The sequence below is a fragment of the Alligator mississippiensis genome, chromosome 1, assembly GCF_030867095.1.
Source record: "Alligator mississippiensis isolate rAllMis1 chromosome 1, rAllMis1, whole genome shotgun sequence".
Lineage (NCBI taxonomy): Eukaryota > Metazoa > Chordata > Crocodylia > Alligatoridae > Alligator > Alligator mississippiensis.
In genome coordinates, this window is record NC_081824.1 from 136,913,793 (window position 1) to 136,985,881 (window position 72,089).

Sequence of the window (72,089 nt, forward strand, 5' to 3'; positions counted from 1 at the left end):
GCCTCTCCCGCCCTTTGCCCCGGGCTGCCGAGAGCAAGCAGCCGGCAGCTGCGCCTCCCGCCAGGCCTTCCTGCGGGGACAGCTCCCGCCCCGCACAGGGCAAGCCCGAGGCGCTCCCCGCCGCCTGTGACAGGCGCTGCCGGCCCCGCCCCGCCCGCACTTTGCCCTGGGCGCGACTGTGGCGTCACCGGGGCGGGGCGGGGCGGCCAATCGGCCGCGGGGACTGAAATAGCGTCGTATAAATAGAAACGGCGGCTCGCTTGTGCGTGGGAAGAGTGTGTGCGCGTGTGTGAGAGACAGGTAGTGTGTGAGAGCCTGTGTGTACGTCCGAGGCAGGGTAGGGGATGTCTGTGTGTGTCTGAGGGAGGGCAGGGGAGTGTGTGGTGTGTGAGAACCGGTGCGTGTGCATCTGTCTGAGGTCGGGTGTGTGTGCGCCCGGCTGGAGGGGGTGAGGCTGGTGCGTAGGTGCGGCTCCCTGCCCTGTGGGCTGTGGTGACCTGCTGCTGCTTGCCCTGGCACAATCCCAGGAGTCTCCATTCAGTAGAAGCGAGGGCCGTTCTGTTCTGCAGCCAAGCCCAGCCTGGCAGTCCTGGCCTGGAGCTTCAAAACATGCCCATAACATTTGTGTTACTAGGTGAGCAAGACGCACATCAGCCCCAGGGCTAATTATAACCTCAAGGCATCTCCTCTAGGCAGATCCTTTCTGTGCCCAGAAAGGAGTTTCCCCATAGTTGCCCAAACTGGCTGCACTTTGGTTTATGCCCTGATTCATTTTTTCCTCAAGGACAGGCTGACTCACTTCACCTATTTTTAATCTCTTTCCCCCTTTCAAGCTCCCTTTTGTTTTCAGTAATCCCTTTAAGGGTAGCCAGTGCCTCATCTGGAACTAAAAAGACTGTCCTGGTAATATTTTATCTTGTGAAACCAAATACCGTGTATGCATTAGACTAGCTGTTAATAAAGAAGAGAAGGTAGTGATAAGGCAAGGCTTCCTGTATTATTTAGTCTGGGCTCCTCCTCTCTTCTGATTCGTTTGACTCTTGCGGGCAGTAAAGAGTGGCTTTATGTAGGTTACAGAGCCACTGCCTCATCTTTGGCAGTGAGCTCTGGCTGGATGTCTTCCTGCACTTGGGTAAAGCCCGCGCCTGCAGATGTCTTATTGCTAAGTGTTCCTCTACTATGGATTCAGTAAATGAAATATATGGACACATTTTCGGGTACTGAAATATAAACAGATTTAGGTGTTTTCCCTTTCCCTGTGTGAAAGATGGAGGTAGCTCACTGAAGATCTCTGTGCTTATTAAAACATCTATTTAAAAAAGTAAAATAGACAGAAAATGGCTGGAATGGAAAAATAAACGTTCCTTTTGTCTGAGGAAGTTTTGCTGATATTTTTTGCTACCGATGGTCACATAATATATATTAAAAATCAAGATCTTACTGCCAGACCCAGGGTACTCTCTGTTTCTGGGCTTCTTCTGGCAGTGCTCAAGTAGAAGAGGTCTTCTTGGTTTTTCAGTTAGTCCTTTTTGGGGAGGAAATAATCCCTCACTGCACAGACAACAACCATTCTTTCTGCTCCATCTCCAATTCTGTTCATCCAGTTAGAGCACTGGTATGCTTCCCTAAATGTATGCTGTGGCATCAGAGCAGGTGCTTCCCTAGAAGAAGCTGATCACTAGGGATCCTGGTTTTCTGTGATAAAAATAATCCCCAATTTTTGGTTAAAAAAAAAATCGAAAATCCACATTTTTCCATGATTAAAATGAAATCTGTATATGAGTGGTGTTTCATTTTAAACATGGAAAAATGTAGATTTTTGATTTTTTTTTAAACCAAAAATTGGGGAATTTTTTATCAGAGAAAACCAGGATCCCTGCTGATCAGGCATTTTCTATTTTAAAAGGCATTCCTCTTCTAAGGCCTAATGTACAAGGGCTTCTGTGAAGTCAGTAAAGAGGATGCTTGGCTCCCTGTTTCAGAGCTAACCATACAAAGAATCATCTACTGAGATAAACTGATAGGTGAGTGACATTCTTTATATGCAAGCTATATCCCGTAGTTTTCATTCAGCTGCCATGTATTTTCTGAATGATAGTTTCTACAACTCTACCATCATTTGTTAAAAAAACCAACAACAGACTTTTCACATTCTTTAGTTTAATAGTAAACAGCAGTGCCTGCAACAAAATGGTCATGTGATAGCTAAACATTGTCTCATGGTTGCCTTGTTTGTCTGCTTTGAACTTGCTTCTTCTCTTCTATTATGATGGTGAAGTCTGGGGGCAGGGACCGTTTGTTTTGTGGTACTCCTGCAAGTAATCAGCTCTTTCCCAAAAGACCATGGGCTGAAGGTTTGAAGTTCATCTTGCCATCCTAAGTATAAACATTTTAGAGCTGGATCTCCTATCATATGTTTCTGTTCTTTTGGCCATTCAGCTATCTGATGAATTATTTAAGCCAGCATTTAGGTTGAAAAAAAAATATCAACTGTTTAGTGGTTTATATATTCCTTTGTCTCTCCAGGTTTTTAAAATAGTTGCCATATTATCTTCTTCGTACTCTCCCCATTAAAATGAAATAGGATGCTGACGGGGTGAAAGTTGTTATATACAGTCAAGCCCTCAGATACCACCGAATTTGTACTGAGGAGAACACCTGGGATTGCCACCTCATTAATCTTAAAAAGGCTTTCACTCAGCAAGGACCCTCCTCCAGAGAGATAGAGCGCATGTTTGAAACAGCCACCCGGATACCACATGAAGAATTGCTGCAGTACAGGAGAACCCCCCCCCCCCCCCCCCCCCCCGGCCATGAATCACACACCACTGGTTATGACATATCACCCCTCCTTCACACCCGTACGGAAAATCCTCAAACAATTGCAACCCATACTAGAAGGAGACCCAGTTCTTAAAGAAATCTTCCCAGAACCACCCATACTAGCCTTCAAACAAGCACTGAACCTTGCTAACCTCATCACCAGAAGCAAACTTCCTATGACCCAAAATACACCAAATGGATCCAGACCATGCCATCACAAGAAATGGAAAATCTACCAACACATCTCCACCACCCCCACAATTACAACACCCCACAACAGAGCCATCAGCATTCCTGGATCTTACTGCTGCACCTCCAGAACTGTAATATATCTCATCCAATGCACCAAATGCCCTGATGAAAAATACGTAGGAGAGACCAAAAAACAGCTGCCTACCAGAATTAATGTAAACCGGAAATCTATCAAAGACAAGAATACCCAGTTCCCTGTGGGGTCACATCTCTCCCAAGAAAACTACTCTCTCTCAAATTTCTCAGTTCTAATCCTCAAAGGGAACTTCCAAAACATTTTTCACAGATGAGTCTATGAACTTCACTTCATCAACCTCCTGAATACAAACAATCATGGACTAAATATAGACATTGGATTTATGACACATTAGAACCTGCCTGTCATCTGACTCCCCAGCTACCTCTCTAGTACTTACCTGCTACATTCATCCTGCTTCTCTCTCGCCTCCCCACTCCCTGCCCCCCCAGCCTGTCTCTCACCCACTGACTCCTCAATTTACATCAACATGCTCTTATTACAAAGTGGAACAAATAGCCCAAAGTTGATAAGGAAAAATCAGTCCTTGGGGCTCAGCATCTCTATTGACCTTGGGGCCTAGTGCCACCCCCTCCTGGCCTTGTGCATCAGGATTGGGTGCCAGGATCCAGCACTACCTGCTCCCTGCCCCATGTGCTAGGATCAGCACCCAGTGACAAGCCCCGCCTCCTCCTAGCCCCATATGCTGGGATTGGGCCTTGGGGCCCAGTACTGCCCCCGCATGCAGGGATTCATAGATTCATAGATTCATGGATGTTAGGGTCGGAAGGGACCTCAATAGATCATCAAGTCTGACCCCCTGCATAAGCAGGAAAGAGTGCTGGGTCTAAATGACCCCAGCTAGATACTCGTCTAACCTCCTCTTGAAGACCCCCAGGGTAGGGGAGAGCACCACCTCCCTTGGGAGCCCGTTCCAGACCTTGGCCACTCGAACTGTGAAGAAGTTCTTCCTAATGTCCAGTCTGAATCTGCTCTCTGCTAGCTTGTGGCCATTGTTTCTTGTAACCCCCGGGGGCGCCTTGGTGAATAAATCCTCACCAATTCCCTTCTGTGCCCCCGTGATGAACTTATAGGCAGCCACAAGGTCACCTCTCAACCTTCTCTTGCGGAGGCTGAAAAGGTCCAGTTTCTCTAGTCTCTCCTCGTAGGGCTTGGTCTGCAGGCCCTTGACCATACGAGTTGCCCTTCGCTGTACCCTCTCCAGGTTATCCGCATCCTTCTTGAAGTGTGGCACCCAGAATTGCACGCAGTACTTCAACTGCGGTCTGACCAACGCCCTATAGAGGGGAAGTATCACCTCCCTGGACCTATTTGTCATGCATCTGCTGATGCACGATAAAGTGCCATTGGCTTTTCTGATGGCTTCGTCACACTGCCGGCTCATGTTCAACTTGGAGTCCACTAGGACTCCAAGATCCCTTTCCACCTCCGTGCCACCCAGCAGGTCATTCCCTAGGCTGTAGGTGTGCTGGACATTTTTCCTCCCTAGGTGCAGCACTTTGCATTTCTCCTTGTTGAACTGCATCCTGTTGTTTTCTGCCCACTTGTCCAGCCTATCCAGGTCTGCCTGCAGCTGTTCCCTGCCCTCCGGCGTGTCCACTTCTCCCCATAGCTTTGTGTCATCTGCAAACTTGGACAGAGTACATTTCACTCCCACGTCCAAGTCGCTGATGAAGACATTAAAGAGTATCGGTCCAAGGACCGAACCCTGCGGGACCCCACTGCCCACACCCTTCCAGGTCGAGACCGACCCATCTACCACGACTCTTTGGGTGCGACCCTCTAGCCAATTCGCCACCCACCGGACTGTGCAGTCATCCACATCACAGCCTCTTAACTTGTTCACCAGTGTGGGGTGGGATACCGTATTGAAGGCCTTCCTGAAGTCCAGGTATACGACATCCACCCCTCCTCCTGTGTCCAGGCGTTTCGTAACCTGGTCATAGAAAGAGCCTAGGTTGGTCAGGCACGATCTGCCCGCCACAAACCCGTGCTGGTTTCCCCTCAGCATAATTTGTCCTGCCGGGCTCTCACAAATGTGAGCCTTGATAATTTTTTCAAATACTTTACCAAGGATGGAGGTGAGACTGACCGGCCTATAGTTGCCCGGGTCCTCCTTCCTCCCCTTTTTGAAAATGGGGACCACGTTAGCCCTTTTCCAGTCCTCCGGGACTTGGCCTGTGCGCCACGAGCATTCGAATATTCCCGCCAGTGGCTCTGCAATGACGTCGGCCAGTGCCTTCAGCACCCTGGGATGGAGCCCATCCGGGCCTGCTGACTTAAAGGCATCCAGTTCTTCCAAGTGACTCTGCACCACCTCAGGATCTACGCATGGAAGTCTGGCACCTTGCTGCTGCCTCTCTACAACCCCAGTGAGAGACTTGTCGTGCCCCTCGCTTAGGAACACTGAGGCAAAGAACTCGTTGAGGAGTTCAGCCTTGTCCCCTCTATCTGTCACCAATTGCTTCTGCCCATTTAGCAGGGGTCCTATTCCTCCCTGGGCCTTCCTTTTACTCCCTATGTATCTAAAAAACAATTTCTTGTTGTCCTTTACTTGGGTTGCCATCCTCAGCTCCATGGTAGCTTTGGCCCGCCTAACTGCCTCCCTACAAGCACGAGCAGAGGAGGTATATTCATCTTTAGTGATCTCACCCTGTTTCCACTTTTTATGTGCTCCCCTTTTGGCCCTTAGGCTGCCCTGGATTTCTCTGGTCAGCCATGGAAGCCTCCTGGCCCCTTTCCCTCTTTTGCCTCGCTCGGGGATCGTCTTGCTTTGTGCCCAAAGGATCGTTTCCTTTAGGCACAGCCACCCTTCTTGGGCACCCATCCCATCAAAACTCCTACTCTGCAGTGCTTCCTTGACTAATCGCCTGAGTGCAATGAGATCAGCTTTCCTAAAGTCTAGCACTTTCACCCTACTAGTTACCTTACCCACTCGCCGTCTTATGTTGAATTCTATCATAAGGTGATCACTGTCTCCCAGATAGCTACCGATCTGGAGGTCCCCTATCATGTCATCTCCCGTTGCCAATACCAGATCCAGTATGGCATTCCCCCTAGTGGGACCATACACCTCCTGTGTCAGGTGGAGGTCCTGTACACAAGTTAGAAACCTGCGTGAGCGATGGGACCTTGCTGTCTGCGTCTCCCAGCAGATGTCCGGGTAGTTTAGGTCCCCCATGACTACCGCCTCTTTAGCTTTTATGGTCTCCGAGAGTTGCCTCAGGAGCCCTGCATCTATTTCTTCCCCTTGGTGTGGGGGTCTGTAACAGATCCCTACCACCAAATCCCTTTCTCCTTGCCCCCCATGTAGCCTAACCCACAATCCTTCTACTTCCTCCGCCTCGGATTCTGTCTTGATGAGGGTTGATGTATATTGCTCACTGACATAAAGTGCAACCCCCCCCCTTTCTTCCCCAACCTGTCCTTTCTGTACAATCTATAGCCCTCAATATGTACCGCCCAGTCATGGGATGAATCCCACCAGGTCTCTGTTAGCCCCACTAAGTCATAGGTGTTTAGTGCAAGCAGGAGCGCTAGTTCATCCTGCTTGTTCCCCATGCTCCTAGCATTAGTATATAGGCACTTGAGCCCTGCGACTGGTGCCTTTGCTGCCCCCCTGCTCCCAGTCCCATGGGGCCCATTGTTTGGGCCCTAGGACCTGTCACCTTCCCTATCTGGCCCCTAGTGCCCTGGGGCTTTCCATGGGTGCAAAGTTTGGCAGCAAGTGCCATTAAATTTCCAGTCCTCTGCCATTAAATTTCTAGACCCTGTGGGCTGGATGACACAGCAGTGGTGGCCAGGTCTGGCCCATGGGCCGGGGGTTTAGCATCCTGTCCTAGACCCCAGTCACATAAGGAGAACTGCTTGGACAGACCACTAAACCCACATAGACTCTCCAGATCTTGACGTTAATGGGTAGCAGGTTAAGTTCTGTTCACACCTCCAGAGCCATATGAATTCCACTGGAGTGGTGTTTGGGCAACTCAGCTCCACTGAAGCACACGTAGAAAGTATGAATGTCCAGAAAAGAGCACTTATGGCATGGTATTCACCATTTAAAAAGAAGTGAATATCCATGGCTGCTTGCAGCTAATCAAGACTTGACCACTGTGGTATAATTTGGGGAGGAGGGGGAAGGTAGGGTAATAGGGACCATTGCCCTGGATGCTGACTAGGGGGTAAGGCGGGGCAAAAAAGCAGCTGCCTGGCCAAGTACATTCTCATCTTCAGATTTGAGAAATAGGAATAAAGTCACATTGTGCTCCCAGTTACTTGGTAAAATTAGAACTTTATTGGCCTTTTTGGTGGGTCTCATACTACTTTACTAACATTGGTATCATTTCTTTCTTAAAGGTGGGGACTAACTGAAATTAGTGGAGGTGGGTATGAATTAGGGAAAATTTGGGGCAAGAGGGACTAAGTTAGTGGCACAAGCTGCCTCTGCAAAGTATGTCTTCTAGGTTATAGGAAGGGAATGCAGTTTGGCCTCTGTTTTGCAACCAACTAGCCTTGAAGAAGCAGCTGCCAAGCGTGACACAAGTGATACATACATCTACGAATTCATGGTACTTTCCAACTTATTTAATTACAAGAGCTAAATGTTAATTTTTGGCCTCAATAGATGGAACTTCATTGAGATCATTTAGAAAACAGGATAATGGCAGTTTCCCACACAGTCTAGAGTCAGCGGGCTATACGGCTATTCTCAGAAATAACAAAAGCTCCATTCGCCAAACTGAAAATAAATCTGCTATCCATGAAGAAGTGAAATGGAGAAATGCAGTTATTCTAGTATTCTGTTCTGCAGCCTGATAAAAATTTACACTGTTGATAGATCTCTTAACCTAGATGGCTCAGCGTCTAGTTGAATGTAACGTGTCATGTCAAGAAATAGTTTTTTTTTTAATTCAGAAAAGAAAATCAACTGATGATCCAGTTCTTTTTAATGTTTGTCCAATACATATCCCTTTAGCAGAGATAATACAGAAAGATCTGAAGACAGGGTACATGCTGTGCCCTCAACAATGGTCAAGAGTGCAGACTTCGAAATGAAAATCTGAAAATGTTTGCAGACATTAGTTCTGTGAGTCAGTCCTGCCACAAAGGCACATTTATCTTATGTAACTGCCACATTTGTTGCTGGTAACCATGTAAACAGTAACTTTGGCAGCACTGCAGAAGTAATATTTTCATAAGTTTGAACCATTTCTGTATAATTTTTTAAACATCCAAGTGCATCTACAGCCACCAGTATTTTGTTCAGCTCTTTCTTTCCTCAGTTGAACTAATGTTTATTGTGGAAAAGGAGAAGAAAACTGACAATTTCTATTTCAGTCTTACTGCCCGGAATTCTTCTTATTGAAATTCCAAGACACTGATTTAAGACTGTGCCTCACATTTGCATTGCTTTGTATGACTGCCTTTTTAGACGCTGCTGGCAGGGCTCTCACACCAAAAATGGCCTTTTCTCATATTAGCGTTATGCTGAGATCTAAAGTGTTTTCCTTGAATCAAGCACAAGTATGTATATTGGCACCAAGACCTAGTTCCATCAGATCCCAAGCCACCAGTTTTTAGGGCACTAGACATGCTAGAGTTAGGAGCTTCTGTCCTGTTAAATTAATGCCTATTGCAGTGATTCTCACTGAGGGTGCTTCAACATCCTGGGTGCTGTATGATCTTTTTAAGGGTGCTATGCACTGTTAGGTGTATAAACACCTACTATGTTTCCCAAGATAAACACAGAGATTTCATAAAGAAATCCAGGCTATCAAAAATATTCTGACCTCCTGTGATGATCTGCATTCTATACGATAGAAGAGCTGCTCTATCATTTTTCCATAGTCAAAGATTGAGTTAAAGCTAAGAGCTGGCATTTTCTGGGGGGTGCCTTGAGTTTAATGATGCGTACTGTGAGGTCTAAAAAGGGTGAGAACCACTGCCTATTGTGTAAGCTGATTATTGTTTGGGTACTAATGAGCTGCTGGGCAAAAAACCATGGATTCCACTCCTAAGGAGCTTACAGTCTAATAACCTGATCTGAAGCCCACCAAGAATGAATGGAAAAAATGCTTTGACTTCAGTGAGCTTTGGGTTGTGACTAAAGCCTGATTTTACCACCCATTTTCATGCTGAGATTTCACAAGTAATACTATTAGTTTCAGCGGGACAACTCGTAATAAGGACTTGGGCAAGCTGATCTGCATGAACTGATACCCTTTACCATCAGTGGGTCCCTGCACAGGAATACCAGTCTGTCTATGCAGATAATCTGTTACACAACTTAGTGGGCATAAGCGCCCCACCTCAGTAGTCTCCTCTGTAGTGAATGACTGAAAAATCATAAAGGATTCATAGACATGATAGATGGTGCTACTTAGCGTTTTTTTCAGAGAAGCATCAACTGAAGTTGGTCAACTGTATGATAGAGAAGCTGGTCAACTTCTGAGGACCTATGTAAAGTTTTAATAAATTATTTGAAGAAGTAGAATGAGATAACCTAGCTCAGCAGGACAAAGAGGGAGACATCTTGGTGAATACACAGTAACTATACAGTAACTGAAACCACATAAAAGTTAACCTCAGTAAATGTGGAAGCTGCTAATATTTAACTCTGTGTGTTTGTGTGTGTGTGTGTGTTTGTGTGTGTGTGTGAGAATATATTATGTGTACATGCATCTATGTCTCTCTCTCTCACACACACCTGCAATGGAAGAACTTTGAAGTTATAAAGTGAAGAACTCATAAAACAGGAAATGCCAGGATTAAGAATACCTGTACAACCTTTATTCAGCCCCATGTTTTACATGCATTATGATACTGAACTACATGATCACATACTATTTTTGACATGGGGCCACTGTCTCATTCAGTGCACAGTATGTATGACTAATTTAAATTAGTGATTTAAATGACTGATTTCAATCATGAAATGAATGGCTAAGCAAGAAACTGAGTTACCATCAGTTTTAATCTTGTTTTGCATTTGTACTTTTATTTTCCTAAAGAAAAAAATAATTGTTATTAGACAATGACTATTAAGATGTTGATTTGCAGCTAAAGAGTTTTGACATTTAATTTGGTACCACTAACCAGGAAGATTCACTACATACATAACCAATCATATGTCTTAATGTGCATCTATTGCAATTTTAACATTTTGAAAGTGGCTAATGGCATTTTTAATTTACTAGCTACCTAATTTCTTAGTCAAACTGCTTTTGGAGGGAATTGAATTCAATTAAAAAATACAGACAATCTGCTGGAAAATCCTGCTGAGCCCCACTAGGAAGTGCCACCAAGTGACAAAGGAAGTCTTTAGAAGGGACTCTCCAGTACACCTCTCTTGAGCCTGTGCCCATCTCTGTTTCACTGGTTTAAAACTGAACCAATTGTGTGCAGATTTTCATGGGGACACTCCAGGGTGCATTCCAGACACAAATGCCACTGTCCAGCCAAATTTTGAGTCACTGCTACAAAGCACAAAGTTGTTGGAGCTTCATACAGAGGTGACTTCCAGACAGAGGCATAAGTGGGTAGTTCTATGCCCTTGGCAGAGCACTGGGGAGGTGTTGTGCTGAATGCCGGAGAGTAGAGAGCAGTGGGGAGGAGCTGAGCTAGTCTCACTTGTTGTGGTGCAGGCTCAATGCACTCTGGCGACTGCTGTTGGGAACACAAGGTCCCTGCATACTGGCTGCAGCAGCCCCTGTGGCAAAGACTCTCTGGGGGTGCTGCCATTATGGTGCCCCCTCCCAGTTGGCACCCAGGGCTGGGGCTCTGCTTGCCCACCTCTAGTTACACTGTCATTTCTAGATTTTTTTAAAGGGACCAAACAGTGTACTTGTCAGAAGCCTCATTCTCAGAAACAGCTGAATTTTTTGGGCTGAAAACTGGTAAAAAAGCTCAGAATAGGGGGCTATGGTGAATTTTGGGGTGGTTGTAACCTTCCCCATAGCACCCCCTCCCTGAGTCGCCACCATTCACCCTACCCCCACCCACCCTGAGTGCTGCCCCAGTCCAGCTCTTGCTGCTGGGAAGAAGCCAGCACAGTCCCTGGCCCCAAGCCTGCAGTGAGCAGCCTGCCCTCACCTCAGCTCAAATCTGGGGCACACATGACCCCCATGGGGTGTACTCAGCAGTGGGAGCCACCCCCCCAATGCGCGCCCCTGGATGAGTTGTCCACAGCTCCGTTCTGTGCCCTGTCCTGCCCTGGCCGGGCGGTGCCTGCCCCAGTCCCAACCCCACTCCCTCCCTCACTGTGGGGGCCTCGAGCTGCCCACACCCCAAGCCTGCAGCGTGCAGCCTGCCCTCGCCCTGCATGCTCCCCATGCCTCCCCTGGGGTGTACTCAGCAGTGGGAGCCACCCCCTCTCCCCCCCACGCACGCCCCTGGATGAGTTACCTGCGGATCCATTCTGTGCCTTGTCCTGCTGTGGCTGGGTGGTGCCTGCCCCTGCCCCACTCCCAACCCCACTCCCTCCCTCACTGTGGGGGCCTCGAGCTGCCCCCCCATGCCCCTTCTCTCCCCCATGCCCCTTCCACCCCCAAAGAGTTACTGGTTGGACGCTAGTCTCCAAGCTGCTGTCTGCATTCCTGGCTGCATGCATGCTGCGGCTGTGCACATGCATGCAGCATTTATAGGCCCCTGATGGGGCTGGTGCTCCCCCTGATGGCCAACAATCATGCTGTCAGTAGGGCTGGTGCCCCTCCTGACAGGGCCACTGCCATCAGTGGCTTCTGCTGGTGTGTCCCCAGATTCAGGAGGCACTAGTCACTCATGGCAGCATTTACTGGTGACATTATCGGCTACACCAGCCAAAAATAATGATTACCGATAATGTCAATTTTCCTTTTATCAGTGCTGATACAATATAGACCAATGTATTGGTGCACCTCAAAGTTACATAATAATATAGGTTTTCTTTTCTTACACTCCAACATGTAGGCAGGGCAAGGGCCCCCAAGGGGACACTTGCGTGTCTATACATAAATGCCAGAAGCCTAGGGAATAAACAGGAGGAACTTGTTCTCCTGCTAAATGCAAATAACTATGATGTCATTGGGATAACGGAGACCTGGTGGGACTCCACCCATGACTGGACCATGGGTATAGATGGCTATATGCTGTACAGGAGGGATCGAGTGGACAAAAGAGGTGGGGGCGTAGCTCTCTATGTCGAAGAAAGCTACGTGTCCCTGCAAGCCGATATTGGCACCCACGCTGGATGACTTGAGACCCTCTGGGTTAAAATCCGTGGGGAACACAGCACAGGGGATACTATGGTGGGGGTCTACTACAGACCACCTACCCAGGGTCAAGACCTTGACCAGGAGTTCACCAGGGAATTGACTGAGGCTGCACGCTTCCGGTGTATGGTTGTCATGGGAGACTTTAACTATCCAGACATCTCGTGGGAGGAGCGCTCAGCCAAATCCGAGGGGTTGCAAAACTTTCTCTTGTGTGTGGATGACCTCTATCTGATGCAGGAAGTCTATGGGCCAACAAGAGGTAAAGCGCTGCTTGACCTCGTACCGGCAACCGGGGACGACCTAATCAGCGACCTAAGAATTGAAGGGAAGCTGGGTGACAGTGACCATGAGCTGATCACCTTCACCATCTGCCGTAAAGCTGGCAAGTCAGTCAGTAATACAGAAGTCCTCGACTTCAGGAAAGCTGACTTTGACATGCTTAGGAAGCTTGTCAGAGAGGCCCTAAAAGGCCACAACCCAATGGAGAGGGGAGTTCAGGATGAGTGGTTGCTCCTCAAGGGAGCAATCCTGGATGTGCAAGCAAAGTCCGTTCCATCTCGGAGGAAAGGCAGCAAAAGGGCACAGCAGCCCCCTTGGCTCTCCAGGGAACTGGCAGACCTCCTGTGTCTTAAAAGGAAGACCTACAAAGGATGGAGGACTGGAACCACCACCAAGGAGGAATACTCTGCTCTGGTCCGGACCTGCAGAGAGGAAACCAGGAAAGCCAAGGCTGTGATGGAACTCCAGCTAGCTACAACTATCAAGGACAATAAAAAGTCCTTTTTCAGATATGTGGGGAGCCAGAGGAAAAGCAAGGGCAACATTGGACCCCTGCTAAACCAGATGGGGCAACTGACAACTGATGCCCAGGAAAAAGCGAACCTCCTAAATGGGTACTTTGCGTCAGTTTTTCACCAGTCCCATGGGATGGCCCTGCCCACTATATGTCAGGAAGGCCCAGGTGAGGGAGATTCTTTGCCCTCCATTGAAGCTGACCTCGTGAAGGAACAGGCTGGATACCTTCAAGTCAGCCGGCCCTGATGGGTTACACCCAAGCGGACTCAGGGAGCTGCTGAACATCATAGCTCAGCCCCTAGCACAGATCTTAGAGAGCTCTTGGTGCTCTGGTGAAGTGCCCGATGATTGGAAGAGGGGCAATGTGGTGCCTATCTTCAAGAAAGGGAGGAAAGTAGATCTGGCAAACTATAATCCCATCAGCCTGACCTCTATCCTGGGGAAGGTCTTGGAAAAGATTATCAAAGAGGCCATCCTTAACAGACTAGCTGAAGGCAATATCCTGAGGGATACCCAGCATGGGTTTGTTGCGGGTAGGTCTTGCTTGACCAATCTCATTTCCTTTTATGACCAGGTGACTTATCACCTGGACAAGGGGGAAGAGATCGACGTTGTATATCTTGACTTTAAAAAAGCCTTTGATCTGGTATCCCATGATCACCTCTTGGCTAAACTGGCTAACTGCGGCCTCGACCTCACCACTATCCGCTGGCTGGGGAATTAGCTCCACGGTAGGACCCAGAGGGTGGTGGTCGACGGGAGCCAATCGTCTTGGTGCGCTGTGACCAGTGGGGTCCCACAAGGCTCTGTCCTAGGGCCTATACTATTTAACATCTTCATCAATGATGTGGACATTGGTGTCAGAAGCAGACTGGCCAAGCTTGCTGACAACACCAAACTCTGGGGTAAAGCATCCACACATGAGGACAGGAGGGCGATCCAGACTGACTTTTGACAGACTCATGAAATGGGCAGACGAGAACCTGATGGTGTTCAACACCGAAAAATGCAAGGTTCTCTACCTTGGGAGGAAAAACATGCAGCATGCTTATAGGCTCGGTAGTGCTATGCTGGTTAGCACTATGGATGAAAGGGACTTGGGGGTCATGATTGACCACAAGATGAACATAAGCCTTCAGTGTGATGCTGCAGCTAGTAAAGCGAGCAAAATGCTGGCTTGCATCCATAAATGCTTCTCAAGCATATCCCGGGATGTCATTCTCCTGTTGTACTAGGCCTTGGTGAAGCCGCAGCTGGAGTACTGCATCCAGTTTTGGGCTCCACAATTCACAAAGGATGTGGAGAAGCTTGAGAGGGTGCAGAGGAGAGCCACGCGCATGATCAGAGGTCAGGAAAACAGGCCTTATGATGAGAGGCTGAGAGCCATGGGACTCTTCAGCCTGGAAAAACGCAGGCTCAGGGGTGATCTGGTGGCCACCTATAAGTTTATCAGGGGTGCTCATCAGGATCTGGGGGAACGTCTGTTCACCAGAGCACCCCAAGGGATGACAAGATTGAACTGTCACAAACTCCACTGTGACCGATTCAGGCTGGACATAAGAAAGAACTTCTTCACTGTCTGAGCCCTCAAGGTTTGGAATAAACTGCCACCGGAGGCGGTTCAAGCACCCACTTTGAACATCTTCAAGACACATTTGGATGCTTATTTTTGCTGGGATCCTATGATCCCTGCTGACTTCCTGCCCCTGGGGCAGGGGGCTGGACTTGATGATCCTCCGGGGTCCCTTCCAGCCCAAATGTCTATGAACTCTATGAAGCACATGACCTCGCTACTACAAAAGACCATACACAAAGTAAAGTCTGTTTCCATCCAGGTATTCTAGCCTGGGCTGTGATCTCTTTACCAAATGGCTCCTTTACTAACAGGTAATCCCTTAACAGTCATTACTGCAGGCCTCTAACACTACTGGTTGTGAATATTAGGTGCGATACAGATGCCTATATGCATGATGTCTGGAATGATAGAGTATAGCTGCTGGAACTAGACAAATAAGGTAAAGAACCTGTTTTAATGAATTCATTTAAAATCTGATCATGTACTTTTCAAATCCATATTCTTTGATATTTTAACAGCACCTGTTTGCAGAAAGTATATTTCTAACCAAATATGAATATTTTTGGTAGGAATGGATAAATTAAAGAATTCTCAATCAGTCAGAGAAGGGTAGCTGTCAGGCTGGCTGAAGTTACAAATATGTTCCTGTTCTACTCAACAGCTACACACCAAAAACATTCAGAAAGAACCATTATAATCTACTTTAAACACATTTTTAAATACATCCCATCCATGTGGAGAGATGTGAATGTTCACTGTATTCACTTTGTAATTATCATTAAACCACTATAGGATGGAAACTGTTGATGTTAATGATCTGGAGCTTTAGCTAACAGAGCTGTTAGTAGTAGTAGACATCTGTTTGTCTAGCAAGACAAAACAGTTACGCCAAGCTTGCTTGTATTTGCAAACGCTAATGACGCAGAAATGTTACTGTACCGTACAACTGATTGCCTAGGAAAAACAAAGTATGGGCTGCAATTTTCATGTAACTTTTCAAAAATATGTAATTGTAGGAGACAAAAACAAGCACTATTGAATAAGTTGCCCCAGGCCAACCTTATTGGAGTATTTGGATATTTTATTAGCATTACAACCACATAAACAAGCAAACACTTGTCACAGTGTATTTTTTCAAAAGTACCATTGTTTTAACCGATGTCAGAAATACATCTTTTAGAGCTGACTGAATTTGCTCTGTTTTCTACATACATGCACGCAAGCTCATATTCCAGCTGCTTATTAGACAAATGCAAAATGGACTTCAACTCTAATGTTATGTGAGGATAAGATGTAATATACCAGCTTCAGAATTTCTTTACCAGAAGGGTATAGAAGGGCCTTTCTATAAACCAATGTTCCCAACGTATTTAAATGAATACAGTTGAATTCGTCAGCTCATTTTACAGTAATTCAGGTATGAAAAGGATTAATACCAAAGCCTATTTACAAGTATAATCATGAAGAAATCCTCCAAGTAAAACTTTCTAAAAAAGAAAGCACAGAGCAAAAATAAAAATCTTTTAGTTGATTGCCTACCCCTTGTGACAATTTCCAAAACAAACTGTCAGTTCAATATTGATAGCTTGGATCTTTTCACAAATGATCAACAGCAATCTTCTTATCTATAGGAAGTACCCTGTAAAGATATTATAAGATTAATAAAAATAAATGTATATTAACAAGAAAATTCTAGCAAAGAATTTTAAGCCCCTAGACAAGTTTTAATGTATAAAGTCCCAACATTTTTTTCATGTAGGAAAAGATAGATAAAGGCTGACTTATTCGAAGTCACTGGAGATTGTTACATCAAAATCAGAAGCTAAAAACAGGGTGAAATCACTGACCCACTGAAATCAATGGTAAAATTCCTACTGACTTAGTTGAAGCCAGGATTTTATTACAGGACTTGTGATCCCAGAAGAAAGTATTCTGTCATTTAAAAAGGTCCAGAGAAATATATATAGTAAACTCTGATATAACTTCAAATATGTGACAGACTTACTATAATGTTTTTAAGAAACTGGAGATAATTGGAAAACATAACATTATACATTGATTTATTGGAGATGACTTAAAACATGAGGGGAGTTTACTGAAAGATAGACAGAAAGATTACCCACATCTCTGCTGTCAATTTTGATCTCAGATAACCTAGTACATAGAGCTGAGCAGTCTGTTAAGTAGCATGGGCTCAAATATGTATTAATGAAAACTATGGGGGACTACATACATGGTGTCGATCCCTTATTTTTGGCTACTTAAAAAAAAAAGGTGTCGGGACCCAGGGCAGCCAGCCAGCAGCTGTCCCTGACTCCCACCTGGGCAGTTAAGGGTCCGTTGCCTTAGAAGGCCATTAGGCAGGTATTTGTGACGCTTGGAGTGGAATTAATTAGGCGGACGCTTATCAGTTGTAAAGCAAGATTATTTATTTACACCGTCAAGGTGGTGAATAGCGGAGGTCAGAGATATTTGGTTAGTTATAGCTTAAGGTTTGTAGGTCACAGGTCGGTTTGTAAAAGAGTTTTTTGGTTGGGCAGATAAACGGAGAAAAAAGTCGGGCCGGCAGGTCGTTGATTTACGTCTGATAAGGTCGAGACGGGGGAGACTGACAAGTGATCAATTTGTCAGTTATTCTCACGCATACGTTTAGCGGTTTTTTAGGTGTGTGTGCGGAGGTCTCCCGTTCTTCACGGAAGTGAAGACAGGTTTTATTTGTGTAATAGCCAATTGCTTTTCGCCACGTCATAAATTTAATTAGAATCGCCAATTACCTAGCGGTCTTCACTAGGGTATTATCTCACAGGGTTACTCCCTGTTTTCTCTGACCAGTTATAATGATTTATGTACAGCACAGAAGGCTAAGTTTTATTTTTAGTTAGTGTCGCAGTTATAAATCTCTTTTTGACATGCGCAGCAAAAAAGTGGTTATTATCATTATTGTTAACCCTTAGTTAACCTAGTGCAGAAAAAAACTGTTTTGAATGGTTTTATTTGTTTGTGACATGGGCACTACTTAATTTGGTTGTGACAAAAGGTAGCTAAAATCCAGTACACAGTCCAGTATCATTTTCCCATGTAGGCAAGTTGCTCCAAGTATGTTGGGCCAAATCCAGGTTAGTAAAGTAGAGACCTAAATGGGATTCAGGTGGAATTGATGGACCTGAATCTCAAAAAGCAATACAGTGAACACAAAATCCTTAGGTGTCTATATTCATTTAGTGACTATTTTTTCCCTGAAGAGATCCTTAGTCGTGTAGACTTAGACTTTCCAGAATGCACAAAAGCACCCCAGTTTGAGCAGCCAGGCATTTTAATTGCCACAGCTGCTCTTGTGTGATCTACAGTGGAGCAGGAGAACCACATTAAGTCCACCAGACTCTTAGCAGAGGTCTGATTTGTTAGGTGTGCTTCAAAACATGCCTAGCTCACACTACCAGCATTGAGTTTAATGAAGAACACAGGACTCATGGCCACTGTAACTTGTAAAAACACAGCAAGAGAAATCGGTGTGCATCTTGAAACCTTACTAAGGGGGCATGAACGAACCATCCTGATGTGCAGGAAGACTAGCAAGTATGGCAGAAGACCAACTTGGCTTAGCAGGGAACTCTTCAATGAGCTAAAACACAAAAAAGGAAGCTTACAAGCAGTGGAAACTTGGACAAACTACCAGGGAAGCGTATAAGAGTATTGCTCAGGCATGCAGGGATGAAACTGGGAAGGCCAAGGTACAATTGGCCTTGAATCTAACAAGGGATGTGAAGGGTAACAAGAAGGGTTTTACATGTAAGTCAGCAACAAAAAGAAGATCAGGGAAAGTCTGGGTCCCTTAGTGAATGGGGGAGGCAACCTAGTAACAGATGATGTGGGAAAGGCTGAAGTACACAATGCCTTTTTTCCTCAGTTTTCACAGGGAAGGTCAGGTCCCAGACTACTGCACCTGGCAGCACAGTTTGGGGAGGAAGGTGAGCAGCTGACAGTGGTGAAAGAACAGGTTAGGGACTATTTAGAAAAGCTGGATGTGTACCAGCATGAGGGTGCTGAGGATGTTGGCCAATGTGATTATAGAGCTGCTGGCTATTGTCTTCGAAACCTTTTGACAATTGGAAGAGGTCCTGGATGACTGGAAAAGGGCCAATATAGTGCCCATCTTTAAAGACAGGGAAGAAGGAAGATCCAGGGAATTACAGATCAGTCAGCCTCACCTCCTTCTTTGCTAAAATCATGGAGTAGGTCCTCAAGGAATCCATTTTTAAGCACTTGGAAGACAAGAAAGTGATTAGGAACAGTCAGCAAGATTCACCAAGGGCAAGTCATGCCTGGCCAACCTGATTACCTCCTATGTGGGGAGAGCACTGGATGTGATATAGCTTGACTTTAGCAAGGCTTTTGATACAGTCCCCCACAATATTCTTGTAAACAAGTTAAGGAAGTATGGGTTGGATGAATGGACTGTAAAGTGGATAGAAAACCAGCTGGATCATTGGGCTCAGAGAGTAGTAATTAACTACTTGATGTCTAGTTGGCAAACAATATCAAATGGAATGCCCCAGGGGTTGGTCCTGAGGCTGGTTTTGTTCAATATCTTCATGAACGATCTCAAAGATGGGATGGAGTACACCCTCACCAAGTCTGCAGATGACACCAAGGTGTGGGGAATAGTAGATATGCTGGAGAGTAGGGGTAGGATTCAGAGAGACCTCAACAAATTGGAGAATTGGACCACAAAAAAATCTCATGAGATTCAATAAGGAAAAGTGCAAAGTTCTGCACTTAGGACAGTACAATCCCATGCACCAGTATAGGCTGGGGACTGACTGGCTAAGCATCAGCTTTGCAGAAAATGACCTGGAGGTTACAGTGGACAATAAGTTGAATATGAGTCAACACTGTACCCTAGTGAAGAAGGCTAATGGCATACTGGGCTGTATTAGCAGGAATGTTGCCAGTTGAGTGAGGGAAGTGACTATTCCCTTCTATTTGTCACTGGTGAAGCCATATCTCAACTGCTGTGTCCACTTTTGGGCCCCTCATTACAGAGAGGATGAGGGCAAATTGGAGACAGTCCAGTGGTAGGCAACGGAAGTGGTTAGAGGCCTGAGGAACATGATTTAGGATGAGAGGCTGAGGGAACTGGGCTTATTTAATCTGGAGAAGGGAGGATTCATTAACAGCCTTCAACTACTTGAAAGGTAGTTACAAAGAAGATGGAGCTAGACTGTTCTCAGTGGTAGCAGATGACAGAACAAGAAGCAATGGTCTCAAGTTGCAGCAAGGGGAGTTTAGGTTAGATATTAGGAAAAACTTTCTCACGAGGAGGGTAGTAAAGCACTGGAACAGGTTACCCAGAGAGGTTGTGGAAACTTCACTTAGAGACTTTAAATACCCAGATAGACAAACCTTAGCTAAGATATTATAGTTGGGGACAGTCCTCCTTTGAACAAAGGTTTGGACTAGATGACCTCCTGAAGTCCATTCCAGCCCTAAATTTCTATGATTCTATGATCTTTTGCAAAACAGCCTTCTGCCCAGGAAGAAAAGACTGGTGCTCTTAAAGACACCCCTCTTAAAGCTTAGCCTTCTTAGGCTAAGAAGATTATAATGCACCACTTTCCAGGAGTTGCCCCAACTAGCAGGCTATTGCTTAGTTTGGGTTGGGAGGGTCCTTACCCACCACTCCTGGTGATGCTGGATCAATGACAGCAAGAATGCAAGTCACAGAGCCAGAAGGGGAGCAAGGGAGAAGGAGCCTGATTGTGCAGCCATTCCTGTGGCAGGAAATCTCCAATTCTTGTCCCTGATCCCTGGACTAGCTATGCACATTACAGAGTCAATGTTTAAAAAACAGAAATTACCCTGAGAAGAGGGACCATAGCCCACGACTTCACTCTCCCAGGGGAGTGCCCTTCTCTGTAGGCTATGGGGTCAGGCTTGCTTTCGCTCATTCTCCTTCAGGTTCCAAGAATCTTGGCTTAGCTTTAAGAGGGGTGATGTGTACCCATATTGAGACTATTCTATAGCCTACTGCTTAGAGAGCTCTCTCTCCTGGGAGGGGGAGATGTGGTTATGAATCTGATTTGGCTAGGGCAACTTAAAACTCACTTCCTGGGTCAATGGTGTATTAGGCCATTATGTGAGCAGTGGGTCCGGCCACAAGTCATTTAGGTAATCACCTTCAGATGAGGCTGCTCTGGGTCCCAAGTGTGTAGACCTGATTCATGCCCTTAAGATCCAGAATGGGGCAAGAGTTCAGACTCACTACTGAGTGGGCACATCTACCTGTTCATTAATGTGCCATAGTTACTGCACATTAAGTTTAGTACTTGGTTAACCAAGTGCTAAATCAATGTGCTGGAACTTGTGCTACTGCGCAGTAGTGCCAGCTCACGGATTTTTAGTGACACTTAATGTACAGTAGTTGAATACTACTGCACAGTAGCATATTAGCACATTTTTTGCCTGGCATGCTACTGTGCAGTGTTATTAGGCTACTGTGCAGTTAAGCGTCTTGTGCTGATGTGCCCAGTGTTTCCTATTGGATAGCTCTAAGTGCCTCCTGCCCAATGCCTAGGGTACGCTTTTATATTACATAATGAATAATACTGCATTTTCTATTAGCATTTTATTTTTAAGATCTCGTTTTTAGATCTGGGCCTGGCAGACTGGTCTCTGTATACAGCACCATTGAGAAAAATGCAAAAGAACAGTTTTGTCAAGGTGGGGCTATTTTCATTGGCAAAGTTAATAATTAAGCAGCTCTGTTGCAATGGAACACAGAGGTTTTAAGAGGCACTGTTCCACTCCGAATGTTGGCACTTCAATCAGTACGTGCCAGGTACGTGTGGCAGCAGCACAGGCGTATTTGGCGTCAGTACCTGGAATGTTTAACAATGAATCAACAGGATGGCACAATTAACAAGAAAACCTCAGTGAGACCTTAGACTGTGGCTTTAAGCCTCTGTCACTGCTGTGTAAGGTGGGGAGAGAGAGGAAAAGAAGACATTTTCAGAGGCAGACACTGATTCTGAAATCTTAGTGAACAGCCCCATTGTACCATTTTTTGAGAGGCATTTTGCTCTCTCCCCAGAATTCTATGAGTCCGATCTGTACTACTCCTGTAGAGAAGGAATGCAGTGCTCTTGTTTGTGCATCAGACAGAAAAGGGCCAGAATTGTGGTTAGGCCCTTCCTAGCATGTTCCTTGTATCCTCACCCTCCTCAGGTCCTGCTACAGCCATATTTGTTTGTTAGGATTGGGAATGTAGAACTTCACCAAAAATTCATCTACAGAATTTTCCTATTAGACCTGAGGGTATCAAAATGATATTTCACTCCTTCCTGACTGGAACACATTAAAACATCTAACAAAGGTTCCTTATACCAACCCTTAACATTATTCACCCAGGGCTATATATTTAGGGAGGAGGGTCTGTCATTGTCGATTTATGATCTAAATCCTTGAAGATTCTGGCAAAACTCTCACACAACTTGATATGAAGGATTTTACCTAGATTCAATATATACTCTATATGACAAATATGCTGAAATAATGTGCAAGCAGATTCAACTGCCCACAGAAGCTTTGGAAGCTACAAACAGTAGGTGTGAATGCAAGTATGCATATGTGAGAAAAACTTTTAACAAAAGGTACAATGTATTTTGCTTGCAATGGTATCACTGACATCTAGTGGTAAATCAGAGTAAATTCAATTTACCCTTTGAAAGGACATATATTATAAATTAAGACCCTAATCCCTGATCAAATAATATGACAGCACTTACATTTTCATATATATTTTTATTTATGACAAAAACATTAAAAATTGAGACACAGACGTAATTAACTTTTTCTTACTAGTTTAAACTGAGCTTAACGATTTTTTTTGTCCTCTATGTGCACGTCCCCACATGCGTCCACGTAGTTGGCGGCGCCTCAAAGCTGTTTTTGAGGCACATGGCACACATGGCACACTTGCGCCCATTTACTGCATGGGAAATAAGCAGCATGGTGAGTTTTCTTGACACTGGGAGATCCTGGTGTCAAAAAAAAAGCCTACTGCTAAAAAATTTGGTGTGGCATACATAGCAGCAAACTGGAGCCTGGCTGGTGGCCAGGCTCTGAGTGGCACTACTGCTGCCCCACCAAGCCAGGACCCGTTGCTGTCCTGGGAGGTACAAATATGCGCTGCTGCTATTTGTCCTGTGGGAAATGTATGCCCCTGCACATGTGTGTTTGTGGGGATGCCTACCTGTCCTGAAAAAAAACTATCAATGAGAATTAAATTGACTACCATATACATTAGGAATTCTAGTAATTTCCCTGTGTATCTAATCAGAAGCATATGAAAACTTAACGTTTGGCACCCAGCATTTTAAAATTCAGCCTTCGTATTCCTAGAGAATTCTTTGATGGTATTCTGTTTTTAGAGGAGTATACAATGTTTTAGAAGCCAAAACAAACAGGATAAAGAGCTATGTTGTGTCTCCAAAATGGAATGGAGTAAATGTGGTATTTACATTTGGTGGTTGATGTTTTTTAAAGAAAGAAAATAAAGAGATCCTAGTTCTGAGACTGAAAATATCAGCAGGTTGCTTCCGTAAAGCATGACATCTGCTAAGAATATTAATGTGCAGTTAAGGCAAGTCAGTATTATGAAAGGTCAACAGTGCTGCTATGAGGAATGACATAGTTGTGCCACACAGACTACCTCCCAAGATGGGTGTAATATAGCTAAACTAGTGTGGCACTGGGTGCCTAGCGATAAACTCGCTTTCTCAGTGTCACAATAACACAGCTACATAACATCTGGTTTGGGTGGTAGCACTGAGGAAGCAGCCCTGGCATGCTTTTTAGGAGTACATACTAGTGTGGTCCTTGGCAGTAAACATGTGCCTTCAACATCCTTTCCCTTCCCTTTGAAGTATGGAGTGTGAAACAGCACAACCTTTCAAGTTAAAGGACCTACAGTTCTGTAGTGCCTATATGGAAATTCAACTTCACTCATAGCCTTCTCTTTTTTAAGACTATAACACACCTGGGTTCTTGTGTCATCAAATTAGCATTAAAAATTGTTTTAGGCTATATTTATTCAGTAGCGTAATTAGGGTAGGGCAAGCAGGGCAGCAGTCCTGGGCGCTATGAGCTGGCACCAGAATTCCCCTCTCTCCTCCACTGAGAGTCTTTGCTGCTCCTGCCCCACCATAGGAGCTGGGCAGCACAGTGCTGCAATCAAGCAGTGTATCTGCAGGTGGAGGGCAAGTGGGGCAAAGACTCCACCGAGGGTCTTTGCTAGAACAGGTGCAGCCCTGCACACAATATGTATGTATCTGGGAGGAAGGGGCAGTGAATGGGGCACCAAGACTGGCTCCCAGGGAGCCTGACTGCAGGGCTGCTGCCACTGGAGTAGCAGCAGTAGCCCAAGCAAGTAAAACTTCTCTTCCATTTATCCACACCCTGCTCCCCTCTCCAAGTCTACAGTGGTTGTCATATGCTCACCCCCTCTCCCTGCACCCTGGGCACTCACTGAGCTTGCTACACCTCTGTACTTATTATTTGGTATCCTTTGACAAGGGAACATCTGCAGGTAGCCATTAATACCTCTTTCTTTGCTGAGATCCATGGTTTATTTGCCAATACCTGATTACCAGATGTTTAGTTTGGTCATCACTTGGTTTCAGGTTCCTGAGTTTCTGTTTGATGTGACATGTTTAGCTGAACAGAGGTTTGACATGATGATACCTGAGCAGATGCTTGATCTGCCTGACCAAAAACTTCTGTGTGTCCAGAAACTTCTGCCTGTGAAGTGTTTGCCTGATCAAATGCATCCAACCTCTTTTCAACCACCACACGAATCAAGGCTGAAATGAAAGAAGTAGTTGTTACTAAACAGCAGAACAGGAGAAGTGAAAGCAGAACAAAACTGAACCAGTAAAAGATGGTTGTTAAATTGCAGCTCTATAATCAAGGCTGAATTGAGTTTTGCACTTCAAGGAGGGATTCATCCTCACTGTTGTGAAGGATGCAGTATATTCTCCTTTGAACTGTAACACTAACTCTTTGAGCAAATAATACATTTGCTAGGAACTTACAAGGAATTCCATTAATTAGTTTTTGAGTTGAAATTAATTAAGAATGGATCCAATAAGAAATGAAGGATTCTATTTGACCTTCTTTTTTTTGTACCAAACGGTCCAGTTCACACATTGTCTTTCACCACAAAAGAACTGCAAAGCACTGATTTTTACAAGTTTCTTAAAAGAACAGATCTACTCAACTGTAAAACAGGAGGGTGAAAACTAGTATAAGTATGGAAATGAAGGGGGCAGGATGACTAAGCTATTGGTAAGCCTGTTTAACAAGTCAGCATGCTCCAGTCAGTGCTGTCCAAAGTGGCCCAAAGCAGCCAGAACATACTGGGCCTAAAGTTAAATTAAGTTAAACTACATTACATTAAAGACAAATATAGGGGGGCAATACATGCCTGCCAGGTATTAAATTATCACATTGTAACAGTCTCTCTGGGGGGGCTGTTTAGTGTTCAGATGCGACCATTTTAATAATTAAAAAAAAACAGATAAGGAAATTACCACTCAAGAACTCTGTTGAGTGAAAGTAATTTAGAACAAAATAACTAACAGAGCAGTTGTAATTATCTAAAAATATAAGAAAATATGGAGGTAAGGTTAAATTTAAGAGATATCTAAACAGAAAGGAATGCACAGACACTCAGGTAACATCATTCTGACATTTGAAAAAAAAAAGGAACACGAATGAAAATTTTATGTGAGTTTAAAAATCAATTTAATCTAATCTGGGACTACAGACACTGATATGGATTCATCATAAGTGTGTGTTTATTTTCTGATATCACTACTGATAGTTAGGTTTGTCTGTGCAGTTCAATAGCAGCCTATATAGCTCAGCTTTTTTAAATGATCCTAACTTTAATGAGTCACTCAGCAAGGATACTTTTACTGACTGCTGAGGTGCCAAGCAGTTACCTCTATGAAATATCTGACTGGTTAACATTTTTCCAGAATACTTATTCAATTATAAAATAAAAACTAGGAACTTATGATCATTTGACGTTTCAGCCAATTATGGCCAAAGATTATTGTTTCCTTTTCTTGTTCGTTCATTTAGGATGAGCAGTTACTACACAGTTGGGGTAATTTACACATGTGAAATCAGAGGCCTTTTGTTACAGACAGATGGCCTTAAACAGTTTATGTGCTTTTCAAATTGAGGAACAAAAGATGCTTCTTTTCCTGAAACAGAAGCATAAACAATGGGAGAATTCAATAAAAGACTACAGTTTGTCTTCCATGTAATAAATAAGGAATGAAAGCTATTAAAACAGGGAAAACAATTACCATTCATTAATGCTTTATGTCTACTAAATATATCCAATGCTTCTGGCAGAAGCATACCTCTGCTGGTAGTATTTAGTGTCTGGCAGAGAGGTCTGCCAGACACTAAATACTACCAGCAGAGGTTTGGTGTTGAATCAGGTCTGTTGTTTCTATTATTTCAGCTGAGCCTCAATTACAAAACTGCAGCATAAAGTAAGCATGAAAATGTTCCAACAATAAAAAGGTTTTTAAAAAAAGGAAAATGGAAAAATATCATCCACCTCCTCACTTAATTCTCATTAAATAATTTGCTGCCTATTTCATAATAATCCTGCAGTTATTACATTAGTTTTCACTTAAAGAAATTAAGCAAGATAGTTTATATTTCATGACCTCGTAACTTACAATCAAGCATTGTTCTTCCCAGAATCTTCTTCTCCAATGTCTTTTCTACTTCTTCCATCAACCATGGAAGGAAATCCATCTCAATATCTTTAACATTTAGGAAAGGAAAACAAAAATATGTATTTTTATTAATGATAACTTATAAACTCTTGGGATATATTTTCTAGTTAATGTAAGGATGCTAGTCATAGATAAATGGAAAGCACAGAAGACGCTTGCCCTGTTAAAGCCTGATTTTACAAGAAGCTAAGGCCTAAATTCTCCTACTAATTTAGGAGTTAGGTTTCTATATAATTTCAGTCTCTCATCAACTGAGACTGATTTCAGAAGGGTGCTCAGGTGTTGAGGGTGCTCAGTCCCTTGCAGGCTCAAGCCCCAAGTTAGAACTTGCATATAATTAGGTGAAAAAGGTTGAACAATTGGGATAACAATAGTTTTGCTTTGAATATAAATGTATTCTGGTCTTTGGCCTGCCCAAAGTGTGTAATTCCTTCTAAGGAGTTCCTGCTTATCCTGGTATTGCCAAGATCATCCAATTTTAGCAAAACAACTGGAAATCTTGTCCTATTTACATCTCTCGTAGTTTCTACACCTACCCAGTGATTGGTGCTGTACAAAAACTAGTATTTTCAGGACCCAGGAAAAGTCATTATGTTGCAACATGATGGTTCAATGCGACTCAACACTGTGGTGCAATCACCTTGATAGCAAAGTCCTCTCACACACTGAAACCTTCAAAAGTATCAATTTCCCAGAGAAAAGTTAGCTGCATGCCATAGGAAGTGGCCTGTAGCTAATGTGCATGCAGAATTTTGCTTAAAACCTTAGGGATAACTTTTAAGTGGTCAATAATGACAGCAGTTGATTTACTGGAAGTGACCTTTAGAACAGGTTTCACTAACAAAATAAAAAACAACATTATAGAATCATACTCCTTGGACCAGAGAGCCTCTCTCTTCTTGTAACCTAGATGCCTCTACCTATCTGCAAGTAATCATAATAAATCTCAGAATGTGCTTCAAAAATAGGCACATCAAAGGGCTAACTAAATTCACAAGTGCAGTGCATGCACGGTTAGACTGACCTACAAGAAGAACAAAGGACAAGCACAAAGTTTGAATTAAGCATGTGACTGTCAGCAGGTGACTTGGCTGGGATGATATAGTTGGAGATCATCCTGCTTTGAGCAGGAGTTTGGATTAGATCAGTGGTTCTTAACCCTTTTTGTACCAGGACCCACTTGTAAACATTAATTTGTAAGACCCAACCCAGTGCCCCTCATTCCTGACCTGCTACTCCCTGCCACCAGCCCCCGGCCCCGCAGTGCGTGGGGCAGGGCAGGGGTGTGTGGGGCAGACGGGGATGTGTGTGGGGCATGGAGGGCCCCAAGCAGCCCACTGCAGGCTGGAACTCTGTCAGCCTGCAAGGGAAAAGTTCTGGTTTCCCACATTTTTCTCTTTTAAAGGAAAATCCATTTTTAAAGTTTGTTTGTGACCCTTTCATATATTCTTGTGACCCATTTTTGGGTCGCGACTCACAGGTTGAGAAATGCTGGACTAGATGACCTTTTGAGGCCCCTTCCAACCCTAACTTTCTATGATTCTATAACTTATGAGGTCAAATTGTTAAGCTTGCTGGAATTATTATATGGGATGATAATAAAAATGTATTCCAAGTTTGAAATTCCAGTTCACTATTTAGAACTTTAAGCCAGATAGTCTTTTCATTCAATTCATATACACCTTAGGATTTTTGTTTTGAAGCAGCAAGCCAGAGCACTAAGATTTTGGCAGTGTTTCTTATATATTTTTTTCATATTTTACTTATCTCATGCTTATCAGAACCATCCTCTTTTTATCATTAATTAAATGCGCTATTTCTGAAGGGAGGAGTGATGGTACTATAGAACTATATCCTTTGTCCCGAGAAGAATAATCTGAAGTGCAGTGCACAGTGCTCCATCAAAGTGACTAAAATCAGGAAGAATGGACCATTTCTAGAGCTGAGAAGGTGGTTCATTTTGATGACTGCTCAGTTCTAGGCTAGTCTTTTTATACCAGGAAGTAAAAGTGATGGAATAACACTGGTTTGTTGAGGCCAAAGTATTTAATTTGAAAGATCTCTGCCTTCATGAACTCCTGCTGGTGGGTCTTGCTTGGGGCTGGGAATGCTGGGAGCTGTTGGGTCCCTCATCTTGGGGCAAACACACTTGGCAAGTCTGCAGCAGGGCTGGGGACTATGCAAGCTGCTGATCCCTGACTTTAGGCAGTATGCTGGGATATCAGCTTTAGAGCCAAGAATCCTGTGACCTGGTCCCCTTGCAATTTGGGGGAGTTTCTGAATACCTAGAGATTGCTTCAGTCTGATTTTAACTGAAACAAAATGAAAAAAGAAAAGAAAAGAAATTTCTTGAAAACTGGAAGACCTGACTTTCAGGCACTTGTCACCAGCAAAACTTGCACACAGTGGAATTGTTTTATTATGGAGGCCAACCTACTATAGCTCAGAGATTAGCAACTCATGCTATGTAAACCAAGGACATGCCATTGGAGGTTAGTGATATTGAGGGCCTAATTTTGTGTCAGAAAGCAGAAGCCTATATTCATGTGTACCTTTTCACACACTACTTGATAAGCATGCCCTCTTTTGCATTCACAGAACTGTATAAACCTAATTCCTGGTAGAAACTCTGGTTCTCAGTTACCATGGACTGGGAATGGACCAGTGACCTTATGACGAAGGGTTTCAAGAGTGATTGCAAATTCCTTCTAATCTGAGTCTCCTCCTCCCTTTTCACATCCATCCCATATCTGAAGGTAGCTTTGTTATTGCAGTTAATTAGGAAGAAACAACTGAAGTTTCATTCTGAAGTTAGCTTCCACAGATGCTTCTTTTTAAAACAAGGTGGAATCCTAATGTTTCTGATACACTACAACAGTAACTATAGTTAGGCAGCCAGTTACAATCCAGCTATTTTCCAATGCTGTTTGTTTCTATCTATACATGATAAAGCAAGTTGTAATAACCACATTAAGAAAACCATGTTACAGCTCTGATTTGATCAGGTCAGTTGTAAAATTATAACCAGGATGGGGTACTCAGCTGCTTAGATCAAGCCAAGTTATAACAGAGACTAAGCCACTGGAGGCCATCCACTTTGGCAGGCATGCCTGTACTCTTCCCCTGCCTGATCTACTGCTCTGCTTTCTGTTCCTTGCCCTATGCTCCCTGCCTGATCTATTGCTCTCATCTGTTGCATGCCACACAGAGGCTGGCCATGCCTCTGGTTGGCCAACCTTTACTAGGCACTATGTTATAAAACTACCCAATGGTACAGTAAATTTTGTAAGGTCAATGAGCCCATATGTTATAATATTTGACACACATCCCTCAAAAATGGCAGCGAACATGTCTTCTGTTAAATGCAGTGATTTCAATGGCACAAGGAAGAAAAATAAATCATATGTATTTTTAACACCATTTTCCCTCTAGACCTATAATGGCAGGTTTGCCAAAATGTTTTACTTCCAAGGACCGGAAAGGTTAGATTTTGAAACCACATAATTGTTGTGTTTTTTTTAACAAGCTTTGAAACTTCCCAGGCCAAGCACATGATTATATTTTAGATTTGAAAATTAGATTTTCTAATATAAAAACTTATTTGTGAAGGAAGCAGCTTGAATGGGAAGAAGGCTAGCTCTAATGGCGTCGACAAAGAGGCTGAATGGTTCGCTGAACTGACTGGGCACTTGGCCATCCTTTTCAAGTTGTAATTACTGGACTTGATGACTGACCCCAGCTGCCAGAGAAAGATTATTATATCAGCAGGCTCCCTTCTTTGGAGTTCTTAGGTAAATTTTTGCAGCTCATGAAAGCAGCTGGCCTGCTAGCTCTGGAGACGTTTTTTTCAAGAAGCACAACATAGGTGTGGCAGTGACAGCGTTCTTGTGCCACAGAAGCCAAGTTTAGTGCCTCCCCTAACCCTGCATAATGAGAGCATGTGCAGGGGAAGCAGGAGACTACTATCCCTCACCCTGCAGAAGCAGAAGAGATGAAGGGTCGGGAATGACAGGAGTGAGGAATTAAGCAGTTAGAGAGAGGCTGAGGCCAGATAGAAGAAACTGGTAATTTCTGACAGTCCCCAGTGACCTTAACTATATTTAAATTGGAAATCTAGCCAAGAAAAATTTTGTTTCTCATTTTAAGCTCGTTGGGATAGGGGCAGCTTCTTGTTCTGTATTTGTACAGTATCCGACTCAGTGGGGTCCTCATACAGGACTGAGGCTCCTATGCACTACAGCAATAAAAACAACAACACAACAGTAATGTCAATATCATTTACACCAACCAGTGCTTCCCCACTTTTAGAGTGCTACTGTAACACAACTACTACAGCTCAGGTCTACTTTTGCCCTGTGTCCTATCAAATTTCTGCTTTTCACTTACATTAAGTTGTAAGCTTAAAATTCTCCAAATCTAGCGCTTTCCACTAAAAGCAAAGATAAAAGCTCTTGCTGACACAAACATGATGCATTTGCATATAGGTGACCAGTAATGTTAGTTTTAGAAATGGTATTTTTTCTAAACTAACAATTTGCCCATTTACCAATATAAACAGTAAATGAAATGTAGTTTTATTATTTATATGTGTGTAACCAATAGTAAAGGATAAGAAAGGCTTTGTAAACTCGAGTGACACTGAGTGTTGCGGTTCTTTGAGTTGTGTAAGAAAAGGATTGTACCAACCTCTTTCTACAGGATCATAGAAATATCCACTCTCATGAAGGCTGCTGAAAACTGAAGGAATGAGATCAGCCAGGTAACATTGTGCAAAAGCCCGAGCTGCGATTTTCTCTGAAGTCTCCTTCTGCTTTTGCAGCACTTGTACCTGTTGGCGTTTCCGACGTTCCTGACAAAACAATGTTTGACTGTAAACTTTTTGGCTTTATTCCCTCTTGAAGTAAAATGTGTGAAGTGTGAAAATGTAAAATACGAAACTTTTAAAACAGGGACACATACTGTGGGCTGGCCATTTTTCCTAAAAACATGTAACTCACATTAATACTTATGGGATTTAGATACAAAAAATGAAGTCTAGAATCATATGCACTTCTTTTCAGAGTATCACAGGGCTCCAGACGTATGACTGAAGTTGCTCATGCTCTTTCCAATTTCAGGTTGAGTGAAGGATGTTTCCCTCACACATGACTCATTGCAGAAGACAGTTGATAAATTAACTAGAATTACTGCAAACTCTCCAGCTCTTCCAAATTTAATGTCATGTGACATTACAGTTGAACATCATGTCATGTTAATGATGTACCATGGCGGTATAAGCATGGCAACATAATATAAGAGGATATCACTGTGATATCTTGATCTGATCTCTAAGGGCATCTTTACATGTGCTCTCAGGGTGGGAGGGGGCGCTTTAATCAGAGAAGCTCTGAGAGCCGCTCTAATTAAAGTATCCGCAGCATCTCATGCATTCTGTATCCTGTGCTTTAAAATGGCGGCAGGGTCGCTTTAACTAAAGCTTGTTCAACAAGCTGTAGTTATAGTGCCCATGCCGCCATTTTGAAGTGCAAGGATGATGAATACATGAGACACAGAGGCTGCTGGAGAGCGCTAATTAACATGGTCCAGCAGGCTTAATTAATCAAGCCTGCTCTGACGTGCTATAATTACAGCACATTAGAGCAGCATCTCTGCGTGTTTACAAGCACCCTAAGGGTTTATAAACACTGTATGTGACTTGTTAATGGTAATATTTTATATACACATTATATAAATTAAATTAACAACAGGTTTGTCAAGAAATTTACTCAGGAATGGCCTATGTGTGGATATACGCTTCTCCCAAAGAATTAAAAAGTCATTCCCTTTAATTTCCTGGCTTGAATGCCCAAGGAGCTCAGCAACCTGGTTTTCAACTAGCAGAGCAAAAAGCCAGGAAAAGAGAATAAAGATTCTGGTTAGTTGTTAAAGACAGTTTCCCTGACACCAAGGTTGATATACAGAATTTAAGGAGCTGGGGTAAAATAAGCTTATGATCAGAGGTAAGATAGACAAGCTTGTAGGCCTACTTTTGTTTCAAACACCTTTCCTCTTGTGCTTCACTTTGTTCAGTTTAAGACTGTTAAAGGCCACTGCATTTACTGTTGATTACATGTTCTGAATGGGAAGCACTATGGGTACCAAATTCAGTTGGATCAACCATATAAGTATGGTTGATACACCAGGTATAACTGTATCTGTATCTGTACCCAGTCTACAAGTATATAATGACCATGGGGGTTCCACTTAAGCCCTATGACCTTGACCAATTACATTTTTTGGATCTATTAGTCACCCCTTGAAAGTCAAAGTATCTCTGACACTTAAGGCAATCACTACAGGATCCAACCCCTTAAAAATGTTTAAGTCTAAAAAGACATTATTCAGGGTTTTGGTGTAAGCATTCTAAAAGAATAACACAAATGCCTACTCAGAATTTAATAACAAACACCATGGGTTGGATGCTCATATAAGTCATTAGGTACACACAGGCCATGTCTACACAAGATGTTTATTGTGCAGTAGCTCGTTACTACTGCACATTAGCGCTGATGGGCATAAACCATGATGCGATGCTACTGCGCAGTAGGAATGAGCTACTACACAGTAAGCATCATTAGGCAACCATGCTGGGCCAGTACTGTGCAGTAACACTGGTTACTGTGTAGTCATTTAGTACTTGGTTATACAAATAACACCTGCACAGTGGGTGGCTCGTGTAGACGCACCCACAGAGCTTAAAGCCTGTGCATACTCAACATTCTATTACTGACAGCCTGAAAGGTTTCTTTTTAATTTTAGAGTACTGCAAGCATTAATTTAAGGGGCATCTCTATGAACCTCTCAAAATTAACTGCTTGACTAATTGTTGCATCACATACCTAAGACAAAATAAGATTGAGTTAATCCCTATCTAGTAGAATGTTACTGTGAAGGGGTTATGTTCCAACTGGAATATCAGTGCTCCAAACGAATGCTGCTGCATTCTGCTGATGTATGCAGAACTAGAAGCAATGGACCAAACTACAGTTGTCCAATTTTACAGGAGTTTTTTAAATATATGAAACAGACCATATTTCCTCATACATCAAATGCACTCAAATAAGACTCTCTCTCTGCTGTATGCAACCATAACTTTCACTGTTGAATTGTCAGCTGCTCTGCCAAAAGCTGAAACTATAACTGCTGCTGAAGATGGGACTCTATGGGCAGAGCTAGGATTTTGAAAAGAGCTAAAAGTAGTCTGCAAATCTGTGAAAGAGGAGAGACAAGAATAGCTAAACTGTAAATACTTCAGCCAAACTGCTGAAGAAAGGACAGAAGTACAGACAGACCAAAGGATAGAAAGACCATGAAAAAGTAGAGTGCATCATTAACACCTGTTGAGTGAAGAACAATTAGCAGGAATCAAGTAGATTCTAATCAGCCATGAAGTTGATTGACTCTCCCAGCTCTGCCTGAAGTTGGAGAGACAGATAATATAACGGGGTCCTAAACAGGATTAGATAAATTAATGGAGGATGGGTCCTTTGTGAACAATTAAATAGAACAGTCAGGGATGTATTCCCTGACATCCCTACCCATAAGAGTTAGCTCTAGGGAGGGCCTGACAGGGAATGGATCATTCTAGACATTCCCCCTTCATACACTCTCCTTCTAAAGCATTTGCTACTTGCCATTGTTCAAAGAGGATATTGGGCTAGACGAACCCAGTATGAAATGTCAGTATGGCATTTCTCTGGTTCTTATAAGAGGAATAAAGCCAAATGAATATATGCTTGTCAGTAAATGAAAATGAAGACCTTGAATGTTTAGACAGCCCTGGTTTACTCCCTCTGCTCCATACCTTTTCCTCTCTATGGCGCCGCTCCTGTTCTTCAAGGCGTTGTACTTCAGCAAGCTCTGCATTCCGCAGTTCCTCAAATGCGTACTGATGTGCCCGCAGATTGGCCAACTCCTCTTCTTCCATCACTTCCAGCAAAGCTTGTTCAATCGTTTTTCCAACCAAAACTTCCAGCATTGGTTTGACTTCAATGTCAAAGTCAAACAGCTGAAGACAAAAGTAAAGTAAATGAGCTACATGTTTCTAGATTTCAATCAATTCTAAGTCTTATCAAGATGAACAGAAAAGTTTATTCCTGCAAGAATGTAGATGATACAAATGAAACACTAGTAAGCATGACTATGATGTTATTTGTAACCTGACAGACACATCAACTGCACTTTAGAATTCTGCCACTCTTGCTCTTCCTCAGCGGCAGCTTCTACCACTTCAGTTGCTCAAATATTTTCTGAGAACTTTAACACTCTCCTCATTTTAGAAAGGCACCCGTAGCAAGATACAATAGGTCCCAGTCTGTCTGATAGGCCCAATCAACAAGCTAATTCAAACCACAATTGATCTTGGTATCCCAGTCAGAGCCAGGAAGCTGAACTGGATCCTAGTCATGCACTCATGGACATCTTTAGTGTCCATTAATTTTATTGTTTGTGCACACAGAAGAATTTCTAAATGATTTAATTTTTGCTTCTAAGTAGTACTCCTAAAATGATATAATTGAAGAAGAAGACTCTTCCTTAATTTTGAAGATATCCTTACAGTAAACAATGCTAGACATTTTGGGGATTTTTAAATCTCTCTATAAGAAATATCCTCAATGTTTCTGAACTGTTTTTGCCTTAGTTAAGCTTTTTGTATCACAAACTTTTTAATCTAAAAGAAGTCTGATTATGGTACTTAGAGATGAAAATTTGCATTGTACCTCTCCTTCTTGTATCTGTGTGGCAGCATCTCTCCCTGTTTTAGCTGGGATGAAGAGTGGAGTAGGCGGCCTGTCCAGAAATGCATCTGTTTGACACTCCACATCAACTTCTATTATGCGGTCACCAAGCTCTTCCAAATATAACTCTGCAAAGTAAAATCATAATGAATATGGTATGTAGGATTCCGTCTTGCTTTAAAAACCATTAATATAATTTGGCAAACTAAATGATAAGTTAATTATACCAAAATAAGGTACAATATAATGATTAGTTGAGAAGATAAAGAATCGACTTAAAATCTATGCCAATTTCCTGTGTAACATCTGCCATTATCATGTAGTCCATAAGGTCTGGTCTACTTAACTGGAACAGTTCATACAGTGATATTTCATTTGGAAGATTTCAGAAGTAGGTGAAATTATTTACCCTAAGTCTTAATTACTAGATTTCAAATCACTTTGAGAAATAAACTGTTCCAGGTAGGAACCTCCATGTTGGAGGGGAGACAAGGAAATCTCTCATAGTAGCTTTTAACTTTAAAAAGGGAGACTACACCAAAATGAGGAAGCTAGTCAGGGCTGGCCCACAATTTTTGGAGGGGTCCCTGCAAGATATAGTTTTGGGGCCCTCTTATGTGAAGAAGCCGGCTGGCAGTGGCGTTTGGCTGAAGAAGCCAGCAGAGGGTGGAGGTGGCGAGGGGGTGTTGAGCAGCTGAAGAAGCTGGCAGTGGGGCAGGGGAGGGGGGGCTGGCAAGCAGCAGGACCTGGAGCTGGCAGCGACGGCAATGCAGACTGGTAGCAACCGCCTGCCCCACCTTGCTATGGCACTGATTTCGAGTGTTCATGGCCACAGGGGGACCCTTGGCTGCGGGGCCCTCTGTGGCCACAGGTTCCACAGGATAGGGCGGGCTGGCCCTGAAGCTAGTTATATGCATATTAAAAGGTGCCCCTAAAGAGGTGAGAAACTTGTAGGCACCATGCGAATTGTTTAAAAACACCACGTTGGAGGCACAAAACAAATGCACACCACAAATAAAAAAAAAATGGAAAGCAGACCAAAAGAAAGCCAGCATGGCTTAATGGCAGAGTTGCAGAGGCAATAAGCAGAAAAAAGGCTTATTTCAAAAAGTAGAAGTCAAATCCTAATGAAGAAAATAAAAAAAGAACATTAACATTGGCAAAGCAAATGTAAAACTGGAATAAAGACACGCTAAGAGAATTGGAGGAGAAACTTGATAGAGACACAAAAGGCAACAATAAACATTTCTTTAAATATATTAGAAGCCAAAGACCTGCCATGGAGTTAGTTGGACCTTTGGATCATCAGGGTGTAAAAGGGGTGCTAAGGATGACAGGGACATTGCCAAGAAACTAAATGCATTCTTTGAGTCTGTCCTCAATTTGGAAGATATTAGGGAAATTCTGTCACCAGATCCACTTCTCTCTAGGGACAAGTCAGTGAAACTGACCCAAGCTGAGGTTTTGATAGATGAGGTTGTAGAGGAATTTGATAAATTAAATAGTAGCAAATCACCAGAACTTGATGGCATTCACCCTAGGGTCCTGAATGAACTCAGATAGGAAACTGCTGAACTTCTAACTGTAGTATGCAACCTATCAGTAAAAACTTCCTGGGTACCAGAGGATTGGAGGCTTGCCAATATGACTCCCATATTTAAAAAAGGCTCTAAAGGGGATGCAGGGAACTACAGGCCAGCGAGCCTGATTTCTGCTTTTGGAAAACTGGTAGAAACAATAATAAAAAGAATTGTTTAGCATATGGATGAACATGACTTGCTGAGGAGGAATTAACACGGCTTTGTCAAAGGGAAATCATGCCTCACCAACCTACTAGAGTTCTTTCAGGGTGTCAATAAGTGGGTGGATCAGGGCGATCCAGTTGACACAGTATATCCGGATTTCCAAAAAGTCTCTGACAGGGTCGCCCATCAGAGGCTCTTAACTAAATTAGGTAATCATGGGATTACAGGGAACGTCCACTCACAGATTAGAAATTGGCTGAAAGGTAGAAAGCAAAGATTAAGTACAAATGGTCAGCTTTCAGGATGGAAAGAAGCAAATAGGGGGTCCCCAAGGGATCTGTGTTGGGACCAGTGCTATTTAGCATATTCATAAATGATCTGGAAAAGGGGGTGAGTAGCGAGGTGTCTAAATTTGCTGATGACACAAAATTATTCAAAGTAGTGAAGACCAAGGAGGACTGTGAGGAACTACAGAAATATCTGCCACAACTGAGCAAATGGGCAACTAAATGGCAGATGCAATTCAATGTAGATAATTGTATACATACACTATGCTGGGCTCTCCATTAGCTGTTACCACACAGGAAAGAGATCTAGGAATCACTGTTCATTACAAATATCAATCAGCTCAGTGCTCAGCAGCCATCAAAAGGGAAACACAATGTTAGGGATTATTAAGAAGGGAATTGTAAATGAAATAGAAAGTTTCATTATGCCCCTTTATACAACTGTGGTGTGTCCACACCTTGAATACTGTGCCCAGTTTTGGTCCCCTCACTTCAAAAAGAATAGAGAAGAACTAGAGAAGATCCAGAGATGGGCAACCAGGATGATTAATGGTATGGAGGGGCTTCCATATGAGGAGAGACTTAAGAGGCTAGGCCTATTCAGTTTAGAAAAGAGACGCTTGAGGGGAGATGTGATAAGGGTTTACAAAATACTATATGGCAAAGAGAACGTAAATAGGCACTTATTATTTACTTTCTCTCAAAACAGGAACTAGGGGTCACAAAATGAAACTAGTAGGCAGTAAGTTTAAAACTAACAAAAGGAAGTTCTTTTTCACGCAGTGTGTAACTAAAGTGTGGAACTCATTGCCACCAGATGTTGTGGAAGCTGATAGTTTAGCCAGATTCAAAAGGGGACTGGACAATTATTGGAGGAAAGGGGTATCAGTAGCTACTGAGCATGAGAGCTAGGGATACAGCCTCTGTATTAGAACTTCCTAGACCTTAAAGGCCAGAGGCTGCAAGTGAGAGAGGAACAGTAGAAAAAAACCACCCTGGTCATACCCAGTTTATTCTCTTTTTCAACATTCACTCTGTGCCAGTGTGTGACAGAATACTGGGCAATATGGACCTGTGGTCTGACCCAGTAAATGGCAATTCTTACGTTATGTTCAGGTGGGGTTAATTCTTATAAGTTAAGATGAAAAAGGTCACTGGTAGCATATATGCTATTTAGATATATTTGAAACACATGTGTTTTCTTTTTCAGTGTATTCATTCTGAGAGATAGTGGCAAAGTGGATGAGACTGGACCTGTTGCGTTCTATTTCTAGCTCTCTCAGAAATGACCTCAGGGTAGCTAAGGATCTGAGAAGTCGCACACATGCAAAATGTATGTCTCGACAAGGGGAATTCCACTTGCCTGCCTCCTAGGGGAAGAGGCATGAGGCCTTGCTCAGAAATAAGGGCTGTGAAGTGAACAACATTAACATGGGTCAGAGGAAAAGGTAAGAGCTGAACAGTAACTCCCAATCAGTGAATTTCTCCCTAGGTCAAAAGGTATTTAAATGGAGAAAAGGCATTGCTACTGCAGCTGGCAAACAGTGCAGGATGCTCAGCAGGACTGAGAAGCCACTGAAATATTCAAAAACTTAGGGACACATCTGCTGAGTACACACAACTGACAACTTTTCCTGTCAAATATGAACAGATTTGCACCACACTGATCTCATCATTGCCCCACTGCCAAAACTCAAGTTTCTGCCACAAACACTTGTGGGCTACAGTCCTGTTAAAAAACAGCTGTTTGGGGTTGGTTTCTAATAGTACCCTTCCTCTTGGAAATAGCTGCACTATTTTTTATGCAGCAGACACTAAACCTGGACATTTTATTTGCCTGAATCCAAGATGACTTGGAATTTAAGACAACTCCCGCAAAAAGAGATTGTATATATGGAAAATCATAAATTTATTAGAATTTCTCTGTATAGAATCTAGTTTTTGGAAGGTCCTCTTATATTTGTCCTCTAGCAGTTGTGGTGGGGAAAGCAGTGAGGAAAACAGCAGTGTGGGGGCAGGTGTTGGGGAGGCAACCGGTCCAACCCCTGCACCTGGACCTGTGCCATGTGCTCCCTGGTGCCTGTGCACTCCTTCCTGAACTCCTGTGCCTGTCACCCTGCTGCCTGTCTCTCCACAAATTGCCCCACCCTCCCCTCCCCTCCCCTCCCCGCCATGCCTGCCTGCCCTGGCCACTTGCTCCCCCATCTGCCCATCTCACCACTTGCCCTACCTTCATATCTGTGCCCCTGGCTTCTGGCCCCTTGGTGCCTGTTTCTGCTGCCACTTTCTCTTCCCCCCCACCAGTGTTTGACCCCTACCACCTGTCTTCCTATTTTCCCCCTCCCCCACGGTGTTTCTGCCCCTTGGCACCTGCCCCTTTGCTGCATGTTCCCCCTGCCATTTTCCCCCCATACCTGCCCTCTCAATTGGCCAGTTGCCCTGTTACCCAATCCATGACCTGCGGTCCTGCCTGCCTAGGTCCGGGTTACAGCCAGAGCCAGAGCTGGAGTTGCAGCAGCTGCTTACCCCAGGACAGTATCTGAATCCAAGATGTGGTTCTGTTCCCCCTGGTTGCTGGGGGGGGGAACCTCATTCTGGATCTGAGTACACATGGTAAGTGTTGAAGTTATGAACAATTGAAAGCCAGGTGTTACAATGGAAATGGTTAGACACCTTAATTCTATGTGTTACTACCTTCTCCCCTTTCCCATTAATAATGAAATAAAAGGGACGCCATAGGCCTTTCAGACCTGTTTGCACATCAATGTGCTTTCTGCCTTCTACGGGCTCAGGAGTTCTTGTCTGCAGATGCTCCTTTGCCCGCTTTCTGGCACGTGCTTTCCTGAGTTCCTCTTCCTGCCTTTGGACTTCAAGAGGATCTGGCTGAGGACCCTGGGGATTGATATAAAAGGCGTTTCAAAATAACAGGAAACAATGGATGCACAATTTCTAATGACAACACTTCTAATTACCCTCTACAATTAAGTGATTTTTTTCTTATTTCTACAAATCAGATCATTCAGATTTGATTTCTAAGGGACTGACCCTGCACAGACATATATATCGCTTTAAGTACTGTGAGCTGCTCCATTGATTTCAGTGCATAAAGCTAAGCAGGTGCACAAACATTTACAGGTTAGCAATCTAAGGAAATCCTAGGTTCAGAGCTGTTTGGACATGGATATCTAATTCCACTAGGTTTAAAAAGCAGTTCTGCTCTGAAAAACAAATTATGCTAAAATGTACTGGTCTTACTCATATTGCTGCTCTTCGTTGCTCCAAGTTATACCTGCTTATTACATTGACTAGAACAAATCCTTATTCCACTTACCTGCCATTAGCAGTGCAAAACTGAGGAAACTATGGAAGAGTGAAGTAGATTCTGGACTACTTCACCCCGTATCCACAGCATCCCTCACTAAATACTCATTACAGAGTCTTTTTCTGGGGGAAATATGAGTCAGCAGGAACCCAGACTGACTTTGTGATTCAATGTCACATTCACAGTTAGGAAACACATTTGCACTTTGCAAATGAAGTGCATTTGATATACAATGAGAAATAGCCATGGCAGGTCACAGGGCCATTTTCACAAAATCACTTTCCAGAGTGCAATGGTGCTTGAAATTTGCATCTGACCTGTTCTGAAAATGAAATGCCGGGGAATATTTTTGGACAAATGAATACCTCTAAAACTATCCATTCAGGTGTCCTGAGAATCACAGAATCATAGACAAGTAGGGCTGGAAGAAACTTCCAGAGGTCATGCAGTCCAACCCCCTGCCTGGACAGGGTCATCCCAACCATCCTGTACAATCCATAATCTAACCTCTTCATAAAACTACCATCAACCCTAAAACACAGACCCAGAGAGAGAAAAATGATTCCTGTACCATGAGCCAGCAATTTGTGCGTCCTCAGCTTTGGGGCACTGTGGAGACGCTGACCTCTTACAGGAAAAGAGAGCTCAGCTTAATGGAGAAGCCATGATCCTAAAGCTATGATGCCTTCACAGCAGTGCTGAGGATCATGGGAGGAAGCAAACTGCTGGGCTCAACAACACCCACCATGGCCAGGAAGGAAAAGTGGGGAACCTTCTTCTCCCAAGTGAAGAGCAGTCATGACTAAAGATGATCCAGGAGGGAGTTAGGATGAATATCAACACTGTCAAATCTCTCTGTGAAAACTCAGAGCTTGACTGCCCAACATGGAGAAGCTTGAATTGTCTCCGAACAGAGGTAAATGTAAAGTTAACACGCAGCTGTGGGGATACTCTTAAATGACACAACCCTCCTGTGTGAATGTGGAGGAAATTTTCACACTACAGAACACCTACTGGCCTGCCCACATATGGAGGAACCATCCATCAACAAGGACTTTGCTCAGGCTACAGATCGAGCAAGAGCATGTGCCTATTCTTGGACTCAAATTTGAACATGGTGACAGGACACGAGAAGAAGCACTGGGTCAGCAGTGTTTTCCAGCAGGGGCCCACGCTGACCCAGCTTCCACTGGAGGAAGGTGGGAACCAGGACACAGCTGCTGCTGCTGCTTCATCTCCCTGCCACCTGCCTGTGATGCAGCATGGTTACAACCTCTCTGCCGCTGAAGGCTACCACAGCCACTGCTCTGCAGGTCACATCCGAAGGCTTCGCACCCCAGATCTGGCCTGCAGGTCACCAGCCCCTGGCTAACAGCACTGGGCAGAAGATAGAGTAGATTTACACCTTATAGACCAGGGGTGTTCAACCCCCAGCCCATGGACCAGATCTAGCCTGCAGAGCCATGCCGCTTGGTCCACAGGGCTCCTCAAAGGTGCCATGGGGCAATGGTGGCAGCAATTGCAACTCTTCTGCTGCCAAATATCTGGCATTGGGGGAGCACAGCACGCCAGATGGCACACTGGATCTGTATGCGGAGGTGGCACAGGGCTGATCCAGGGACACAGGAGCTGCCCAGAGGTGCTGTGGGCTATGACCCTGCACCTTGGGGCTGAGGGCAGCAGGTAGGTCTCAGGGAGATGGCACAGGGTCCAAATCCTGGCTCAAGGGCTTGATCCTGCCTCATGAGGCTGGATCCAGCCCACAGACCAGCCCCCAGGCTCTCACCCAGCCCCGCCCATGCCATCGAAAGGCTGGGCACCCCTGTAACAGGCGACGTAAATCAGAGGTGCCGGAGCTTTAGCGCACTCCCTCAGCCATGGTGTATGGGTGGTCAAGAGCATCCAGACAGCGCGGGTCCCTAGGCAGAAGCCAGGGGTGGGGGAGACCCTGGTGGGGCCCACCAGCTTCTCCAGCCCCTGCCCGCTGGCACTCACCCAGGGCAGCTGGGGCAAGGCGTAGGTGCTGCCCCGCACCACGCGCCGGTCGTACATGAGGTTGGCATAGCGCCGCGGCTCCTCGGGCCTGCAACACAGTGGACACACACACAGCGCGGTCAGCAGTCCGCCCTCGGGCCCCCATCCCAGCCCATCCCACTGCAGCCCCGGCACCCAGCGGGCCGCAGGCCGCCCGGGCCGGGCACTCACTGCTCGGCGGGCCCGCGGTAGGCGCGGCGCGCGGGCAGGGCGCGGGGCTGGCTGAAGTAGCTGTAGGTGCGGGCGGGCTGCGCCGAGGCCATGCCGGCGGGTTTGGAACAGGGGGCGGGCGAACAAGGCCGCGGCCGGCGTTGCCGCGACAACTGGGCATTCGCTCCCCGGCAACCGTTGCCAAGGTAAACCCGCGCTTCGAAGCCTACCCCGCGCATGCGCCGCCCGCCTCGCTCCTCCAGGGGCGGGCTCGGGCTCGGGCTCGGGCACCTGCCGCGCTTTTCCCCCCCTTGCCTGCCGCAGGCTCCCGCCCCTGGAGCTCGGGTTTCTCTGTAGCAGGCATGGTGTGGAGTCAGCCAAGTCCTCGGAGCTTGCCTTTATAAAGTTTGCGGGTGTGTGTTTGTTTCTTGTGACTAAAGAACAGGTGCCATTTTTACAGCGCCTGATGCCAGGGCCTGGGGCTTTGCGGGGCTGGTGCCAAGATGATGCCTATGGGGAAGGGGAGTTGGGACTTTGCGAAGTGGGGTGCGGTGCATCCTCATGTAGAGTACAGCATCATTTTCTTCAGGTAGAAAGGGAGTGTTACTGATGCGCCAGGGGCCCAGGCCTGGGTTCGGCGTAAGAGGCAAGCAAAATCAATTCTGACTTCTTGGAGCGTGCATTCATTTGCTATGTAGAATCAAAGAAAAATGAAGTTGGAAGGGACCTCAGGAGGTCATTTAGTCCAGTGCCTCTCAAACTATCTGATGTGGCGGACTGGCAATTTTTTTTCCAGTGGGCCAGAGACCGGTGCCCAGTTTAGCCGGTGGCAACAACTGTGTGTAACAGCACTACACAAATGTGCGACCGGCTGTTTCTTTCTCTCCTCACCTTGCACGATGCGGCATCACCTGGAGTGCTGGAATGTACGAACTGTGGCTCTATGACATATCAATGTTATGCTTCTGAAAATATATTTCCTTCTTTCCCGGCAACTCGCTGCGGACTGGCGAATATATTTCTTTCTCTCCTGGCAACTCGCTATGGATCGGCACCGGTCCGCGGACCACCACTTTGAGAAGCACTGATTTAGTCCAAGCCCCTGCTCAAAGCAGGACCATCCCCAACTAGATCATACCAGCCAAGACTGTTTATCTGGGTCTTAAAAACCTCTAAGGATGGAGAGAGGCCATCTCTCTTGGTACCCTGTTCCAGTGCTTTACTACTCTCTTAGTGAGAGAGCTTTTTCCTAATACCTGACCTAAACCTCCCTTGCTGCAACTTGAGACCATTGCTCCTTGTTCTGTCATCTGCCATCACGGAGAACAGTCCAGCTCCATCCTCTTTCAACCCTACCTTCAGGTAGCTGAAGACTGATATTAAGTCTCCTCTCAGTCTCCTCTTCTCTAGACTAAACAAGACCAGTTCCCCCAGTCATTCCTCATAAGTCCCCTTGAACCTCCTTCAGGTAGTTGAAGGCTGCTATTAAATCTCCCTTGAGTCTTCTCTTCTCCAGACTAAATAAGCCCAGCTCCCTCAGCCTCTCCTCACAAGTCATATCTTTTATCACGTATAAAAACACAACAAACTAGGCAAAAGTAATCAGAAAAGCTGTTGTTTCATTAGTCCCATTGTCATTAGAATTAAATGGACAGCTCTTGTTCAGGTTCATAAAGTCTAGCCTTCTTGGGCAACTTGACTGTGCATCCAGTGCTTCACTGAAAGCTGTTTCCACACCTGAGTTAATACTTTTAGTTAGAATTAAAAAAATCTTCAGGGCTGTGAAATAGGAGCTCCAGTATCAGAGTAGTTACCAGGCTTCAGAGTTGCAGAAGAAAACATAGCTTGATTACTGGAATGTTCAAACGTTTTGGCTTGCAGGCTGGATGAACAGTGCCCAGTTGGTTCGCAGGTCGGATCTGGCTGGTGGCCCAGATGCAGTGCCTAGGGTGGTTGCAGTGGGACCTATCTGGCCATACCAAGTGGTGGGTGGGGGCAGCCTGGCCTTAACTGGCCCCCCTGGATGGGAGGAAGGGAGCTTGGCCCCATGGGGGGAAGAGGGATGTGGTCTGGCTCTAGTCCAATTGCAGGAGCGGGGTAGGGGCATGGTCTGGACCTGATCCAGCTCCGGGGGAGGGGAAGAGGGGCAGGGAGGGGGAGGGGGAGGATGTGGCCCTGACCCAATTCAGTTAGTTTCATAGTTTCATAGTAGGTAGGGTCGGAAGGGAGCTGAGCAGGTCATCAAGTCCGACCCCCTGCCATGGCAGGAAAGAATGCTGGGGTCAGACAACCACGGCAAGGTGATTGTCTAGCCTCTTTCTGAAGACCCCCAAAGTAGGGGCAAGCACCACTTCCCTTGGAAGTTGGTTCTAGATCCTAGCCACCCTGACTGTGAATTAGCGCCTCCTGATGTCTAGCCTGAACCTACTCTCAGTCAACTTATGGTCGTTATTCCTAGTTACTCCTGGTAGTGCTCAGAGAGAACAGGGTCTCTCCCATTCCCTGCTGGTCTCCCTTGGTAAGTTTATAGATGGCCACCAGATCTCCTCTCAGCCTTCTCTTGTGGAGGCTGAACAGGTTCAGGTCCCATAGCCTCTCCTCGTAGGGCCTGCCCTGCTGACTCCTGATCATGTGAGTGGCCCTCCTCTGGACCCTCTCGATGCTGTCCACATCCCTTCTGAAGCGCGGCGCCCAGAACTGGATGCAGTACTCCAACTGCGGCCTGACCAATGCCACACAGAGGGGGAGGATCACCTCCTTGGACCTGCTTGTGATGCATCTGTGGATGCATGTTAAGGTGCGGTTAGCCTTACTGATCGCTTCCTCACATTGGTGGCCCATGTTCATCTTGGAATCAATAGCAAATCCAAGATCCTTCTCTGCCTCTGTGCTGATGAGAAGGGAGTTCCCCAGCCTGTAGGTATGCTGCTGGTTCTTCCTCCCTAGGTGCAGTATCCTGCACTTGTCAGTATTGAAACCCATCCTATTCTCATCCGCCCACCCCTGTAACCTGTCCAGATCTAGTTGTAGCCTGTCCCTCCCTTCTAGCTTGCCCACTTCTCCCCACATCTTAGTGTCATCCACGAATTTGAACAAGGTGCTTTTCACCCCTTGTCCAAGTCGCTGATGAAGATGTTGAACAGTGCGGGCACAAGGACCGAGCCCTGGGGAACCCCACTGCCCACATCCCTCCAGGTAAAAAATGACCCATCCACCACCACTCTCTGGGTGTGGCCCTCTAGCCAATTTGCGAACCATCTGACTGTGTAGGCATCGATACCACAGTTGCCTAATTTTTTAATGAGAATGGAGTGTTGAAGGCCTTCCTAAAATCCAGAAAGGCTACGTCCAGCTGCGTCCAAGGATTTTGTGAGCTGGTTGTAGAAGGCCAGAGCACTGCAGTCTGCCCCTCCTCTGACCCAGTGCTGTTTGTTGAGGACGTGTTTTGCTCTTTGACGTAGAGCGCCACACCCCAACCTTTCCTCCCTGTTCTATCCTGCCTGTACAGCCTACAGCCCTTGATGTTTACCACCCAATCATGCGTTGAATCCCACCAGGTTTCAGTGAACCCCACTATGTCTGGGTTTGTGTTAGCTAGCAGGATACCAAGTTCCTCCTGCTTGTTCCCCATACTAAGAGCATTAGTGTAGAGGCATTTAAGGATTCCTGAGGGTGTATGCACCACCCCCCTAACCCCAGCACTATCCGGACCCCTGTCTCTTATCTGGGTACTTGTGCTTATTGCCTGTCTTGGCTGGGAAGTGTTGTCATGCCCCCCTATGGCCCCATCCCCTGGCGAAGCTAGTTTAAAGCATGGTCTATGAGATCAGCCAACCTGGAAGAAAAGACACGCTTGCCTTTAGGGGAGAGGTGAAGCCCACCCCACCCGAGCATGCCCCCGAGCAAAAAAGCGGGTCGTTGTCAAGGAACCTGAGGCCTGTCTGGTAGTACCAACTCTGAAGCCGCCCGTTGACCACTCTGATGCAGGCCTCATGGCGCCATCTGCGTCTACTTACCGGGAGAATAGAGGAGAATACCACCTGTGCCCTTGTCTCCTTGAGCTTGGCTCCCAGGGCCTCGTAGTCCTTCATGATGTGGTCTGGACTGCTTCCCGCCGCATCATTTGTTCCTACATGGATTAGGACCATGGGGTACTGGTCCAAGGATCGAATGAGGTCTGGGATCATGCCTGTAACACCCTGGATCTGAGCCCCAGGCAGGCAGCAGACCTCATGTGCCATGGGGTTGGGTCGGCAGATGGGACCCTCCATTCCCCTCAGGATGGAGTCTCAGGATGGAGATGAGGACTCGGCATTTCTTCCTTGTGGTGTTCTGTCCATGTTCAAACTGTGCCATGTGTAGAGTGGCACTGTCCCCCCCCTTGGAAGCAGCTTCCTCGACCTTCTTCTCTAAGGCTGCCAAGGCCTCGAATCTGTTCCCTAGTTGTACCTGGGAAGCTGTCACCATGCTAGCCCGAGCAGCCCTGGTTCTGGTGGTGACCTTCTTCCATTCCTCAGCTGTCTCTCTCCCGGGAGGTCTGTCTGCTGGAAGACTGGTCCTGCAGAGAATGGAAATACGTGTCGATTTCATCCTCCGCAGCCCTGATCCCCCTCAGCCTGCTCACTTCGGCCTGGAGCTCCCTAACCTGCTTCTCCAGGGCCTGAAGTTGGGCACAAAAGGGACAGGCAAGGGAGCCTCCAGAACCCTCTCCCACCAGGCAGCCCCCACAGACAGGGGGGCAAGGAGCCGCTGGCACCAGCATGGGCTCCATTGCAGGGGGAGAGGAAGGTTAGAGGAGGGGGTGTGGCCTAGTCCCAACCTGCCATGTAGGGCTTGGGGTTTGGGATTTGGCAAGTGGGAAGGGGCCAGTATTAATGGTCACTGCTTCCTGCTGCCGAATTTCCCGACCTGAGCAGAGCTCTGTGGGCCAGATACTATGGCTCCACAGGCTGTATTTGGCCCATGGGCTGGAGGGCAAGTGTCCCCAATCAAGACTATTAGAATGGAGAGAGGGTCATTAACACCTGTGGAATGAAGAGTTTAGCAGGAGTTGGGTAGATTATAATGAGCCATGAAGTCAATTGACTCCATTCTTGGTGCCTGAACAGAAATGCTGCTGCCACTGCCAAGGAGTTTTAAGCTTTGGGCAAACCAGGAATCTAAAGGGGGTGCAACTACAGGCCCACCCTTGAATCTGCTCCATCTGTGTTCTTTCCTTCAGAGGGAGTTGGCTGATTCTCCACGCTCCTTCTCTACTTCTAATTGATGAATCCCCCCTGTGCCTCATCTCTTGCAGCTGTAAGATGTCTTTCCTGGGTTCCAACACAGAGCAAAACAGATGGCACCTAATTGACCATCTGTGCGCAAGACTAAATCAAACTCCCACAGGCAGGTGCAGGAGGGCTGGGGAACAACAAGACAGAATTAGTCAGCTGGAGATACAGTAGTTTCAGTACACCAGCATCGGTGCCATTTGGTTCGTTCCCCACATTTAACTACGCTATAAAGGGAACGGTTTGTTGAATTGCAAACTGCTCTAAACAAAGTGATATCAACCACATGACAGCTAGGCCTAATGTGTTTGGTTTGATGACTGCTCAGAATCAAGTTTAACATCTACTGATGTATCTGCAATGGGTACTGGTTTGTTTTCAATAAAATGTAGAACCTTCTGTGATTTCTAAGTCACAAACTCAAAAGGCTTTGCAAACATTTTAAAGATATAAAACAATTTTTATGAGATGGAATTGGTCATCTCTGAAGTCCTTGACAATTGTAATGAAAAATAAAACCAAGACTGAACTTTTGCCCCGGACAATTCAGATATTAGGCCAAATCTTGCACCTTTTATTCAGCCTTGTTTTTCAGCCAAAACTCTCGTGGCATTCCATGGTTTACCATTAGTGTTTGGGAACACAGACCTGTGTTCCTGCTTATATTAAAGGACTGAGTTTTAAAGAGAAAATCCCATTTTGTGGACACATAGCTCCTTGATTAGTAAGTTTAGGCAGTTGCACATCTCAATATACACACAGACACCTGAGATCAGTCCACCAGACAATGGTGTCTCTACAAATGATGAATGAATGGAACAGCATATGATTCCAGCCAGTAAGCATAGGGGTCAGTATGATGTTATTTTTATTTTACCAGCCATATTGAAGTATTAAGTAGAAGTTCTTGTTATGTTCTTGGTTCATCCTTGTGGGAGAATTTTCTGTTACATTATTTCTATAAGTGAACTTTTTAGACATTTGATGACTGTTTTTAAAAGATTGGCATGGGGAAGCAAACCTTGTTGTGTTGGCAGCATCACCAGAATGATTTTAAGCAAATCCTAAACAGAATATGGTAACTGAAGTGATGAGATAGTTTTAACCACAAGGTGTCACTGTGATTCTTTTGTCTAATTTTAAGAACGATATTCCTAATTAAATTGGCAGGAGTTCTTAAATTGTAGCCTGTGGTACTTTGATGATCTCTGACACAGTTGCTCATGGCCTATAAAGAACTGTTTGGCCATATGGTGCTCACTCTTCCTTCTTATTTCCAGCTGCCAGATTTCATTAAAGATGGTTCAATATACATCACTCTCTTAACATTTCTTTTCCTTGGAAGCACCTGCTTCAGTTGCCATAGGGATGTTACGTGGATGGAAATGAGGGACTAAGGTAGGTTCCTGGTATAGTATCTGTAGCTAGCGGTAGCACACTCAGTGAAAAATATTGAGATTGACTCTTATAATTTGTAAAAACCATCATTTTAAAAGAAGAGGGAAGATAAAGGAAGTAGAAGCTAAAGATATATTGTCATGGCCTAAGCTACATCTATCTGTGTGGGTAGGGGTATGAAATATTAAATATGGCAGGCAAGATCAAGCATGTGCTAGTACTTCTGAAGCTACTGCGCCAAATACAGCTCACTAATGAGGTGCGATTGTGTTTTCTGTCATGTTGCTATGCAATCTTCCTCTGCTTCATAACGGTGCTGACCAGACTGGCAGTCTGCAGTCACGAGAGCTTCACAGCTGAAACAGCAAAGAGTATTGTACAGTACATCTGAAATGCACTGGCAAAGAAAAGGCCTTCTTTGTAGGGGGCAGAGAAAGTGGGAAGGTTTCTTAATGATTTATTTGGGAGCAGAACTGATGTGGGAATTGAGGAGTGCATGATGAATGACTGGGATATAGAAGAAGCAGATGTGGCCCTGGGGGGAAAAATTAATGTAGGTGCCAGAGTGCATCATTAATTGATGGGATGATTGGGCAAAAAATTAATTAATGAGGGGGAAAATTTAGGGAGGAGCTGGAAACTGCCCTATCAAGCAGCCAGTGAGAACTCCCTCTGCAGGAGCCAGAACAACTTATCCTCTCATTTTGGGAGAGGTAGTAACAATGCAACTTCCAGGTTCCCAAAAGGAGGTGGCTGTCAGACGTGTAGTGATGCAGCCAGGCATCCAGGGCAGCTGCCACATGCTGGGACAGTGCTGACTTTGCTGTCATACTGGTAGTGTGGTTGCATGGCCAGAGGCAACCATTCATTCCTCCCCCTCCCCGGGGGCAACTGTTCCTAGCAGCTGCGGAGAGCTCTGAAGTCAAAAGGCGACCAGAACCAGACTTATCTTTTATTTAAAAAAAATATTTTCATGATTTTGGGGATCTGCAAAAATGTTAAGTTAGACCTCAAGGTCTCTGCACTTGCAGTTAACTTGATTTTTTCAATAGGTGACAGTAGGTGCACAATAGGTGTTGTGTTTGGAGGAATAACTCTCTTTCTCATATTTTTTCTAAAAAAATAATACATGTGAGGGCTAGAAAATTTCATGTCATTATAAGACCAGTTGCAGCAGGGGGAAAATGCATTATTTATGATATGGTAGTGGTGGAGTGATGTAGCTGTGATGGTCAAAGAAATGTGTGAGAGGCAAGGATTTCTGTGGGTAATCTCTTTTTTGGGCCAGCTAAATTGTTGTGCTCTGCAATGGGACTGAAGCCCCATGAGTTGTCATGATGCTTCCTGTTAGTTTTGCAGCTCCTGCCCTGCTGGGTCTTCCCTGGGTACCCTCTCTCTTCTCTTTCCTGCTATGCCTTTGCTGGAATAATTGGATTACAAAAAAGAAAGCTGCCCCAGGGCAGTGAGGACAAAGTGAGCCCATTTTCCTCTGCTTCCAGTGGGTCCCTCTCAGACTTTCCCAGTCCTGCAGACTATTTTTAAATAGTGGAAAAGAGCAAAATTCCAGGGGTAGCCAAAAAGCAAATTGCAGAAGAAAGAATAGCATGATTAGTGGAACATCAAGAATTTTCAAAAGGGAAGAGTTTTTATCACCTGTGGTTTGAAGAACAATTAGCAAGAGTCTAGTAGATAAGAATATGCCATGAAGTCTGATGTGCTCAATGCCTTTTTTGCCTCCCTCTTCACAGGCAAGAGCACCTCCCAGACTACTGCACTGGGCAGCACAGTTTGGAGAGGAGGTGAACAGCCTTCAGTGGTGAAAGAACAGGTTAGGGATGACTTAGAAAAGCTGGATGTGTACAAATCCAGTGGGCCAGATGAGATGCATCCATGGGGGCTGAAGGAGTTGGCTGATGTGATTGCAGAGCTATTGGCCATTATCTTTGAAAACTCATGGGGATCAGGAGAGGTCCCAGATGATTTGAAAAGGACATAGTGCCCATGTTTAAGAAGGGGGGGAAGGAGGGTAGAGGGAACTACAGACCAGTCAGCTTCACCTTAGTCCCTGGACAAATCATGGAGCAGATCCTCAAGGAATCCGTTTGTAAGCACTTGGAGGAGAAAAGGGTGATTAGGAACAGTCAGCATGGATTCCCCAAGGGCAAGTCATGCCTGACCAACCTGACTGTCTTCTATGACAAGGTGACTGGCTCTGTGGATGTGGGAGATTGGTGGATATGTTGTACCTTGAATTTATCAAGGCTTTTGATATAATTTCCCACAACATTCTCGCAGGGAAGCTAAGGAAGTATGAGCTGGAAGAATGGAGTGTAAGATGCATAGAAAATTGGTTGAAGCATAGGGCTCGGAGAGTAGTAATCAATGGCTCAATGTCTAGTTGGCAGCCAGTATCAAGTGGAGCCCCCAGGGGTCAGTCCTGGGGCCGGTTTTGTTCAAGGTCTTCATCAATGACCTGAAGATGGCATAGAATGTACCCTCAGCAAGTTTTCAGATGACACCAAGCTTGGGGGAGTAGTAGATACACTGGAGGGTAAAGCTAGTATTCAGAGGAACCTAGACAAATTGTAGGATTGAGCCAAAAGAAATTTCATGAGGTTAAACTGCAAAGTCCTGTACTTAGGACAATCCCATGTACCAGTACAGGCTGGGGGCTGACTGGCTGGGCAGCAGTTCTGCAGAAAAGGACCTGGGGGTTACAGTGGACAATTAGCTGAATATGAGCCAAGTGGGCCCTTGCTGCGGAGAAGGCAAACGGCATGCTGCGCTGCATTAGTATGAGTATTGCCAGCAGATTGAGTGAAGTGATTATTCCCCTCTATTCAGCACTGGTGAGGCCACATCTGGAGTACTGTGTTCAGTCTTGGGCCCCCCACTACAAAAACGTTGTGGACAAATTGGATAGAGTCCAGCAGAGGGCAACAAAAGTGAAGGGGTCGGGGGATATGACTTATATGAGGAAAGACTGGGGGAACTGGGCTTATTTAGTCAAGAGAAGAGGAGACTGAGGAGACTTAATATCAGACCTCAACTACCTGAAGTGGGGTTCGAAAGAGGATGGAGCTAAGCTATTCTTGGTGGTGGCAGATGACAGAACAAGGAGCAACGGTCTCAAGTTGCAACAAGGGGAGTTTAGGTTAGATATTAGGAAGACTTTTCTCACTAGGAGAGTAGTAAAACACTGGAACAGGTTACCCAGAGAGGAAGCTCCATCCTTGGGGGTTTTCAAAACCCAGCTAGACAAAGCTTTGGCTAGGATGATCTAGTTGGGGATGGTCCTGCTTTGAGCAGGTGGTTGGACTAAATGACCTCCTGAGGTCCCTTCCAACCCTTACTTTGTATGCTTCTATAAGTCAATATCAGTACTGGGGATCAATGAAAGCCACTTCCACACAGTGATCCCTGGTAATGTCTCTGACAGCCAAGAGCTCCCAAATCAACAAAAATGCCAAAGCGCACAAAGATAAAGGTACAGACATCATTTTTCCCATACAAAAGAATATCCGTATTCAGTCCTTGGTTCTTAGTATCCAATAGGGCTGTGCAAAACAGCACTGTTTTGCTTTGAGTTGTGTTTTGATGTTTTGCCGGAACAGCATTTTGTTTTGAGTTTAGTTTCATTTCAACAGCCCTGTTCCATTTCATTTCATCAAAACAGTTTTGAAGTTTCGACTCTGTTTCGACATTTCACCCAGGCTGATCACAGGCAGATCGGGGCCGGCATCCTGGGGAGGAGGCTGGCAGAGCCCCACAGCCCTCCCAGAGGTGTGGGCTGGAGGCTGCTGCTGCCACCTCCCTGGGAGCTGTGCCAGTGGAGGGAGGCAAAGCACAGCCCGGGGGCTGTGCCACACCCACCTGCACCAGGCTTCAAGCCGCTGGGAACCCAGCCTGGTGCAAGTGGGTGGGGTACAGCCCGGGTGCTGCGCCACACCTGCCTACACCAGGCTTGAAGCTGCTGAGAACCTGGTGCTTGAAGCTGCTGGAAAGCTGCTGAAGCCTTGTGAAGTTGGGCGGGGCGCAGCCCCAGGACTGCGCTGCACCCACCTCCACCAGACTGAGTTCCCACCAGCTTGCAGCCTGGTGGAGGGAGGAGGGAAGGAGCCCCAGGGCTGTGCTCCACCTTTCTCCACTGGGCTCAGCACCAAGCAGCTCCCAGCCCCGTGGAACTCAGCCCAGTGGCAGGAGGCGGAGCGCAGCCCCAGCTCTGCCTGCCTCCCGCCACTGGGCTGAGCTTTATGGGGCTGGTGGAGCCGATCGATGCGCAGCCTGGCATCAGGACAATCGACTCTGCCAGCCTAAGGGTGTGCAGCCCAGTGGTGGGCCGTGGGGAGAGCCAGGGCCACTCTCCCTGCTGGACTGAGCCACATAGGGCTGCACAGAGCTGCTGGGAGCGCAGCCCTGGCTCCCCCCTGCCTCCCACCACCTGGCTGGGCTGCTGCTTAGAAACTCAAAACGTTTTAAAACTTTTGAAATGTTTCGACCGGCCTTGTTTTGTTTCGAGGCTGTTTCAAAGCCCTCTGTTTCATTTACATTTCACTGTTTCAAACTTGAAACAGTGTTGAAATGAAACAGCCGGTGAAATTTCGCACAGCCCTAGTATCCAGCCAGTTTATGAATTTTTGTTCCCAGGCTCACCTTTTCAAGGTGTTTCCTTGAGCACAAGGACAGTGAGGTTAGAAAATAAATGGTGGTTCTGTAGAAAATATTCATACATTTCATAGACATTAGGGCTGGAAAGAACCTCATGAGATCATCGGGCCCAACCCCTGCCCTAAGGGCAGAAAGTCAGCTGGGGTCAGATGACCCCAGCAGGATAAGCATCTAGGTGTTTCTTAAAGGTATCCAAAGTAGGTGCTTGCACCCCTTTTGTGGGGAGTCTATTCCAGACTCTGGAGACATGGACGGTAAGGAAGTTTTTCCTTATGTCTAAACTAAAATGGTCTTCCAGTAGTTTGTGGCTGTTAGACCTTGTCATCCCTTGGGGTGCCCTGGTGAACAGACGTTCTCCCAGTTCCTGATGCACACCCATTGTGTACTTACTTAGGGTCCCACCAAGTCACCCCTGAGCCTTCTCTTCCCCAGGCTGAAAAGTCCCATGCCTCTCAACCTCTCCTCATAAGGCCCTCTCTCTTGACCTCTAATCATGTGCGTGGCTCTCCTCTGGACTCCCTCAAGCTTCTCCACATCCTTTCTAAAGTGCGGAGCCCAGAACTGGATGCAGTGCTGCAGCTGCGGCCTCACCAAGGTTGAGTAAAGTGGGAGGATGACTTCTTGGGTGTCACTTGAGATGCATCAGTAGATGCAAGCCAGCAAGCTTTATTTGCTTTGCCAGCTTCAGCATCACATTGGTAGCTCATGTTCATCTTGTGATCAACCATGACCCCCAAGTCTCTTTCAGTCATGGTGCTAGTGAGTGTAGCACTGCCAAGCCTATAAGTATGATGTAGGTTCTTTCTCCCCAGGTAGAGCACCTTGCATTTCTCTGTATTGAATGACATCAGGTTTTGATCCGCCCACCTCGCAAGCCTGTCCAAGTTAGCCTGAATCACCAGCCTATCCTCTAGTGTGCTCACACTTCTCCATAATTTGGTGTTATCTGCGAACCTAGCCAGTCCGCTTCTGACGCCTGAATCCACCCAATATATTAAAGAGTATTGGTCCGAGTACTGAACCCTAGGGAACACCACTTGTCACCATGTTCCATGTTGACACGGTTCCATCGACTATCACTCTCACTCTTGTCCTACACATGTACTGCAAAAGCATGAAACAGGGAGCCAGAGGGCTCCTGCGATTTTAAAAGCAAAAAGTAGCTGGATGAGGGAGGAGCTGGCAGCTAGGAAGCAAGCTAGCTACTAATGAGCTGGCTGCCAGTAAACAGACAGACTGCTAGTCACAGATAGAGGCTGACCCACTCAGGGAGTGGAGGCAAAGCAGCAAACTGCATCAAGGCAGATAGCCCAGAAGCAAAGGGCTCCAGACAGATGAGCTAAGCCCTGGTAGGAAAAGCCAGCAGGTCATCAAGGGATCCTGGTTTTCCAAGTCATCACCAGGGATCCTGGTTTTCTCTGTTTTAAATCCCAAATTCTCTGATAAAAATCACAAATTCTCTGATTAAAAACCCAAAATCTTCATTTTTCCAGGATTAAAATGAAATGCCACTATATATATGTATTGATATATTTACAATTTTAAAGCAATTTGGAAGCCTACCAGTACCTCAATCATTAAAATAAAATAAATTCTAAATACCTATAAATGTTGGTATTTGATTTTGGGTTTTTTATCATAGAGAAACAGAGTTCCCCCTGTCCCCTTCACTCACCAGGATGTAGGTCCAGCTGCGGCTTCGCCCCCCACTGCTTTGTGGCACTGAGCAGCCCTGATATGCTAGTGCCCTGCCCCTGCCATTGCCCCTCACTCCCAAGCCACAGCCACCCAACCACAACAGTGGCCCTCACTCCTGACCCACAGCCCCCTGGGCCCTGCTAGTGCTCCTCACTCCACACCCACAGCCCCTCCAGCCCTGCTGGTGTCCCTCAGTCCCCACCCACAGGCTGCCGCCCCCCCAGCATTGCTGGTGAACCTCACTTGTAACCTGCAGCCCCCTGCCCCCTTAGCCCTGCCGGAGGGGGCCCCCAGTTGCCAGGGCTATGGGACCAGAACCAGGGCTCACAGCCCCCTGCCCCCACCCCAATAGCACCCAAGGCCTGGCTGCCTTTCAGACATTTTTTAATCATTGCTTTGGCTGAATCTTGCTCAGATCTGAAGAATACACTGCATTCAGAAGCATGTCTCAGTCTATCCCAAACATGCAGTTGGTCCACTTAAAGGTATCACCCTCAGAAATGCTGCTTGCATTGTTCATGATAAATCCACCAAAACTGACAAGACTGATTTTTCCATAACAATACCAGCTACTTCACACCTTGGAGGATTTGTCTGGAGCTGACAGAAAACCAACAGCAGCTAATATTGGCTAAGAAGCTAAGACCGGGACCTGGCAAGGGCAGCTGAAAATGATTCACTAGCAGCAAGTGAAAGTAGGTCTCTTAGGATGGAAACAGACATTGTGTTGTGCCACCATAAAGATGCACCAAGGCCAAGCAAACAGATGTCCATATCCTTTGTGGCCAATACATAGGTGGTATCAATTTATGCTGCTTTATTGCAGTGGCTATTTGTTACCTTTATGGCAGAAGAGAGTGGTCTGCCCGGAGCTGCTTGCACTCTCCAGCTGCCCCAAGTTGGTGCTCCCAGGGTTAAGGGGCCCATTCCTAAGTGTCCTGTACAGGATCAAGCCCTTCAAGCCCTGGAAGAACCAAGCCCTTCAAGCCCAGGGAAGCCCTGGAAGAACCTGGAAAGAAGAGGCTTTCCCTCTTACACAGAAATTGTGCTTTTACAGGGCAATTTCTGGGGTGCTTGTCTGTAAATAGGGAACTTGGCTATCCCTGCTTACAGACACACCTTGAAGATTCTTTGGGATGTATCTCTGTAAGAAGGGAAACATCAGGGAATCTGTGGGACGCGTCTCTGTAGGCAGGAAGACATTGCCCACTGTCATTCAGGATTGGGCCCCTGCTTGATGTGAGACAATGGGCAACACACGTTTCACTCAGTGAAGCAGACAACTGTGGTGGACTATATTCCACCACAGCTGATCTGCTTCATTTGGTGATATCTGTTTATACCCTTAGGGAGCGCTCAGCAGATTTAAAAGTTGCCTGGATCCAGCAGACAGCCAGAATATGTGCTTTCATAGATTTAATAGATTTCATAGACATTAGGGTTGGAAGGGACCTCAGAAGATCATTGAGTCCAGCCCCCTGCCCAAGGGGCAGGAAGCAGCTTTTCTGGACTTCAGATTTGTTGCAGGTGAACTTGATTTGTTGTGAATTAAAAATGTCTTGTATCTGTAAGGCAAACACTTTGTTGTAAATCATCTGGCATTTTAAATATGTGTAACCCAGGCGGTACTCCAAGAGGTACCCCCTCTCCAATTGAAGGGATCAAAGCAGGTGTACAAGCACTGTGGGAGGTATAAGGACTCACCTCCCCCTATAGAGCAGAGCCAGACCACCGATGGGGGCTTAACCATATACCTTTTAATGAAAGAACAGTACTGGGAACATAACAGGCATAAATCGGGGTATAGTGGACACTACAATGCCCCAAGGGGGCAGGATTCAACAAAGGTTAGACACTTACAATCATTGACAAAAGACAGGGTTAACAAAATATAAAACACAAACAGCAGAGCAAACAATACTGGTTGGTAAAATATAAAAAGGCACAAAATACAAAATGTCAAATGACAAGGAAATATAGGGCCTAGGTACCTGGAGGGGGAGAAAGGGGAAAACACAATGGCCCCTTTCCACTGCAAGATTTGCTCCTTGTTAGCTTGCTCACCCCAAGTCATCCCAGCTGGGACTTGACCTCAGATTTCCTACACAGTAGGTAGAAATGCTACCACACAGCCACCACTGTTCCAACCTGCTAGGGGTCTTGATCTTCCCAGAGCCCTGGCCTCATGTCAAGCTGCCTGGCCTCTTATTGGAGGTGCTGGAAGCAGAGCTGGGAACCTCTCAGGTCACTGCTCAGATCCTTGCTGGAGCAGGGGAGCCTCTCCTGTTGGCCACAGCTTCTCTTAGGTGATCCTGGAGCTCAGCTGGGAGCCTCTCCTGCAAGCCGCACGCTGCACTGCTGAGGGTCCAACTGCTGCCTTCAAGTCCCACTCCTTCAGGCTCTTCTGGGGCAACTGCTCCCACCCCGCTGGCCTAGCTCTTGCCAGCTCTTTGAAGCTCCTTCCTTGTGGTCCCTCACTGGTCTCTCTCAGCTGCACTGCCCCTTTTATCCCCCTCCAGGTGACTCCAGGGGCCGATCAGGGGACATGGAGGGTGAGTCTCTGGGGCCTGATTGGTGAGGAAAGGGAATCCCAAGTCCTCCAATCATCTTTTACCCCTTCAAAACCCCTGGGCTAAGTCACTGCCAGCTAGCCTGTCACATATGTGGTTTGGAAATGAGTTTTCTAGGATACAGGGTGACTATCCTGGGCCAAGTAGGTATGGATGCATCAGCATGTTGTTGTATACTGTAGCAAGTGGGCCGTCCTGGGGCCAGTCTGAATGTTGGCCCGCCCACTTGTCTAGGGCAATCCACCCACTTGCTTTTCCTACCATGCCTTTGATGTGACTTAAGTTGTTCCCAGGTGGGAGGCTGCCCATTTAATTGCCCTGATGCCAAGGGCAAATACACAGCTCTGAATCTCCCCTTATACCATGACCCATGCCTTGCAGATGGCATCCATATCCACTAATACTCTTCTGGCCCCTTAGCTGGGCCACATACAGCTTCACCTGGCCAAAACAGTCTCAGGTACCCTCAGACCTACCTGGGCATCATGCCCCCTACACTTGGGCTTCTTCCCCTGCCCCCACACTGGGGCTTCAATACCATGCCCTTCACTGGGCCTCAACACCCGACTCCCTCAGTGGGTTTCTACCCTGCCCTTTATTGGGCTGCTGGGCCTAATGCCCCTTGGGCCTCAGGCCTCACTCAGTGGGACTGGGCCCTGTCTCAGGCCCTCTTCTCATGGCCCAGACCCCTCCTCAGACCCCATTCAGTGGACCTGGGCCTGGTGCTTTTCTGTTGGGGTGTGCCCCCCTAGCCTTTCCCCTCTACGGGATCACCCTCAAGGCAGTGGGGGCTGAGGCTTTACAGTGCCTCATCCTCACCTTTCACTAGGGAGGCACAGGTGTGGCATTTTCTGGAGACTGCCCTATGGCATGTCCTGGGGACTGCCCTGTCCACAGGCAGCCCCACCACACCATCCAACCCCAGCAGGGTGTAGTTTTAGGTCATGCCGCCAGAACCAGGAACCTCCTCCATCCCCATAGCAGCAGGTCTGGCTGAGCCATGTTGTTCCTTTAGCCCCCTGCAGCAACTGCCAGCCCTGCTCTGGGGGCCTAGCCTTATACCCAGGCTTCCAGCCTCTCCACCAATCAGGCAGCCTCCTGCCTAACATGTGACCGCCTGATTGGGCTTGCTCCCACCTGCAGGCTGCTTACTGCCTGCTCAGATCCCTAAAGTGCCAGGAACAACCTGACCTCTGTCACATACACCTGCCACTCTGTCCTCCCTCTATTACATCCTGTTTTCCTACATGGATCTTACATTTGTATGTCTATGATTCCTCTACTGCTCCAGGGTCATCCTGATAGGGTGTCACCTTACCAGTTGAATGATCCTGTGCAGCCAGGGGTCATGCTTTGTAATTTCAACATATAAGGAATTCATATATCCTGTCTATTGTACTCTCCACACTTCTAGTTATTCTCTGGTCATGCCTGGTAAATCTCTTATAGTGGGATCCTGGACTTTACTGATCTCTGGGAGAGAGGGGAGAAGTTTTATCTTGCTCAGCTGCCTGGCTGTAAATCACTCCAGGTATGCCAGGAAGTACCACAAATGCTGAGTAACGTGCACAATCAGACACCATCTGCTCCTGTAATAACACAAAAGAGCTCTAGCTGGACTACTGATGCATGATATAAATGTGACTGTATGGGGAAGTACAATGAGCTGCAGCAAAGAGATTACTCGTAGCTTTGCTAGATGTATGCCCTCCTCCTCCCCACTCCCCTAGAGATTGGTGTGGACCTCCTCACTGTTCCACCAGCCCCAAATGATGATGACCTAGGGAGCTTGTTGAACCCTGAGTCAAATAGACCTATGGAAATCCTGAACAACCTCCAGTACAATTTAGAGGCAGGTGGAAACCCAGACTAAACTGGAGGTATGGACTGTAGATGGGAGCAGTTGCTATAAGTATGGAATGAAATTCTGAAATATAAAATAAAGGGTGGATGGTTCACATGTGGCTAGCTTCTATGAGATTACTGTTGCAATGGATAGACTTTTCTCCACATAAGGGGATTATACACCTCCAAAGCTCCATGTAATGTCTGCAGTTGAGAGTGGACATTAATGGCAGAGTCTGTACAGAGTGGCACATAGTAGCACAGAAGAACATGTAGTGAGGGATGCTCTACTTTTTTTCTTTTTCCTTATTCTAGTGCATTGTAGTCATTCACCTGCACTGTGCAATATGAAGCCTTAGCATACAGAAATAAGGGTACAAGCTATAACTCTGTTTCTCTGGCTGCTTATCTGCCCCCCTATCACTGCAATCTATCTGCCTAACACTCTTTGAATTTATCTTTACTACACCTCTGGGAGGCAGAAGATTCTTATCTCCATTTTAAAGTTGAGGAACTCAGAAATTAGACATTATATCCAAGATTGCATGGAAAGTCCATGGCAGAATCAGGTACTGAACTTTAATAGTTTGATTGGTAGACCACAGCCCTATCCAGCAATCCATCTTTCTGCAGTCCCTTTGGGTACAGCTGTCACTGGGAAGTAGGAAGTTTGCTTCTTTTCCTTATATCTGTATGGTGTATTAGTCTTCTTGATTTAGTGCATCAAAATATTACAGTATTAGGAACACAGTATCTGTAGCAGTTGATAGGTTGTGTCAGATTCTGGATTACAGTAATCAACCTTGAACCTGAAAAGAAGACCAGGAGGGAAGAGTTCCCAGCAGCAGTTGGTAGATAGCTGACTGACTAAACAACTGGTCTGTATTATAAATATGGAGTCTTCTCATGGTGTTACCCAGCATGTGAAACATATCTCAAAAGACTCCAAGGTGGTTCTGGAGTTTTATCTGAATTATTTGTTCAACTCTAAACACAGAAACTTCTAGTTAGGATTAGTTAGGGGGTAAAAATATATCCTCATGCACTTCAGAAAGGCCTTATCCTCCATTTGTGGAAGAACCTAAATCTTGAACAGGCTTCACACAAGGCAATCAGACAGTCCAAATCAGTACACTTATCATAGTGACTGAGGAAGATTAGTTTCAAAGCACAGCAACAACAACAAAAAAAAAAAAGATAAGAAACATAGAAAAAAAATTAAGATAGGTGATAAAAAAATTAAGATAGATAGGTGATTCTGGTTGTTTCTAAGTCACTGATAGGTGATTACACTCAGGAGTCAAACCAGAGCATAAATTATGGGGGACTTAAAATGGGATTTGTGTGCATGAGACAGGCCTGCAGCAATGTGGATTATTCTGGTTTTCAAATGTGGAACCAGTAGACTCTTATTAATACGTTATTTAAAGTATTAAAAAAAGCTAATTGTTACCCCTTGTGGACTTCAGTCATTAACAAGTTCTGCTACAGCATTTTCACTCTTTGTTCCGATGAGACAAGAGATTAGCGCTTACAATGATCAAAATTCAGAGAAAACTCTAACAGAGACTGTGACCAATGTGGTTTTCCTTTTCCTCTAGTCAGAAATAGTCCTAGGTGGAGAAGAGCGTGAAAGCCACAGAATTCGTTAATTTTAACACACATTAGCAGAGGAACTGCATTTTTTAAGTTTTATATCTTGTGCCACTGGACTATGCTGTCTGTGGGCAGCAAATGTCTAACTGATTAAGAAAAAATACTCCATGGGCTTTCTATACTGTTTTGCATCTCAGTAGTTGCTTACATCTATGAAAAAGAAGTATAAAACACTATCAAAACAGAATAGATAACATCTTTTGCTTGAGCTAGAAAGCTGTGGAGAGCCAGGCCTCGTGCTTATGAATAGAAACCAATTTCACAGCCTTAGTAGTGAGGTTGAGCTACCATGTTCCATGCATGTTTCTTGAAAACATGATTTAAATGGAATAAACATATTAGATTGCATTAACATTTCTCCCCATCCTTAATTTATATTCTGTTAGAGGGAATAAATTTAAAGCACATAACCATAAAGGAGCTTGCAGAAAGGGACAATTTTCTTGCCATTTTCCAGTTGGTCTAATAAAAGGTATCATTTTGGAACCAAGAGTTCTTGTTCTTTGTATGGCTATGAAAATGACACTTACCTTGGAGCCTTTGGCAGAGTGGTCTAATCCAGTTTATTTTGCTGCTTTATTGTCTCTGGTACTTTGTTGAAAATGAAATGCACATTTCATTTGTGGGGTCATATGGAAAGGAGGCTCTCAAGAGAAATTCAGGTTATAGTGGACATGTCTACACACTGTCCGGAGTTTACAGTTCCTGGGCGTGCCATTTGAACATGTGCTCAAGCTTTGAATCACAGCATCTTGAGCTGGTCAGAGCAGTCCTGGCTGACAGGGGCCATGGAGGTCAGCCTGCTAGCCTGGTGCTGCTCCTGCCCAGCTCAACGTGCTGTGGAGGGGCTGGCTGGGGCATGAGGGTGCTTCAGTAAGGGGCTAGCTGGCATGCAGCCTCTGCACTGAAGTACTCTTGTTCTCCAGCCAGCTGGGTCAGTGTCTCCACGTGCATTGCTACGCACAAAAAAAAACTCTGCAGCAGGATAGTATTTGTATTTACAAGTATTAACTTGCTGCAGAGTTTATTAGTTTCCTGCAGCCTAATAGGGACTCATATGTAGACACCAAGATGTTTAGTGCGGAGCTAATTAGGCAACTACATGAGACAGTAAATGTCTCATGTAAACGTGCCCAGAGTGTACCAGGGCTCCCACTCCCCTGCTATTGAAGAAAGGAGAAGGCAATTTGACCTGGGCAGAGCTGGAGGAAGGCGCTCAGTGCTGGGAGGAGAGAGAAGCAGTGCGGGGAACTGGATCCTGCCCCGGCTTTGTTAGTTCAAAAACTTCCTTTGCTGAGTGGGGAAGCACTATAGGAGACAGGGAGCTGTCCCGAGAGAGAGAGAGTCCAGGATAGGGCACCCAGGACCACTATTCTGGTTCTCTGAAGGCAACTCCCAGAGTTACAATGGCAGCTAAGGCATGGCAGTTGAGGACAGGTTAGTCCCTGGAGTAAGACCAGAGAGGTAGGGGTGGGTTAGACTGGCCACAGGGAGGTGTCACTCCTGCTCCCAGTGCTATTCCATTACAAGAGACATAAGACTCTTGACAGGCCTTATATATCTTTCTCTAGGGCAGGACTGTCCAACTTCTAGGCAGCTGGGTAGCCACATGCCATTTAGGCCACAGACATGAGGGCCACATGAAGCGCAGACCACAGACCTAGGGGCTCCTTGCCATGCAAGTGGCTTCCTGCACTGCATGGGCAGCTCACCACCACCTCACCCCTTGCCATGCACACAAATTGGGCAGTCTGGCTTCCTCCTCTCTACACCACATGCACCCTTTCGCCCATGCCACTGCAGCATAGGCAGCAATGAAGCATACCTCCCTCCTATTGCACATGCAACACCACCTTTCACCTACAGTATGGGTGGCCCAGCTCCTTCCTTTGCCATGTGAGCAGACCAGTCCTCTTCCTTTCTGCTGCAGAGGAGCAATGGGTGAAGGAGTGGTAGCTGGGTGGAAGCTCATGGGCCTTATACTAACCCTCGTGGGACACATGCTAACCCTTCAGGGGCCACATGTGGACTGCAGGCTGCCAGTTGGACAACCAGGCTCTAGGGAGTCCTTAAGATTGGACCTGGAAAAGGGGAGCAACCATTTTCTTTTCTCTTTCTCTGGATCGTTTGCACTAGTTTTAAACCCTCTCCAGTTCACAGTGAACTTTTCTACTTTTCCTTAACTCCATCTTCTATCTGTGCATGTGATATGAGTGAAGAGTTAGTCTACCATTTTCCATTCCTTTCTGTCCCTATTTGAAGCAGCCATCCCTACCCTTGGTTTCCTGAGGAGGAAAATAATCTTTCCTTTTTATTTCATGCTTAGTTAAACGTTCAGAGTGCAACTCTCTGTGGCTATTTGGGCCATTGGAGACTAATGGCTGGTTGTTCTCATATTCAGCCTTTCTTCTAAAACCTGCAGTTCCACTGAAGAGGCCTGCTCTATTTTCTGAGACCAGTGGTGCTCAACCTTTCTGGCATGTGGGCTTGATGAGTGGGGCACAGTCGGTCTCCGCTTTACAAACTAACCTTGCATGTTGGGTCTGGGGCTGTGCCCCAGGTTTGACCCCACATGCCAGGTCCGGGGCTGTGCACCAGATCCAACCCTGCTCACTAGGTCTGAGGCAGGTCACCAGGTCAGACTCTATATGCCAGGTCCACAGCTGCACACTGGGTCCTGCACATTGGTTCTGTGCACTGGGTGTGGCTCTGCACTGGTCCAATGCACTGGCTTGATCCGGTTCATGGAGCCATGTCATCTAGTTGGTGGGGCTCCCTGTGGGTTCAAAATTTTAGTGGCAGGGGAACAATGGCAGTGTTAATAAATGCAGGGCTTCTAGAGCCACCGCAATTAACACTGCCATCGGTTCACTTGTATACTTTGAGCTCTACTAGCCTAGACAATTGTGTAAAGCTTCTCACTGATAACTCAGTGACATTGATTCTGACCTGTGCAGTACTCAATAAGGCAGTCATTCTGTTTTGTGAGTCAAAAGCCCTGCTTCTGTCTAGGGGAAGAATGTTTGAAACTGTGACTTGCTGCCTGTGGGCGTGGAAGGAGAACATGCTGGTGTGCAGTGAAGCAACACATGTAATGTGGAGGTTAGGCAGCAAAAACAGAACAGGCAGGGGACAGAACAGCAACTCCTGTTCCCTGACAAAAATAACACAGACAGGGTTTTTTCTGTAGGTGGGGGGGGTTAATTTTTTGTTGTTGGTGTACTTCTTCATGCTAGTGTTGGCATTACTTGACAGTCTACTTCAGGAAAGAGCATTGTGCTAAAACAGTATTGCAGAGAATTTTTTTTATGCAAATAGATGTCTCTGTTTACTCCAAGGACTGCCCTCTAATTGTAATATGTGGGGGAACAACTGACTGGTTTGGGGTGGGTTGCTAAAGTATCTTGGTTTTTGTGAAGTTGACAATGGGTCTAAGATTTCATATGCTTCATAGAAACAATCAAGAGTGCCCTGGAGCTATTTTGTTGAGTGGGCACACATGACACAGTCTTCAGTGTATTGAAGATTCATAATGGAGGTGTTGCTTTTCTTGGATTTGGAACATAACTGGTTGATGTTAAAGAGATTTATGTCCATGTGATACTGGCTGCTGACTCAACAGGGAAGTCTATCGGCAATGAGATACCAAACAGCTGTGATATAGATGGAAAAGGGTTTTGGTGCAATCACACATCCTTGCTTGACTCCAGTTCTGTTATGGAAGGGACTTGTCTGTGAGCCATTTCTTAGGTTGGCTGCCATCAACAACAGACAAAATCTGCCAGTGCTGCCTGCAAATGTCTCCAAAACCATGTCTCTGATAATCATAATATCAGGACACAAACCAGGCTTCTCGTCTACTGGATTGTTGTCATCCTTATCCTTCTGTATGTGAAACTTGCATGGCATATCAGAAACACCTTAAAGTTTTGGAACGTTACTATCCACAATGTCCCTGTCACCTGCCACAGAGCCTGGGCTGCTCACAGCTGGTGGTGAGCAGCCCAGCCTCTGGGCAGGATCCTGCCACTGGCCATGGAGCCTGGACTGTTCACATCAGGCAGTGAGTAACCTCGGCTTCGTGGCAGTTAGCAGGGGACTTCCCAGAGATAGGACTGCTTGTAGCAGGCAGCTGCAAGGCTGCAAGTAGCTGCACCAGGGCCTGGAAACCTGGCCTGGCTCATTGTGGTGGTGGCTGCCTGCACACCTTGGAGAGCCTGGTGGGGAAGGGCCGGGGCTGTTCGGCCACAACAATGATTGGGCCCCTCGAGGCTCATCTGCCATCTGTCCCTGGCACACCAACATCTTTCATGTTGAAGCTACAAGATTTTTTTTTGGCACTTGGCCCAAAAACTTTTCTGACCCCTGATGTAGAGTAAGAACAGGTATATTCTTATAGTTTCATAGTTTCATAGTTGGTAGGGTTGGAAGGGACCTGAGCAGATTGTCAAATCTGACGCCCTGCCATGGCAGGAAAGAGTACTCGGGTCAAACGACCCCAGCAAGGTGTTCATCTAGACTCCTCTTAAAGACCCCCAGGGTAGGAGCCAGCACCACTTCTCTTGGAAGTTGGTTCCAGATCCTAGCCACCCTGACAGTGAAGTAGCGCCTCCTGATATCTAGCCTGAATCTACTCTCTGCCAGCTTGTGACCGTTATTTCTTGTCATTCCTGGTAGCGCTTGGGAGAATAGGGACTCCCCCAATGCCTTCTGGTCCCCTCTGACTAGTTTGTAAATGGCCACAAGATTCCCCCCTCAGCCTTCTCTTGTGGAGGCTGAACAGGTTCAGGTCCCTTAGCCTCTCCTTGTAGGGCCTGCCCTGCTGCCCCCTGATCATGCGAGTGGCCCTCCTCTGGACCCTCTCCATGTTGTCCACATCCCTCCTGAAGTGCGGAAGCCAGAACTGGATGCAGTACTCCAACTGCGGCCTGACCAGTGTTGCATAGAGGGGGAGGATCACCTCCTGGGACCTGCTCGAGATGCATCTGTGGATGCATGACAAGGTACGGTTAGCCTTCCTGACTGCGTCCCCACACTGTCGACCCATGTTCATTTTGGCATCAATAATGACTCCATGATCCTTTTCTGCCTCTGCACTGACGAGAAGGGAGTTCCCCAGCCTGTAGGTATGCTGCTGGTTCCTCATCCCCAGGTGCAGCACCTTGCACTTGTCAGTGTTGAAACCCATCCTGTTCTCATCCGCCCACCCCTGTAACCTGTCCAGCCTATTCCTCCCTTCTAGCGTGCCCACTTCTCCTCACATCTTAGTATCATCTGTGAATTTGAGCGATGCTTTTTACCCCCTCATCCTAGTCCCTGATGAAGATGTTGAACAATGCGGGCCCGAGGACTGAGCCCTGCAGAACCCCACTGCCCACATCCCTCCAGGTCGAGCCCACATCCCTCCAGGTTGATATGTATAGACATTTATATATAATGTACATATAAAGACATTATATCTCTGTCTGTATTGCAGCATATGGTTACTGGTTTCTGATGCATTTCCTGTTTTTATCATAAATCATTTTGCTGTTTGTCTTCTTTCTGGTTGCCTGTGGAAGGAGTGACTTCTGGACAGGTGATATTCCAGGCTAACTCTGTCCACCAAGTGGAGGACTGTAGCAGGTTGACACTCCCTGAGGCAGACTCAGGAGCCAGTCTCTTCATAAAAAAGCTGTCCATTCATTATACACGCGGAGCACTTCTCACTGCAGCAAACACAAGAAATGCAGGTGCAAAGAACGAACACAAAATCAAACCTCTGGTCTTCCTTCAGACCTGGAGGAGCAACACAGTCCTTAAGCAGGTAGGTTATTATCCCTGTAACCCTCCACAGCTGGGTTCCAGTCCCTGAGACCTGTGTCTCCTTATGGGGACCTGTCATTTCTTTTTTCATAACCCAAAAGTGGGGGTCACTTGGAGCTGGCAGAGATCTGTCTCTGCAGCTCCGGAGTCCAGTGTAAGGGCAGAGGAACTGAGGTGCTGAGTTAGTGACTTATTTCAGGGCAACTTTGGTCTGTTCCTTGGGACGAGTGGCAGTGCAGTGAGGAGAAACATGGGGCTCTGGGGGGTCCCCCTCACAGGGGTTTGTGACACCATCCACTTTGGTTCTGGAGACAGAAGTAAATTTAGTGGCCAAGGCCCATTTATAATTAAAATGTTGTGGGGAGGTTGATTCAATTAATAAGCAATCTTGAAGAAATACTTGATTTCACTTGTCCCCAGCTCAGGAGAGTGGATATCGGCTGATGAAGTACTCTGATTCAGTCAGAGATGGGGTCCTAGCTAGCAAGCAAGGCCTGTTATTTTCTCCAATATAGCGGAGCCTGTATAAAAGACCTGGGTAAAACTCTGGTGCTGTTTAGTAATGCAGGACATAGAGATTTTCAGTAATGTATTTTACATCACCTAAAGTAAAGAAAAAACCTGCAGAAGTTGCTTCTCTAAATTAGTCACTGGCTAGTGACATAATATAAGATTCTTTAAAGCAAAGCATATTTATCAAAATACGAAACTCCCACGTCACTGTTGCCAGGGACAAAGAGGTTGGATATATCAGACGCATATAAAACTTGGTCAGCAGTGTTTAAGATATTACGTGAGCTAAGGAGAATAGAATTTGTTTCTTATGTACATATGCTCCAAGAAGAGTCAGACACTGAAGTGGTTTAAATGCCAGCCATTGGTCTACAGAAGTGCTGTCCCTCTTGCTTCCCATCGTAGGGATGTACAGGTAATGATGACTACAAAGGGGCATTATGGGGAACAGGAGCTAGATAAGCCTGAATGACCTTGTGACCCTACAGCAGACTCCATTCTAAGCGAGAAAGGAGTCTGTGAAAGACTAGCAATGGGAATCTTACGCTGGTAGTGACAACAGAGAGGACTGAATGCACCTATTTGCTGCTAAGTGTTAACTGATCACATATGGCAAAAAGAATACCAGATTTATGACATAGCCTTGACAGTCACAATTAACACACACACACACACACTTCTTAATCAGCCATCCATGTACAGCAGTGGACCTGTCCATTTATTATCACTTTGGTTCTGTTAGCCTCCAGAAAAAAGCTGTTCCATAGACAACAGGTGAGGGGGGCACTAAAAGAGAGAAAAGTGCTCCTGCCCCACAACCCTTTCTGGACAGGTAGCAAGAAGTGGTGTACTTCTTTATGCTGGTGATGCCTTTCCTGAGAGAAGGGAAAAACACAATAGGAAACATCCTTATAATCATGATGTCATCAGGTGACATGTCTTTGGTGAGGCTGAGAAGAGTGGCTCACAATATTAAATGCAGACCTGTCTATCTATTGTTTTTCTACAGCACTCACCATTGTATCATCTAGAGTCCCAATCCTGCACTCAGCTATGCCTGGGTGAACCCTAATAGCTGCAGAAAGCTTCATTGAAGTCAAGGCAGACAAGGTTCCTTGGGTGAATTTGATATCTTTTATTAGACCAACCCAAATAGTTGGAGAATAGTTATTAAGCAAGCTTTCGGGTTCAAAAACCCTTCGTCAGGCTAAGGAAGTTTCAGCAGCTGGTGTGTGCTCTTCCTGGATGGAATGAAAAGTCAAGGCACTTCATCTGGGTCCCAGGTCTGTCTTTACAGAGATGCTTGCAGGGTTAAGGTCAAAGTTCTTTCCAGGTAAACCCCAAGTCACAGTGAGGTCACGACTGGATTTTACATATTTCTGATTTTCAACCTTACTTGGTAGAGAAGGCGATACTTGCGTGTACACGTAAGTGTTTTTTTCCCCTCCGTTCTCCCCCTTCATTAATTGAGTTGTGAGGAGAACAAGTGGTTGTGGGCTTCAGACAGAGCTGTTTGGATATGTGTTTTTCATCTTAGCAAGTACAGACAAAAATCAAGACAGTTGGTTAGCATGAGGTTTTGTTGAAATGTGTTTTTTCAGCATGTGAAATATTTATTTAGTGCCTGTGAATACATGTGTGCACGGCATCTTATGATATATCAATTAGTCCCTAAGGTGCCCCCATTGCCCTGCCTTTTGCCATATTATGAGAGAAGCTAGTACCATTCCACAATATGTTTGCCCAACACTTTCAATTATTAAAACCTATGTTCAGTTGTTTATAATTTTGCCAGACTTTAATTTTATCCCCTGAAGTTTTCCATGCCAGCTATTTGCCTCAGGCTGCCTCCCCCTTGTGCCACCCCCTTCCCCCCCCTAAATTCAATTAAAGCAGTTCAGTTATTTCTGAGAATGGGGCTAGGGAAATTACACTGTATTATCTGTGTTAACTATTTCTGGTGATCTTTTCTTTGAAGTTTTAACATTTTCATGCTTTGGAACAGACTATATTTGGCTAAGGCAGTGTCCCAAGAAAGTAGTGTCCTCCCTGTGAAAATCTGCCCAGATTTGACCAAGAGAGTCTATACAAACTCTGAGATTATTCAAAGTTTAGCAGCTAAAACCTCCAAAGTTTCCAGCTGCATTGAAAATGCTTGTGCCTCTCATAGCTCCCTGTGCTGACCAGAGAGTCCCTGAACCACCCCCTCACAAAGCCGCAAGCAAGACCCTTCTCTGAACCAAAGGGCTGTTTTGAACTTTTGCTCTAATGGCTACTCCCACTTGGTCTGAGATGGGCCAGACGCAGAAATGAAAGGAGGAAGTCTCTCTTTCTCGTTTTCACTGACTTTCCTGCTAATGCTCAGGCAGTATATAAGAGGAAGTTACCCAAACAGAAGGCCCAAGTTAGACTGTGGCGTGGGTGGGGAGGACAGGAAAAATCTGAGACAAGGAATCCATTGAGCCTGGGACGGGAGAGTGGAGAGGAACTAGCACTGAGATTGAGGCACTATTCAGCCTTTCTCTGGGTGGTCCCAACAGATGTAAACCAAAAGTTTTTACTTTTAGATTTGAGATATGGAATAATAGATGGTTCAGTTGGCTGGTTGAGGATCAGCATTTTGTGTGTCTTTCTCCCCCCACCATTTTTGTTAATGAATGGTAAACCTCTGGTCTGTCTTTATTTCATTGGTCTGTATAATAAAACCCTGTAACGCTAGGGACGGACATTATACATAAACCGGTTTAAGTGATCAGAAACTTGTTTAAACCTGTAACAGAACAGATGTTCAGTGCACATAAACCAGTTTGAAAGTGGCTGAAACCGGTTTGAGATAAACCTGGTTGAATGTCATATCAGACTTAATTGATTTGGGTCAAACTGGTTTATGCAATGTCTGTCCTAGACCCCTTGCTGGTTTAAGTTAAATCAGACTCTGCCAGCATGCTCTCTGGGCTGGGCAGGGCTCTCTGCTCCACAGCAGGGCTGGCCCCTCCCCTCTGCTCCCTGGCTGCAACTCTGGCAGAGACTTGTAGGCATAGCAACGTCTGCCTGCTTTCCCCTTGCTTTCCCACTCCCCTCCCCACTCCGTGCTAAGCAGGGATCCCTGTCCCCTCTGCCTTATACAGACACCTCAGCATTAGCTAGCAGAACCATGCTGGCTATGGTCTGTGCTGCTGCAGACAGCAGTGTCAGCTTAAGGCTTTTTGGAGCTAATCAAAGCTCAGCTGATAATGTCCCTCTGTTCTTTCTTTTTTTAAGAAGAGTTTGAACTGATGAGAGAGGCTGTTTGTTTTCTGATGGGGTGATAAATGCTGATAACAGCGCTGATAAATGCTCTGTTATCATTCAAAGAGGGGGGAACACACCTCCCTAATCCTGCTGGGGCCTGGCCACGCCCCCCTCAGCTCAGCTCTGTGCAAGGGGAGGGCTGCTCTAGCGCCCCCCCAACTTCTAGCCTAAGCCACTGCAGGCACGTGCCTGCATTTCTGGGATGTCCATGCAGTTACAAAATGATTCAGCCTAGCCAGGTTAGACTAAACTGCAAAGATTGAATCAATTCAGGCTCAGGATTTTTGAATATCTGTCCCTAGTCTAAAAGGAGCCCCTGTATGACAGGGAACCTAGGGCTCCTGTTACTTCAAGAGGGAGAAAAAACTGCATGGAGAGCCTCAGGTAAGGAAGTCTGCTTCCTAGGAGCTCCAAACAGGAGGTCCCAAGCGGTTTATAAATTGAAACTGTTTATTGCTGAGCTAAATGCTCTGCCATAATACAGCTGGGTAGAGCCCAGCAGGG

General features: G+C 45.7%; 1 protein-coding gene across 2 annotated transcripts; it reads right to left on the reverse strand.

Moving 5' to 3' along the window:
- Nucleotides 1-15,787: 15,787 nt before the first annotated feature.
- Nucleotides 15,788-43,054, reverse strand: RSPH3 (radial spoke head 3). Of its 2 annotated transcripts, XM_019479898.2 has the most exons (9): nt 42,890-43,053; nt 42,680-42,767; nt 40,113-40,254; nt 35,313-35,458; nt 34,397-34,600; nt 31,240-31,402; nt 26,494-26,580; nt 24,476-24,594; nt 15,788-16,373 (listed from the first exon to the last, which is right to left on the reverse strand). In XM_019479898.2, the coding sequence occupies exons 1-9, from the start codon at nt 42,979-42,981 to the stop codon at nt 16,356-16,358; spliced, it is 1,059 nt and encodes a 352-aa protein (XP_019335443.1). In that variant the 5' UTR covers nt 42,982-43,053; the 3' UTR covers nt 15,788-16,355. The 2 variants fall into 2 exon arrangements, with proteins under 2 accessions (XP_019335443.1, XP_006260592.1); XM_006260530.3 differs by lacking the exon at nt 15,788-16,373 and having other exon boundaries at nt 22,515-24,594; nt 42,890-43,054.
- Between the last annotated feature and the right edge of the window lie 29,035 nt (nt 43,055-72,089).

Coding starts and splice junctions, on each gene's coding strand:
- RSPH3 (XM_006260530.3), bottom strand. CDS start 42,981: ATGGCCTCGGCGCAGCCCGCCCGCACCTACAGCTACTTCAGCCAGCCC. Junction 35,459..40,112: donor GCACATTGATGTGCAAACAG/GTCTGAAAGGCC, acceptor TTTACTTTGCAG/AGTTATATTTGGAAGAGCTT. Junction 34,601..35,312: donor CACAGATACAAGAAGGAGAG/GTACAATGCAAA, acceptor TTTTGTCTTCAG/CTGTTTGACTTTGACATTGA.